The 72,089-nt window shown below is 34.1% G+C and overlaps 5 protein-coding genes and 1 long non-coding RNA gene across 7 annotated transcripts in view; 3 read left to right on the top strand and 3 right to left on the bottom strand.

Annotated features, from left to right (window-relative positions):
* The window catches only part of LOC128042495 (uncharacterized), a 441-nt gene extending 350 nt beyond the window's left edge, over nt 1-91 (top strand). Inside the window, exon 1 of the mRNA XM_052633845.1 lies at nt 1-91. This exon is cut by the window's left edge and continues 350 nt beyond it. Within this exon, the coding sequence (XP_052489805.1) occupies nt 1-91 (91 nt within the window).
* Nucleotides 92-471: 380 nt separating this feature from the next.
* LOC128042494 (uncharacterized) lies at nt 472-1,162 on the top strand. Its single transcript, XM_052633844.1, has 2 exons — nt 472-813; nt 905-1,162. The coding sequence occupies exons 1-2, from the start codon at nt 472-474 to the stop codon at nt 1,160-1,162; spliced, it is 600 nt and encodes a 199-aa protein (XP_052489804.1).
* Nucleotides 1,163-37,557: 36,395 nt separating this feature from the next.
* Nucleotides 37,558-39,874, bottom strand: LOC105763990 (uncharacterized). The gene is made up of 3 exons (XM_012582415.1): nt 39,122-39,874; nt 38,119-38,716; nt 37,558-37,679 (listed from the first exon to the last, which is right to left on the bottom strand). The coding sequence occupies exons 1-3, from the start codon at nt 39,872-39,874 to the stop codon at nt 37,558-37,560; spliced, it is 1,473 nt and encodes a 490-aa protein (XP_012437869.1).
* Nucleotides 39,875-46,750: 6,876 nt separating this feature from the next.
* LOC105801425 (low affinity inorganic phosphate transporter 1) lies at nt 46,751-48,626 on the bottom strand. The gene has a single exon (XM_012632729.2). It carries the CDS (start codon nt 48,542-48,544, stop codon nt 46,967-46,969), a length of 1,578 nt encoding a protein of 525 aa, XP_012488183.1. The 5' UTR covers nt 48,545-48,626; the 3' UTR covers nt 46,751-46,966.
* A 3,390-nt stretch (nt 48,627-52,016) lies between these two features.
* On the top strand, nt 52,017-53,411 carry LOC105801434 (uncharacterized). 2 transcript variants are annotated; one of them, XR_008198131.1, is made up of 3 exons: nt 52,017-52,185; nt 52,374-52,601; nt 52,747-53,411. It is a non-coding gene; the product is annotated as an uncharacterized LOC105801434 (long non-coding RNA). The 2 variants fall into 2 exon arrangements; XR_001135921.2 differs by having other exon boundaries at nt 52,729-53,411.
* Nucleotides 53,412-67,016: 13,605 nt separating this feature from the next.
* On the bottom strand, nt 67,017-67,670 carry LOC128042493 (uncharacterized). The gene is made up of 2 exons (XM_052633843.1): nt 67,376-67,670; nt 67,017-67,318 (listed from the first exon to the last, which is right to left on the bottom strand). The coding sequence occupies exons 1-2, from the start codon at nt 67,668-67,670 to the stop codon at nt 67,017-67,019; spliced, it is 597 nt and encodes a 198-aa protein (XP_052489803.1).
* Nucleotides 67,671-72,089: the final 4,419 nt, after the last annotated feature.

Here is a 72,089-nt window from a genome sequence, read left to right as displayed (position 1 = left end):
TGAGTTATACTGGTGGCCAGGTTTTAAGCAAGAGGTTACCGAATTTGTGGCTAAGTGTCTGACATGCCAGCAGGTTAAGGCTGAACATTAGTTACCTTCGAGATTGTTGCAGCTAGTCAAGATTCCGCTTTAGAAGTCGGAGAGAATGACTATAGACTTCATTAGTGGGTTACCCCTCACACCTACCAAGAAGAATTCAGTATAGGTCATCGTGGATCGATTGACCAAATCTACCCATTTCATATCGGTTCATACCGACTACTTTCTGTAGAAGCTGGCTAAACTGTATGTGTCTGAGATAGTGAGACTGCATGGGTACCAATTTCAATAATATCTTATAGGGATCTTCGCTTCACGTCTCGATTCTAGAAGAAGTTACATGAAGCTCTGGGTACAAGATTGGACTTCATTACTGCGTTCCATCCTCAGACTGATGGTCAGTCAGAAAGGGTGATTTAGATATTGGAGGATATGTTGAGAAGTTGTGTGATTGACTTCCGAGGCAGTTGGGAGGATTACCTGCCGCTAGCAGAATTTGCGTATAACAACAGCTATCAGTCTAGCATTCAGATGGCACCCTACAAGGCATTATATGGTCGTAGGTGTCACACACCTTTATGTTGGACTGAGTTGGGCGAGCAGCGTGTCCTTGGTCTTGAGCTAGTTTCTGATACCGAGGATAAAGTTAGGTGGATTCTAGACCAACTGAGAGCGGCATCTGATAGGCAGAAGCCCTACGCCGACCTGAAGCGTAGAGAGATTGAGTTTTCAGTGGGGGACTTCGTTTTTCTCAAGGTCTCACCGTGGAAGAAGGTACTGAGATTTGGTCGCAAGGTCTCACCGTGTGCTTAAGCGAGTAGGACCAGTTGCTTACCAGTTGGAATTACCTCCGGAATTGGATCAGATTCACAACGTGTTTCACGTGTCTATGTTGAGGCGCTACTGCTCTGATCACACACATATTATTCTAGTAGAGGACATTGAGGTTAGACCAGATCTAACTTTTGAGGAGGAGCCAGTTCAGATATTGGAGCGAGATGTAAAGGTTCTAAGAAGAAAATCTATCCCATTTGTTAAAGTTTTTCGGCGTAATCATAGCTCTGAGGAGGCCATGTGGGAGCCTAAGGATGCGATGCGACAACAGTATCCTCATCTGTTTTGATAGGTAAAATTTCGAGGTCGAAATTTTCTTTTAGCGGGTAGAGTTGTAACACCTTAAAAATCCTATATACATCTATTTTTGTGTGTTTGTGACACAAATATATGTCTACTTCAGTGGTTATGTGTAACACCCCAAACCCGACCTAAACATTAGAGCCGAATCTGGTAATGTCACATTGTAACACCCCTTACCCGTATTCTACGCTGGAATAAGGTACGATGCATTAGCAAAATAAATACACTTATAAACATACTAAACCGAGTTATAAAATTTCATCCAAATTTAAAACTTTCAAATTATTATCCTCGAGTCGCTAGTTAGGGTTTACGTGGCTCAATACATACCCATTCATATGCTTAATATATCCGTTAAATCAATCCAATATTGAAGAATCCACTTTAAGTCAGAATCAATATTAATCACAATCATAAATCTTTTCATGTTATTTTCATATATCACTAACTGAACCTCGAATGTCAATTTACGAATATGTAATTCACTAACACATTCTGGTATACACAATGTTTAATTGATGAAATCATTTAATTGAGCTAAATTTCATATTCACTCCAAATTTTCTTCTATATCCATAAATGCTTTCACTTACCATTTACCTAACCAATTTCTCGAACCAAGTTATCACACAACAATAATACATCACCTGTGCTTCATGAATTCAATGTTCGAATCTTATCACCATCAAATCCATGTCATTCGAATACTTAAAGTTTATTCAAGCATATATTATTACGTTTCATATACTAAGCATATTTCAAAATTACGAATACACAATCAATTCATTTGTCATTTATTTGACTATCAAATTAATCTCAAAATTCATAACATTCCATTACTTAAGATATACCATAAAACACTGCTTTAACATAACCTAGCATCATGGCCGAATTTTCAGTATGCTATTTGTTCCCCTTTTTCTGAATCACATAGCAAAATATTACAAATATGTATATATTTGAATACTATAATTATGCATCAACTTACCAACATGAGTTAATTCATGAGCCACTCATGACATCATTTCATGCCAAATATACCACACGCATATGCTATGAAACTTTATTTTCTCTAATGAGCTTACCATGACCAATAACACACCAATATAAGCATCACTCCTATTTCAACATTTATCGATTATAATCAGACATTTAACCAATTATACACAATTCATTCATATACTTTATTGTCCTCCTCCTCCTCTCCATCCCACATCCTTTATGTATATAACATGCTTAAATAGCATCATACATAATTTCACTATTCACTTATATTTAAATTCAAAGTTGTCTAGTCGAGTTATAGTCACTACATTATTTTTCTCCAGAGCTACAGAACTCCAAATTAAGTTCCGTTAATTTTCCCTGAAACTAAACTCACATATCTTCTTACCATAAATATTTCATAATTTTTGGCTTAGCCAATTAGTACAGTTTATTCTTTAATGTCACCCATGTTTCACTGTTCAACATCTCTGACCTCTCTTCACTAAAAATGAATTATCTCATTGTACAGAATTCAAATGATATTTTTGTTTGTTTCCTTTGAAAATAAACTCATAAAAGATTCTAAGAATATAAATTATAACTCATAATTATTTTTAAAATTTTAATTATTTTCTAAAGTCGAGCAGGGATTTCAAATAAATCCGACCCTACCTCACTAAAATTCAAATATCTCAAAATATATAACTATTTTTCTTGCTCTATTTTTTATGTAAAAATAGACTCATTAAGCTTTTATTTCATATCTTATTAACTCTCTAATTAAATTTCTACCATTTTGGTGATTTTCAAAATCACACTATTATTCTTGTCCAAAACTGTTTTGTTGCTAATTTTACTTTTCATAATTTCACTTTTTCACTTTCAATCATTACGCAATTCAATTCCACACATATATTCATCATTCAATCACACTTAATCGTTGCATGATCTCATGTATTTTCACTTAGTCAATTTCCCGATGAACACTTCGGAACAATAACAGATACACGGTGGATTTAGCACACAGCAACCACCCTTTGTAATCAATAATATCCGGTGGGATCAGCACATAGCAACCACCTTATAATTAATGATACCGGTTCACATAGTAGCCTGTACATAGTACTACACATGTGACCATCACTATCCGGTACACGTAGTAGCCTGCACATAGTACTACACACGTGATCGAAGCTATACGGTACACATAGTAGCCTGCACATAGTACTACACATGCAACCTATCATTCTGGTAGACATAGTACCCTGCACATAGTACTACACATGTGACCATCACTTTCACTTTCACATAGTGGCCTACACACAGTCCATGCCACACATGTGATCATTTCTGTCACTTTATTCGTATCACTTTTTATTCCTAATGTTCAATCGGGAAATTTCTCACTTTTTCTCATTTTTTCTTTTTCACTAATCAAAGTCAATTCCTTGTATTTCTTGACTTATAATAACACATTTAACTTATTTAACACTCACATTATTCAATCCAGTCCAAAAATCACATTTTGGAAAAATTACATTTTGCCCCTAAAGTTCCACAAAATTACGATTTTTCCCCTAAGCTCAGAAATTAAACTTTATTTCTTTTTATTATGTTTTATGACATGCTGAACATTTTTCCCTTCTATGGAAGCATCAAATTCTCACTCTAACACTTACTTATGAACATTAGGTATTTTTACCGATTATGTTAATTTAATCGTTTTCACTTAAAATTGGCTAACAAAAGTTATTTAACATAATTTTAAGCTTCATATTCTACCATAAAACATCAAAATAAACACATTTCACCTATGAGTATTTTTCCAAATATGAACCCTAGGTTAAATTATTGCTAGAAGAAGCTAAATCAAGTTACTAGGACTCTAAAAACGTAAAAAAAACATTAAAAACGGGGCTTGGAATCACTTACTTTGGAGATTGGAAGCTTGAAAACCCTAAATATGGCTTCCCCCTTGCAGATTTCGTTCACCATGGAGAAGATGGACAAATTTTTGGCTATTTTAGCCTTTTTAATTCTTTTAATTACTAAATGACCAAAATGCCCCCAACTTAAAAATTTCCTATTTCACCTATCTCTTATCCATTTTTATCCAAAATGTTAACCAATGGTCTAATTACCATTTAAGGACCTCCAATTTAAAGTTTCATAACAATTGGACACTTCTAACATGTAGAACTCAACTTTTTCACTTTTTACAATTTAGTCCTTTTAGCTAAATTGAGTGCCCAAACGTCGAAATTTTTGAACGAAATTTTCATGAAATCATTCCATGAAATTGTAGACCATAAAAATATAATAAAAATAAAATTTTCCTTGTCAAATTTTTGGTCCAGAAACCGCTGTTCCAACTAGGCCTAAAATCGGGCTATTACATTATGTGTTCTAGGAGTGTCTAGGAAGTATTGGGTTCAAGCCTTGACTTAGGAAAAAAAAATTTTTAATTGAACAAACCTCTATCTCTAAATAGTAGGCTTATAAATAAATATTGGTGAAATATGTCAAAATGGGCCAACTGGTCTAGTGGTTAAGTGGAGTGTTAATGTTGCAAGAGGTCTGGAGTTCGAGTCCCTGCATGGGCAAAGGGGATAATTTTTGCTCTCTGACTAGCTTTTACATCAAAGGAAAATATGGGATTGGAGTGTTGGAGTTATTTTAGGAGGAAAATATGAATTGTGGAGTTATCCGAATTTGGTGGACTGATAATTTCAGCTCTCACTTCTCTTTCTCACAATTTCGGTCATTTGGCATAGTTTTTTTTCCTCTTTTCTTTTTGCTCCACCATTTTCTTTTTCTTTTCTTCCCTATTTTCTGTCATTTTTCCTCCCTCAACTCCTCATTGTTGCTGCCGAAATTTTAATTGGTATTTTTTTCCTCTTTCACTTGCGTTTTTCTATTCTATTGTTCGAGATTGCATATCGTTATGTTGTGCATGGTTGGTAAGCTTGGAACTATTTTTAGACTATCGATTCTTTTGCTTATTAATTGATTAAGAGGGGTTTCGGTTGGTTTTAGGTGTTAATCAAGAGGCTAAATAGTGGTCTTCAACGATTTAAGTGTTTAGGATCTCTGTTGATTAACCGAAGGTAAGGTTTCTATTATGATTATAGTTTGGTATACCTCACCAAATTTTGATTAATTATCGATTAAAAGTAACTAATTAGAGGGTTACTTTCTTCTTTGACAGCAAGGAATTAGGTGGACTGGGGCTGTTATAGCATTGATTTGTAGTTGGATCGTTGAAGTGTTAAGGGTAAAAGAGTTTTTGTATAACCGTTGATTTTGTCTATTTGACTACCGCTTTTCGTTTGTGATTAAATCTGTTCTAAACTCTAGTTGACGTTTTAGGGTGCTAGAGTGATCGTGGTGGCGTTAGCATAAAAAACGTTTCAGGTGTGTAATCACGTCACTAAAAATGCTAGTCGGCAAAAAGCTGAATAATGGGACTAGCTACGCCGCACGTGCACGGGAGCGATATGTGGTAGGCCCTGTAACCGAACACGGACGTGTGATCGATGAGGCTAACCATGTGCGATTCATGGGCTGAGCCGAGTTGGGCCATGTGGGCCTCATGGGCATGTGGGCCCACATGGGTGAACTACACATATGTTTTGAATTTATTGGGCCAAGGACATTTTGGGCCGTGTGGGCCACATGAGCGTGTGGGCCTACATGGGAATGCAACATGGGCCTATGGGCCCATTTTCACTGTTTGACTGCTAAGGTGTACGGGTCGCCCAAGTCGACTATGAACCACTGTAGGGTCGGTAAGGTTACCATGACACGTAATTGACTGAAATGATTGAAAGATTGTTATATGCCTATATGAGATAGATATGTATGTTTGTATGTTGAGCATGATATATACATTATACTGATTATACATGATACCATGACATGACTGTATGATGAATTGCATTGGGTTGGGGATTGATATTAATTGGTGGAAGTGTACTGAAATGCTTAAAGCTTAACTTACTGGAAGCTCAGCTGCAACTACTAACTAGTGTCGTATTCGGTACTATTTAGAGTGTAAGGTTGGGTGGGTTAGTTATATCCCTACATGGAATGTTGGGCTGGACGAAGATAGACTGTAGATGCTGGTTGGGTAGGATTTTATAATTGCATAAAAGTCACTGTTACTGTACTGTCATGGGCTAAGGCCCTAATGCTTACTAATACTGAAATGGGCTTAGGCCTAAACTGATACTGATACTGATACTAAAAAGAGCTTAGGCCCAAACTGAGATTATCTGTTATTGGTTGTTTTTTTGCATGGGGATTACACTCCGAGTTTACGTAAACTCACCCCTTCTGTTTAATATGTACAAGTAATCTCCAAACATAGGTGGATCGATGCGACAGAGGACTCAGCGGTGGCCACACGACTCCTTTTTGCTATTTGATACTTATTTACAATTTTAAGTTTTATTTTGGGGTATTTTTCTGTAATAATGGCCTATATGGATTTTTACCTAAAATTTGGATTTTATACTATTTTTTGGTTATATCTGCTAGAAGTAGGTAAAACTCGAGTTTTCAAAAGAGATAAATGTTTTATCAAAATACCATGCACACACAAACTATTTTAAAAGCTTCCGCAAAGTATAGCGTTTTGGAAATGAATCATGATTTGAGAATTTATGAAAGATAATGATTAGTTCTAAACGAAAAATGATTTTAGCAATAATATGGTTTGAAACGCAATATCATGTGACATCGCCAGATTCAGCCATAACGTCCAAGCCAGGTTTGGGGTGTTACAAGTATCGATTTGTCACAATTTATATTGACATTATTAGTACAATTGAAATGCATGTTAAAGTAAACCAGAAGTTTAGTGATACAAATTTATTTACTACTTGGTGTGACCAGTTAGACCATCTTGGATCATATATGATGCCAAAATTAATTGAGAATTCATATGGACATTTATTAAAGAACCAGAAGATTCTTTAATTTAAAGAATTCTCATTTGTTGCTTGTTTTCAATGAAAATTGATTATTAGAAACTCACTAGCTAAAGTTGATATTTAATGTCTTGCATTTCTGAAACGAATATGGGTTCATTCATCCACCATGTGGATTGTTCTGATATTATATGATTTTGGTAGACGCATCTAAAAAATAATCACATATGTGTTATCAACTTGCAACCTGTTGTTTGCAAGATTGCTTATTTAAATAATTAATTTCAGATCATGCAATTAAAACAGTTCATCTTGCTAATGTTGGTGAGTTTATATCCCAAGCATTCAATAATTATTGTATGTCAATAGGGATAAAAGTTGAACATTATGTAGCTCATGTTCACACAAAATGATTTAGCTGAATCGTTTATCAAATGCCTCCAACTAATAGCTAAACCATTACTTATGAGAACAAAACTTCCTATTTCATCATGAGATTGTATTGATTACATGTTGTATGCGTCAAGCCAATAAATTATAAATACTTCCCATTACAATTGATTTTTGGTCAAGAGCCAAATATTTGCCATATTAGAATTTTTGGATGTGCAATATATGTTCCAATTGCTCCACCATAATGCACAAAGATGGGTCATCATAAAAGATTGAGAATGCATATTTATATGAGTCTCCTTATATTATTAAATATTTTTGAGCCATTAATTCAAGATTTAGTTATGACATGAGTTGTTAGTTTTCCAAATATTAGGGGGAGAGAATAAAAAGTTGGATTAATAAAGTACTTAAAATAAATTATCAATGTCTAAGATCCTCGTAAAAAGCAATGTGAACTAGAAGTTCAACAGATTATTCATTTTATAAATCCACTATCAAATTCATTAAATCTCACATATCAACTAAAAATGCTCCAATACAAATTGATGTCCCAATAGGGAAAACTATTAATGCAAAAGAAAGTAATCCACGCCTGAAGCGTGGAAGACTGGTCGGTTCCAAAGATAAAAATCCTCATAAAATAAAAGGAGTAAACATTCAAAATGGTCATATAATGGAGGCAGGGGTTCTAGATGAAACCCGAGACATAACTAATAAGTAAAACTCAAGAAGAGATTCAAGTACCCGAAACTGAAGATTAAAATAGTGAAAATAAGATATCTCAATAAGTTATGTCAATTTGAGAAAATGTCGAACCGATAATAAAAGTGCTCGACAATGTTTTTGCATGCAATATTATTGTGGAAATAATGAATTAAAAGGAGGATCTTAAATAAGTCTATTGAGAAATATAGGTATGGAATAGATTGTTCAAAATAGAAATATGCAACTAAAGTACAATTAAATTCGTGGAGTTTTTGATCCTGTAGCCCAAATATCTAAAGGTATAAAGCCAGTGAGGATACAAATAATGTAGTTTTGCAAAAGCAGAATAAAAATATGAAGCTTTTCGCTAAGCTTCGTGTGCCGTTGGAAGCACAAAAAATAATTTATCCCTATAAAATAACGAAAAGAATAGTATAAGGGAAGTAGGGTCAAATCTTTAGGGACTAGATTTGCACAACTTCTTGTTCCTCGAGATCCTGGGCACAGTTGTGCCCAAGAAAAACGGCGTACTGAAAAAAATAAAAAAAGACAGAATTAAAAATATGGACGAATTGAGATTGTATAAATTAAAATTGAAATTGTAAAACTAAACAAAATAGAGAGAAGGGGTTCTTCGATTTGAGGGGTTCCAGCCTCCAGTTATCTCGATCCTCCTTGGGTTCAATCCTAGGCTTTTAGGTGATCATTCTCATGACAAAATAAGCCAGTTATAGTGGAAGAGGACACCTATGACCACTAGCTCCACTTAGATTTTAGACTTACGATTTAGAAGAACCTGACTCTAGCCAACCGTCACTTTTGTGGGACTGTCTTACACTAGATCATCATTTCTCAATGGCGAATGCCACGCCATTTTGTCTTTTGGGCTCGACAACCACTAACGTAGTAAGCTAACGAACCGATTGTGCAACCTTCCCAAAACATACAAAACGGCCGCCTTTGCACAAGATGAAAAGATCACTTTTAGAAAGACATGGACGGAAGCGTCAGTCTCGTAATGCGGAGAAACGATAAAAACTCGTTGAGAAGGCTAGGTGCGGATTCTAAGCCTCATAAACCTTTTTTGTGGAATCTCGGCAACTTTTAGCTAGATGAGTTTAGTGGCTCATGTTTTTTTGGAAAAAAGAAATAAGTTTAATCAAATGAAATTTTATTGAATAATAAAAGGAACCAAAGCTAAGAGCTTTAGGGAGACCGAGTTTTTATAAAAAAGATGAGTGCAAATTGTTGTCACTCTATCCCCTATTTATAGTACAAAGAAAACCTAGTTTGTTCCTATTTAAACTCTAAAAGATAAATAAAAATAAAAGTTGAAATTAAATCTAAATAATAATCCTAATAAAATTTAAATTTAAATGGAGTCTTATGTTTATAAATCTCTTTTTTGAATTTTTGCCCCCAAGTCTTTCACACTTTGTATCTTTGGCACCACTTCTTTCCTATTTCGCATGCTGGCCCATTTTATTTTTAAATTAACGCTTTTTGTCCTCAAATTTCCTTTTTCTTTCAATTTAGTCCCTACAAGATAAAAAAACCATAAAAAGCACAATTTAGTAGAATCTTACTCAAAATATATATATGCAATTAACGCATAAAAGTATATCATTTGAAAGTATTATCATATTCCCCCTACTTAGCCCATGCTTGTCCTCAAGTATGGTTCTTATTCATTGTGTAATTTAGATTTTACCGTGAAAGAAGTATCACTCCAAAGTTTTATAAAAATTAGGCATAATGCATATAAAAATAAAGAGAACCTTTAGCTTGTTTTTAGTAAAACTAAAAAAACATTCCAGCTTAAACACACAAAAATTAAATCGACTTGGATTGTTTCATGAAAATTAAGTAATTTACTAAACTTACCAAGACACCCTATTTGTTTCCACCCTTAGTCCCCAAATGCAATTTATTATTCTTAAATATTTTTTTACTTTTTACTTTTTTTGTTTGTTCTTTTCTTCAGAATATATTGAACCTTTTGACGCGAAGAGGGATGACAACCAAACACCCCACCCCGATTACATAGCAAGAAGAAGGAAAAAGAAGAAGAAGAAGAAGAAGAAACAAATAGGTGAAAGTAAAAGGGTTTAGAAAACCACCCCATATAGTCACTGTCGTTCAAGCATAGCTGCAAGGAGGGGAAGGTTTGGTGTCGCGTAAAGGAGAGGAATGAGGGGAAGGTTGTGGTTTGGCTCCTATTTCTAGCCATGGTGATTTGAAAAGTGTCGGTGGGGGTGAGAGAGAGGACTAACAGTGACTTGAGGGAGTTTTGGGTGAATATGGGTGAAAAATTAGGGTTTGAAAGTGTAAGGGAAAGGATGTATGGCTATAAGGTGGGTGTTTGGGCATAGGTTTGGGTGAGTTTAAAGCAGGGATGCACGATTCCTACCTGTGTTAGGGTAGAATATAGGGTTTTCCTAAAACATACACATTCCTTCAAGATGTCGTTTCAATTTTAATTTTTCTTCTCACCGTTTTTCTTGGATATAAGAAAAAATAATAAAATTTATTAACATGCAAGAAAATAAAAATAAAAAAATAAAATAAAAAATATATATAAATAAAAATAAAATTGGGTTGCCTCCCAACAAACGCTTGTTTAACGTCGTTAGCTTGACACCCTAACTAGTCTTGGGGTTGTTCCAGCTGAATTCTTTTGATCGTATGGGCTTGGAAATTCTTCTTTTTTACCACATCTACCATATTTGGGTTCAATCGTCCTTGCGCCTCTTGCTTCGGTTTCGTATTTTCCTCCAAAAAAATATTATGTGTGCATGTCAATGGGTTAATCCCTTCTAAGTCGACAATGGTCTCATCATTCTCCAAAAATGCCCGTTTGAGATCCTCAAGAAGTGGTTTTAATTTCAGATCTAGTGCCTGCACAAATGAAGGTAAAATTTTAGTGTTTATAGGAGCCAATAATTCATTAATAGATTCATAAATAGATCTTGAATCGAAATTATCATCAAACAATGTTTCAAGTTTATCTTTATAAGGTGACTCAAAAGTTTCTTCTACTAATGAGTCAATTATGTCGGCACGGTTTACGTTCAAAATTTCACTCAGGTGACTAATAGCTTCATAAACATTAAACTTCACTATCTCGCTGTCAAACTCCATCGTGAGGGTTTCGCTACGCACGTCAATCTTAGTATTTGCAGTACTAAGGCAATATTTCCCCAACAAGATGTCTGAGACCGAGGAGCGTTATCCTCTTCCCATTTGATCACATAAAAGTTCACAGGAAAGATAAGTCTATTGGCTTTCACTAATACATCCTCAAGAACTCCTTTAGGATGCATAATAGGCCTGTCTACTAATTGAATGATAACACCTGTTTTCATCAAAAAATCCACGCTAAATGATTCATAAATAGAAAAAGGCATTACATTTATGGAGGCTCCTAAATCACACATAGCTTTTTTTAATTCCTAAGTGGCCTATTTTGCATGGTATTGCAAACATGCCCTTGTCTTTACATTTTGTCGACATCTTCCGCTGCAATACCGCAGATACATTTTCACCAACTCTTACTCTTTAATTTCCAGTTAATTTTTGCCTGTTGGTGCAAAGCTCCGTAAAAAACTATTGAAATATGTGAAACCCATATGTTTTCGGATATATTTTAAAGTTATTTAGGTAGATAAATCTTAGAATAAATCATTTGAGATATTTTAGGAATATTTTATTTTATCTTTTAATAATTTATTAGAATAAGGGAATTATTTTCCTAATTAGGTTATGACTCTTTTCTCTATTTAAATTCAGTTGTTTACTTAATAAAAGATAGAACAGTTTTATTAAATGCTCTCTTGAAAACTTTCATGGTATCAGAGCTAGGTTATCTCTAGTAGCATCATGGTTAAAACAGCCTTCATTGGAGATAATAGATCCAACAATCAAATAGAGGAAGAAAGTTTTACCATTGAAACAACTAATGAAAAATATGAGGGCCAAAGTTCTCTAGAAGGATCTTCATTCACTAAGGAAGAACTAGAGCATCTACACAAGCTTTTTCAATCACCACAATTTCGGATGAATTCTTATCTTCCTAACTCATTCAATAATCCTTCTTCCTCCTTTGCCCAATCAGGTATTGATTTTTCTATTTTTTCAGTGTCAAGCTTTGTAAAACAAACACGAGGATCGTTGGTTCTAGAGCTAGTGATCACATGACTAGTAGTCATTTTCTTTTTTCAACTTACACACTTTCTGTAGGAAACAAAAAATATCAAAGTAGCAGATGGGTTGTTCTCGGCAATAGCCGAGAAAGGCACTGTTAAAATTTCGCCTTCTTTGGTTTTACATGATGTTTTACATGTGCCAAATCTAGCTTGTAATCTCATATCGGTCAGTAAATTATCTTAGTCCTTGAATTGTCATGTTATATTTGACTCCTCTATGTGTAAATTTTAGGACATAGTCTCGAGGAGGATGATTAGCAATGCTAAAGAATTTGGTGGAATTTACTTTCTTGACGACGACCATCTAAGTCAACCAACTACTTTATGTTTAAATTCTGCTTCTAGTTTTGATAAGGTTATGATTTTGCATTATAGGCTTGGACATCCTAATTTTTACTATTTAAGATATTTGTTACCTAATCTATTTAAAAATAAAGTCCTTCTTCATATCACTGTGGATTTTGTGAATTGGCTAAACATCATCGGTCATTCTTCCCACCTCAAAAATATAAAGCTTCCAAACCTTTTTTGTTAATTCATAGTGATGTTTGGGGACCTTCGAGAGTCTCAACTTTTTCAGGAAAACGTTGGTTTGTCACATTTATTAATGATCATACTCGTATTTGTTGGGTATTTTTATTAAAAGATAAGTCTGAAGTTTAAAATGTGTTTCAATCTTTTTATGCTATGGTGAAACACAATTTGGTGTAAAAATAGAAGTACTTCGGAGTGACAATGGTGGGGAATTTTTTAGTGACCAATTAAGTGTTTTCTTAACCAAACATGGTATAGTCCACCAAAGCTCTTGTACAAATACATCGCAACAAAATGGGGTTGCAAAAAGAAAAAACCGACATCTTTTGGAAGTAACTAGAGCCTTGTTGTTCACTAGTCAGGTACCACATTATCTTTGGGGTGAAGCCTTGTTAACAGCTGCATATCTTATTAATAGAATGTCTAGTAAAACTCTAAACTATAAAACTCCTTTCAGTCTCTTTAAAGATAACTTTCCTTACTCTAAATTGATCACAGATTTATCCCTCCGAGTTTTTAAGTGTAGTGTTTTTGTTCATCTTCACAACCAAGGTAAACTAGATCCTTGAGCAAAAAAAAATGCGTCTTTGTTGGCTATGCTTCTAATAAAAAGGGTTACAAATGTTATGATCCAATTAATAGGAAGATTATTATTACCATGGATGTCACATTTGTTGAAACACAATCTTACTTTGATTCTAATCTTTAGGGAGGGAATTATAGTAAGGAAGATTCTATAATTGATCAAGAAAACACTAGGAATATACAACATAGGGATTCTAATAATAGGAAAGGTGAATTTATGATTAACACAGAAATTAATGATGTTAATGTTGTTAATGAAAAAGAGTATGACGGTGTAGAGTCTGATCATGAGAATAAAGAATAAACAAAGGAGTTAATTATTTACTCAATAAGAAATCAAAATCAAGAAAGTGGAATCCACCAGATTCATCACCAAGAATCCGACCCGCAAGATCTTGTCAAAAGTCCAGGTAAAGCTCATAATCCAACCAATGAATTTTCTGATTTAGATATTTTAATTGCTAAAAGAAAAGGAGTTAGAAATGTTGTCACGTATCCCATGTCTAACTTTGTGTCCTATAAAGCCTTGTCTTCGACATTCTCAACCTTTGTTACGTGTCTCGATACTGTGAACATACCTAAAAATGTGAAAGCTACTTTACAAGTTCCTGAGTGGGAGGAAGCTATTTTAGAGGAGATGCGCGCTCTTGAAAAAATAGGTACATAAGAAACAGTGGAATTACCTGTAGGGAAAAACTATAGGCTGTAAATGGGTGTTCACAACCAAATTCAGACCGGATAGATCTTTAGATAGATACAAAACCCGACTAGTGGCTAAAGGGTACACTCAAACATACAGGATAGATTATCTTGAAACATTTACTCCAGCAGCCAAATTAAATTCTGTTAGAGTTCTTTTATCAATTGCTATTAATCTTGATTGGTCCTTACAGTAGCTAGATATGAAAAATGCTTTCCTAAATGGGAAACTTGAAGAAAAATTTTACATGAATCCTCCTCCATGTTTTGAAGAAAAATTTAGAACTCGATTATGTAAGCTCAAGAAACCTTTGTATGGTCTAAAGCAGTCTCCTCAAGCTTGGTTTGAACAGTTCAATCAAGTTGTTAAAAAACAAGGTTACTCACAAGGGCAAGCTGATCACACAATGTTTTATCGATACTCACAAAGAGGTAGAATAGTAGTAATTATAGTTTATGTCGATGATATCGTTCTTACAGAAGATGATTTAGATGAAATAAGGTGTCTCAAAAAGCATTTAGCATTGGAGTTTGAGATCAAAGACTTGGGTCCTTTGAAATACTTTCTTGGAATGGAAGTTGCTCAATCAAAGAAGAGTCTTGTCATCTCTTAGAAAAAATATATAATTGATCTTTTAAAATAGGCTGGGATGAGTGGTTGCCACCCAGCTGACACACCAATCTATTCAAATGTAAAATTTAGAAATAAAGGTCGATTAGTTGATAAAGGGCAGCACCAAAGATTAGTCGGTAAGTTAATTTACTTATCACATATAAGGCCAGACATAGCTTTTGTAGTGAGCTTAGTAAGTCAATTTATGCACTCCCCAATAGAGGAACATGAAGAAGCAATGTTTTGGATTCTGATATACTTGAAGAGTTCACTTGGAAAGGACTTCTTCTTCAAGAAATCCGAACAAAGAGGAATTGAAGCTTATACAAATGTAGACTGGGCAGGCTTAATAACAGATAGAAGATCCACATTAGGATACTGTACATTTGTTTAGCGAAACCTTGTGAATTAGCGAAGCAAAAAACAAAATGTTATAGCAAGAAGTAGTGCAGAGGCTGAGTTTAGATCAATGGCTCAAGGAATTTGTGAAATGATGTGGTTAAAAGAAATTATGGAAGAGCTAAGGAAACCAATAACTTTACCAATGAAGTTGTACTGTGATAGCAAAGCTGCCATTAGTATTGCTCACAACCCAGTCCAGCATGATAGAACTAAACATGTTGAGATTGATAGACACTTTATCAATGAGAAATTAAAGAAGGCCAAGTGTGCATGTTGTTTGTTCCTTCAAAACAACAAATTGCTGACATGCTCACCAAAGGGCTCTCTAAGACAAGCTTTGATTTTCTTGTAACCAAGTTGGGCATGATTGATATATATGCACCAACTTGAGGGTGTTGAAATATGTGAAACCCATATATTTTGGGATATATTTTAAAGTTATTTAGGTAGATAAATCTTAGAATAAATCATTTGAGGTATTCTAGGAATATTTTATTTTATCTTTTAGTAGTTTATTAGAATAAGGGAAGTATTTCCCCAATTAGGTTATGACTCTTTTCTCTATTTAAATTTAGTAGTTTATTTAATAAAAGACAGAACAATTTTATTAAATGCTCTCTTGAAAACTTTCAAGAACTTGGCATATAGCAGAATTTGTTTGATGGTATCCAACAATGGTATGTTGATCTCGACCTTTCTGAATGTTTCGAGGATCTCATTTTCCTCCTTACCTCTTCGATATTGGTTCAATCGTCCTAGAAACGGAGGTTGAATTATGGGCAGTGGAGTTTTCGTTCGGACCTGTTCATCGTTCTTTTGCTTTTTCTGGGCAGAATCTTGATCAAGATTCCTACCAGGATTTGGTTCCAGTACTTTTCCACTTCACAACGTCACTGCATTTGCATGTTGTCTTGGGTTAGGTTCCATTTGTGACAGCAGCTTTCTTTGTGAGTTCATTTTCTTAATCGATGTGGTCAATTATCTTATAGACATCTCAGTTTTCTGTTGCAAATCAAGCATATTAGCTGCTAATTTATTAACCATGGTTTTTAAAGAGGTACCTGAATCTCGCGGCTGTTGTGGAAAACTATTTTGGTATGGCTGGTTATACTGCAGGTTTGCCCCATAACTCAAGTTAGGATAGTCTTTCCATTCTGGGTTATATGTATTTGCATATGGGTTATATCGCCTTTGGGGCAGTCTAAGAAAGTTCCCCACAACATCTAAATGGGCCATAGTATCATCACACAAACTAGGGCATGCATCAGTTGTATGTTTGGGTGTTGCACAAATTTTGCACAATCGGGTTAGTCCTATTTTTACTGCAAAAAGAGAATTCATGATATTAGTAAGTCGATCAAATTTATCTTCTAAAGCTGAAATACTTAGCTGGTGAACCCCTTTGGTGGGTTCAGGATTGGCTCGGGATTGCTGAGTATTTGCAGCCATCGTGGAAATCAAGTCCTTTGCCTGTTGGGGAGTCATGTTGACTAATGTTCCTCCACTGACAGCATCCACCATATTCATCTCTATGGGATTTAAGCCCTTATAGAAGTATTGGAGCAGAGATTGTTCTGTTATCTCATGTTGTGGGAAACTTGCACACAATTTCTTGAATTGCTCCCTATAGTCGTAAAGAGACTCCACATCTTTTTGCCTTATCCCAACAATCTCCCTTCTTAACTCAGCTGCACGTGATGCTGGAAAAAACCTTTTAAGAAACAAATGGGAAATATCAGTCCAAGTTATAATAGATCCAGGAGGTAGGTAAAACAATCATTCCCTAATAGAATCTGCTAGGGAGAAAGGGAAAGCACCCAATTTGATTTGATCCTCAGTTACGCCTTGAGGTTTCATACTAAGACAAACCATATGAAACTTTTTTAGATGTTTATGTGAATTTTCATTTTGTAATCCGTGAAAAGTCAGCAGTAACTGGATTAATCCTGACTTCAGTTCAAAATTAGTATCCATAGTAGGATACGCAATGCATAACGACAGTTGTTCTGCAAGAGCTTTGGTCAATTGCTGAATCGATTGAGCCATAGGTTGATGTGCTAGATTCGGGTTTTCGTTAACCCTAGCATTAAGCATTTCTTCTGGTGGATGACTCTTATTCTTTCATTTTCTAGTCTTTCAGTAGGGTTTTCATTAACCCTAGACTTAACTTCATCACCTGTTTCTATTTCTGACGATGGGTTCTCTGAGTCCCTACCACCTCCGACTGCTTTTTACGTAGCTTTGTTTCCTTACAATTAGCTCTCGCAATCTTTTCTATTTCTCAATCAAACACAAGAATTCTTAGAGCATATCTAGTCATAAGAAAGAAAGAAACAAGATTAGAACGTTATCAATCCCCAGCAACGGCGCCAAAATTTGGTGTGTCGTTGGAAGCACAAAAAATAATTTATCCCTATAAAATAACAAAAAGAATAGTATAACGGAAGTAGGGTCAAATCTTTAGAGACTAGATTTGTACAACTTCTTGTTCCTCGAGATCCCGGGCACAGTTGTGCCCAAGAAAAATGGTGTACCTGAAAAAAATAAAAAAGACAAAATTAAAAATATGGACGAATTGAGATTTTATAAAATGAAATTGTAATTGTAAAACTAAACAGAATAGAGAGAAGGGGTTCTTCGATTTGAGGGGTACCAGCCTCCAGTTATCTCGATCCTCCTTGAGTTCAATCCTAGGCTTTTAGGTGATCATTCTCATGACAAAATAAGCCAGTTATAGTGGAAGAGGACACCTACGACCACTAACTCCACTTAGATTTTAGATTTACGATTTAGAGGAACCTGACTCTAGCCAACTGTCACTTTTGTGGGGTTGTCTTACACTAAATCATCATTTCTCAATGGCGAATGCCACGCCATTTTATCTCTTAGGCTCGACAACCACTAACACAGTAAGCTAACAAACCGACTGTGCAACCTTCCCAAAACATACAAAGCGGCCGCATTTGCACAAGATGGAAAAATCACTTTTGGAAGGCTATGGGCGGAAGCGTCAGTCCCGTAATGCGGAGAAACAATAAATACTCATTGAGAAGGCAAGGTGTCGATTCTAAGCCTCATGAACCTTTTTTATGGAATCTCGAAAACCTTTGTCTAGATGAGTTTAGTAGCTCATGCTTTTCGAGAAAAAAGAAATAAGTTTAATCAAATAAAATTTTATTGAATAATAAAAGGAAAAAAGCTAAGAGCTTTAGGGAGACCGAATTTTTATAGAAAAGATGAATGCAAATTTGTGTCACTCCATCCCCTATTTATAGTACATAGAAAACTTAGTTTGTTCCTATTTAAACTCTAAAAGATAAATAAAGATAAAAGTTGAAATTAAATCTAAATAATCCTAACAATAATCCTAATAAAATTCAAATTTAAATGGAGTCTTATGTTTATAAATCTCTTTTTTGAATTTTTGCCCCCAAGTCTTTCACACTTTGTATTTTTGTCACCATTTCTTTCCTATTTCACATGCTGGTCTATTTTATTTTTAAATTGATTCTTTTTGCCCCCAAATTTCCTTTTGCCTTCAATTTAGTCCCTACAAGATAAAAACCATAAAAGCACAAATTAGTAGAATCATACTCAAAATATATATGCAATTAGCACATAAAAGTATGTCATTTTAGAGTATTATCAAAGCCCTAGCATTGATATGAAAAGATATAATATTCTTTTGTGGTGGATGCAATAACCTTTAGATATATTATTAAATTGATAGTTCATAAAAGATTTAATTTATGTCTAATGGTTGTTGTCACAACCTTTATGAATCACTATATCGTAAATTTTATATTAAAATCCTTGAAGGATTTAGAATGCTAGAAGCATATTGAAATTTTTGGGAAATTGTTCATTTATATGAATTGAAATAATTTGAAAATATGTGGTAAATTTGACATAGTGAATAGTAGTTGAAGGAGGATTATAAAATGATCCAAAATATTTATTTGTGTATTTATAGAAGAATCATGATTAAAGTTTGCTATGATAATTGTTGAAACTCCTGAAGAGATCAAAATTTATATCCCCCAAAATTTTCCCTCACTCATAACTTTCAAAAGAATGTTGATATAAATGCTTAGCAAATATGTTCAAATGGTCATTTTAAAAGCTAGTATTCAAGATTGAATACATAAAATATGATAAAGTATGTGATGTTTTCATGAGGGGGAATATATATGCGTTGTACTTTTTTTCCCTTAACCGAGGTTTTGTCCCATTGAGTTTTCCTTGTAAGGTTTTTAATGAGGCAACATATTATACATATTATAGATATGTGAACTCTTTTTCCTTCACTAATTTTTTTTTCCACAGGGTTTTTATCTTAGTAAGGTTTTAATGATACATATTATCTACAAATGGACATGCAAGGGGGTGTTATGAATATCTTATTAAGTGGATGTCCATTAAGATCAAGATAAGTTTCGATGTACTTTAAATTCTAATAGTAATTAGAAGTAGATCTCTACTTCATTTATACTTCTTATGCCTATAAATATTATGCCTATAAATAGAGACTTTGGAGAAGCTTTGTAAATATTACGATTGATCAATAAAATACGTTCTCCTTTGCTCTCCCATTCTCTTTGTTCTTTATTCTCTCTCTTTTATTTTATAACACTTTTAAATATATTTTTAGAGTTTTTTAATTTTTGTTTTTGAATTATTAAGTAAAATTAAATTGATAAAATATGTAACAACCGAGGAGTAAATTTGTTGATTTCTTAGAATTGTGACTAAATTAATAGAATCAGTAAATATTTGAGGATAACTTTGCTATTATGCCAATAAAAAAGACCGCCGCTAGAGATTTAACTGAATCACTTAAATATTAAATTTCAATAATGTTAGTGACTAAAATAAAAATTTTAACTTAAGTGACCAAAACAGAAACACACTATAATTAGATGACTATTTTTATAATTTACCTAAAAAAAATTTTCAAGTTGCAACCTCACCAGTGGTTAATTTACCTAAATAACTTAAAAAAATTAAATATTGAAATAGGTTGTTAGCTAGATTATATACGAAATAGTATTTTTTTTGGGTCGCGCCTATCTGACAGGTGCGACTACTTTTTTTATATTAAAATATTTTTTGTTTTTTTTAAATATTATTTTATTGATGGCGTCTTTTTCATAGGCGCCACTGCTTATATTTTTTCCTCAGATCAGTATATGACCCGTGTAGAGATACGAAAATGGTATGGGGTAGGTGGCACTTATCTGGTAGGCGCGACTGGTGGAGCCTATCTGACAGGCGCGACTGGTTGAACAAAATAACTATAAATACTAAAAACTCACAACCTATCTGACAGGCGCAACTGGTTGAACAAAATAACTATAAAATTATTTTTTTTTTAAATTACATTACTAAAAACTCACAAAACACAACAATTTATAATAAATTACTAACAAAATATTTAACTAAATAATTTTACATTACTAAAAACTCATCAAATACTAAACTAAACACAACAATTTATAATGAATCCTAAATTACTAATAAATTAATTTTAAAATAATTACAAACACAACAATTTATAACATAATCCTAAATTACTAACAAATTAATTTTAAAATAATTATAAAAACAAAAAAATATATTCATATAAAATATTAACCCAAAACCATAAACACTAAACATAAACAATTTATAAATAATAATTAATAACAAAAAATATTTTTGTACGGGGCAGAGAGGCGCAGGTGGGAGGCAGTGGCGCTAGACCTGTCCATGGGCCCGACGGCCCGCCCGAAATATGGGAGGGTTCGGGTAAAAATATAGGCCCGAAATATGGGCTTGGGCAAAAAAACAAGGCCCGTTTAAAAAATTGGCCGGGCTCGGGCTTAACTTTTTGGCCCGGGCCCAGCCCGGCCCGAATATAATAAATATATATTTTTTATTTTTATTTTTTAATTTTAAAATACTTTAAAAATATTTTTTTATTATTTTTTATTTTTAAAATATTTTTTTGTGTTTATTAAAAATCTGGCCGGGCCGGGCTCGGGCTTATTATTTTTTTCCCGGGCCGGGCCTGGGCAAAATTTCAGGCCCATATTTCGGGCCGGGTCGAGCTCGGGCCTAAGAGTCGGGCCGAATTTTTTTCCCGGGCCCGGCCCATGGACAGCTCTAAGTGGCGCCTACCTGTCAGGCGCCACCAGTGGCGCCTATCTGACAAGTGCAGCTGGTCTCAGGTATTTTTGACCCGTTGACTGTATTTTAACATGTATATATATTTAAATATTTCTAATAAAAATAAAATAATAATATTTTATTTAAAGTAAAAATAATATTTTAATATAAAAAAAAGTGATTGCGCCTGTCAGATAGGCACAACCCAAAAAAATATACTATTTTCATATATAATCCAACTAACAATCTATTTTAATATTTAATTTTTTTATATTATTTAGGTAAATTAAAGCAGCCGAATTTATGAACAGCTCAAACCTGCATCAAATGCCAACATTTTGTTATCAATTCCAAATTCATTAGTCAAAGTTAAAATGATCGTACAAATAATTCCTCAATTCCCACCTTTTCAATATATATTAGATTATAATTTATGTAAAAAAATATTTATTAAATATTTATGTGAGGCATGATAGACAAAAAAATATATATTTATATGAGGATTTAGTTAAATAATAAAGTTGAGTGTTTAAAAATTATAGTAATTTAAGTTTAAATTTTATTATGTATCAATTTGTTATTGATTTTATTTTATGAAAATATAAAAATTAATAATACTTTGAAAATTAATGTACTGAATGGGTCAAAATTAATGTGGATGGGTCGATGTCGATAAGTAAATTAAGGGCTGTTATTGGTGGAGTAATAAGAGGTCCAACTGGATGTTGGATGGTGGGTTTCGAAATGGTTATGAGATGGTAGACATTTTTCAAATCGAGTCATTGTCAATGTTGAAAGGATTGAAATTAGCTTGATCATGGGGTTTTCAAAAGGTAAAGATTGAAAGTGATAATGCTCTACTAATTGATACTCTGCGCAATGGACTAGTTGACGTTAGTAATATAGCCGAAGTTAGAATGATTCGCGAATGGTTCTATAAGAGGTGGGAGGTGAAATGCCGACATATTTTGAGAGATAGCAACAAGGTTGCTGATTGCATAACTAAGGAGGCAGGAGGTAAGATGAAGCAGTTAGTTGTTCTTGATGACCTGCCACAGAATATGAAACACATATTGAAAAAGGATATCCAACATACGCTACATTCAAAAATAGAATATGTTGAGGCTTTATAATTTTAGTTAATTGCTTATGCTTTATATTCTACCCAAAAAAAAATACCTTAAAAATAATATAATTTATTTTGTATGAAAAAATTAATTTTTTAAATTAAATTTGTCTACTAAATTAATGTTAGATAAACTCGAGACACCAACTCAAGTAAAGATTTTAAGTATAGTATAAATATATATAGATTTAGATATAGAAATAGAGATATTATTTTATCCGTCATCAGTGAAACCTTACTATGAATAAAATAATTATGCCTGATTAAATTAAAAAATTAGATGGAGTAAAAACAATAGAAATAAACTCATATATATATATAAATGACATCCTCCTACTAATTAGACATGGAAAATAGCAGAAATCATGATGAAAAGGCAAGGGCCATTGGGGTTGTAGAGGAAAGGAGTGGTGTCAATATGAGGGCACTAATGGACCCAATTGCATTAATTGATAATGACTTGTTTGTTCCTTTGCACGTTGCTGCTGTTGTTTTAGTTTTTATTCATTTATTTCGCTTATAAGTACAATTAACTAACATAATTCGTAAAAGCAAATGGAGAAAATGTAAGTATGACTTGTTTTGATTAATCATTTACACCAAATCTAAAAGGCAATAGATATTTTCTCACTAATTGATTTCATTTGAATAAACACCACACGAGCCCTCTAACTTATGCCTTTCACTTTCTTCCTTTTCATTATTGTTTCGTTTTTCTATTTTAATATATATGTACATATATATCCCTACACGTGTCAAAGTTATGATATAAACTTGTGCCATATTTGTAGATAGTGTTGTTAAATTGATATTTACTGCTATGGATTTATTATGTTTCAGGGTTAATTATTATTATTTTTTGTTAAATTATAGAGTAAATATTTGAATTTTAAAATGTACTTTAAGCAAGATTTTTAAAACTGAATTGGTGGTCAAATAGGTCATGTCACTGATTTGTACGATTTGATCAAATAAATCATAAAAAAGAATTAACTCAATCCATTTTTAGCCCGGTTCAATCAGTTCGTACCAGTTCTTGGCTCAACTGGTCTGATGCCTCTCTCCGGATCGATGCCCTAGCTAATCCGGTTCGATTCAAACAACCATGACTTTAAGTCTCTACACTTTGTAAATTTTAAATTTAGCCCTCCTACTTTTATTTTCAAGAATTTAATCCCTCTACTTTTCGAATTTAAAAATCTACTTTCAAAAATTGTATACAACCACATAACATTTTAATTGAAAAGTTAACTATATTAACTATTTAAACTAATAAATAACATTATAAAAATATAAAGACCAAATTATGTTAAAAATTAAATTATATAGATTAAATCTCAATTTTTTTTATGAAAATAAAAACAAATTACATCAAATTATATTTCTTAAAAGAAACATGCACTTTGTCTTATTCTAGCGCCTCTAAAACTGCATTGAAAGCATTATCAAAGACTTGTAAGCTTGATTGCCACGCTAAACTTAGCTTAGCCAATTGATCTGCAATTGTGTTATCTTCTCTGGGTATATACCTAATTCGCCACTGTCCTACTGACCTCATAATTCGTTGGACCCTTCTAAGTACAGTGATACTTGAATCCTCCAACCCATTATCAGTCAAGGCTTGAACCACATCCAATTTATCTGTCTAAATCATGGCCCGTTTATAACCCTTGCTGAGCATAATGAGTAGTCCATCTAGAATACTCCAAAGTTCAGCCTCAAAAGATGTGCATTTACCTAGATATCAATTGAACCCAAGATCTAATTTCTAGACTAGTAACATAATACCCTACCAGTTGATATATTTCCCGTGGATCTAGCCACTGTGCCCATCAATGAATAAATGAACCCACGTTTCATCAAAAGTCGCTCGACCGCCAGAATTCAGAGTGTTCTTCTGGTATCTATTGTGAATTAACTCATAATGCTTGAACCCAATTGAGAGAAGCTTTTACAATTTCACTTGCCGACTAAGTAACCTTTTGGAATATGAAAAATTAAATCTCAATTTTAAACATATTAGAAAGACCAAAATTGAAAATTAATTATTGTTATAAAATGAAAAATTAATTATTGTTATAAAATGAAAATAAAAAACAGAAGTCAAGTGGGTGTGCCACGTGTCAGCATGAGGTATATATATAAATTTTTAGTATATTTTAAGGATTAAAACTAAAATTATACCATTATTTTAAAAATATATTAAAAGAGAGAGCCTTTATCTGAAGACAGATGTAAAAAAAGGCATACTTTAGACACTATTTTAATATATAGTTATAGATTATTTAATATTTGATGTAATCATTATTTTTTTAATGACTAAAGCCATATAAGTAAAAAACATATTTTTCCTTAGTTGACAGGCTTGACGTTGTCTGCATTACAACAAACATTTGATCCGCTTACATTTCTTTTTCATTTTAGTTTTGTTTGATAAAACAATTAATTGTAAATATTTTACTTTGAATTATATTTACTAATAAAAATATGTTGGTTTATTTGGTTTCAATAATCAAATTCAACTGATGCATTAAATCTACTTGAATCCATTTTTTCAACCAAAATGAAAATAAACTAAAATACAATTAAATCAATTTAGTTGAATTGGATTTAATTGATTAGGTAATGTTTTGCATAAATTAGGGCAATTGTTGGATGTAAAAGGCTGGTTGGCTAGACGATGTAACATCATAACCTAATTATTTTTTGTATTGCCACATATTTTTTATTTTCGTTTTACGAATTATGAAGATTAATTTTTTTGGACTTTGTGGTTGCTTTTTATAATCATATTGTCTTCATGATTCAAACTTAAGTTCTCTCATTGAGAGTACAGTACTTCTTACCATTTGGTAGGTTGTCAAGACCTACAAAAATAAAACTTACTTGAAAAAGAGTACTTAGTATAAGCAGCAAGTAGGGTTGTATCTATATAGATTGGTAATAAATTTATTTCTTCAAGCAAAAACAATAAAAGTAAATTGAAAGGGGAGTTTTTATGTAACCAAAAACTAAATTTAAATTGAAAACTAGAATTAAAGAAAGAAATAATTAAAAGTTTTGGAAAAATCAATGGGGAAAAGCTCTAGTCAAATGTAGATCTCCTTTTGATTTATGAATTCGATCATCAACATAAAGGTGTCTTTGACATCTTTAGTAAATTAGTTCTAGTTGTTGACTCCGCACCGAGCAATCAATCTCTCCTTACCTATTCGGTAACCAAGAGGCAGCTTGTTTGAAATTACTTCACTAGCCGATAAATAACCATGTAACTTAGCACCCAATATTTAACTTTCTGGCAGCATTAAGAACAAGAGAGACCTAATTCTAACCAACAAACTCACCACAACAGGGTTCATATAAGCTAGATCACACATTCACATCACATAAACGTAAACTAAGACAAAAAAAAGTATGCAATTCGTCACTAGAAAAGAGGGTTTAGAAACCCATAAAATCGAAAGAATGCAAAATAAACAAAAGTAGTTATTCAGTCTCTAAATGGCCAAAAGTTTAACTCCCTCTAAAATAAAGTATTTATAGTATCTTTTATACCTCAATTAGGTTACAAAAAACTTGATTTAGGTCATAAAACCCATAAAAGACCAAAGTGCTCTTAATACATCATCAAAACACGGAATTTTGAGTCAAAACAAGTTGATTGGTGCGGGGCACCACAATATGGCGCTAGGGCGCATGGGGTTCTCGGCACAAGGGTGTCAACATAAGTCCATTTCTCGCACTAAGGCACCTCTACTCACGCGTGAGATGCCAAATTGTTGTGTCAGGGCTCAAAACTCCTCGTTTTCGGCTGTTTTTTGCATCGAATCTTCATTTAATCTTTCGATGGTCTCAAAAACCCAAGCCTCAAGATTCCATACACCTGTTTCATGTTCAAAAACACTAAATCAAAATTTGATTACTCAAAAGCGCATAAAATAAGGAAAAATCATTAGAAAGGTAAATAAATGTAAATGACATTCAAAACATGCAATCGGAACTAATATGAAATATTTTACCTAAGGATTGTGCAAAATGCTAAATGTTCAGGCCTAAAATGTGTATAATATATGCACTTATCACACCCCCACACTTGAAAATTTTCTTGTCCTCAAGAAAAACAACTAAAATGCAACCTAAAGAGCCTTAAATTGAATCAACAACCAAAATATCATTCACGCACCATAAAAACCAACAAATATGTATTCATGTACTTTAACGAAACCCCACATGTTGATTAGATATAATAACAACAAAAACTCATACAATTCAGTGTAACTGAGACTAATAGACCTTCGTGCTCATGTGAAATAACCTTTCCTTCGATATGCAATGTATAAACACTGTTGGAAAACTCAAGAGGATATATCCAAACTTCAACACATGTCAAAAGACATTAAGTCCCTAAACTTTACAATTTCAATTGAGTGTGTAGTACCAAACCAAAATTCTCAATTCATCATAAATTAATCAATAAGCATAAGATTGGAACATAATTCGCAAAATGAAAGATTAAGTTCCCTTTCTTTCTTTCTTTTTTTTTTCTTTTTTTCTAATTTAAGTCGATTACCTTTGAACAGGAATGTGGATGACAACCTAAGCACCCACCTCAAATTGCTCGATTAATCAGAACTAAATAGTCTTTGACTTTACTCATATCAGAACAGTGCATAAAGATCATATAAGGCATCCATCAATCCAATTACACTCAATCAACATAAATTAAATTTATTCATTCCATCATCTCGATAGGTGTAGGAATTAAATTGTTGTTTCATCAAATTAAGGTTCCTATGTAACTAAATAATTTTTTATGCAAATAACTAGGAAAATGAACATAAAAAATCCTAAGACATGCAAATGAAATAAACTAAACGACACCCCCACCTTAAACTAGACCTCAATGTTTGATATTAAAAGAAAAGATTCAGAAACGTCCCTGTTTAAAGCTTCGTGGGAAAATGATTGAAGTTGTCCAAGCCCGTTGTTTCATTATGAACATTTGCGAACAATCCAATTCGAGCAAGGTACCTACAACACAAAATGAAAAAGAAAACAAAAATGTATTAAAATTCTAAAAAAAAGAAAATAAAGGAAAATAAAATAAAATTTAAATTAAATTGAAAAGAAACAAAATCTCCTAGAAACGAGTTGGAGAGATCACTTGTCCCCTCATTTTCTTTATCATTTTCGTTCTCTACTTTATCTCCCACTTTCGTGGGCTTGGTTGATTAAGGCAGACTATTTGGTTTGGTACCTTAAAAGTAGTATATTCGTTTGTAAGCATGTAATTTTTTCGAACAAATTAGTTAATAAAATGATTAAAGAATTACATTAATATTCTTTGTATAATGTCCTCATAGGGTTTCTTCATGCAAAGCAAAATAGAAACAAATATTAGCTCATTGATTGTTTAATGTTTAAACTAATACTAAGTGGTATTACGAGGTTGGATCTTAATACAGAAATACAACTTATATTAGCAGACAAACCTAAACATGTCCTTAGTCTAATAAAAAATGAGCAAACCAAATGAAAGACTAATATAACGTCTATCAAATCCAATTGGGGAGATGCTTTATCTTAGGCATAGGAGCAGATGACTCCGAGAAGATAAAGATAGAGATGTGACTGACTGGGCTGACAGTACATCGGATTGGACCCAAGCAGAATAGATCTTTAATCTATTTATGGATTTATTCACTTGTGACATTCATAATGTGGAATACCTTAATCAGGAGTGGATGATGGGCTATGTATGCGTGACTCGTATACTTTGATGTAAGTAAAAGCCTAAGTTCAAATAGATAAAGAATCAAAAGCTGGTGCATTGGTATACCACTTCTGTATTATGTAGCATCATTCACAATAGTGGAATTCATAACCCAAGACATGCCAAACCAAACTCCCCATGAGCAACAAAACTGAGTGGTTGCTCCATATAGACTTTTTCAGTTAAATCACCATGGAGAAATGCATTCTTAATATCCAAGGATGAATATCCCAACAATGCACTGTAGCAAGAGAAATCAATAATTGAATTGAAGTAATTTTAGCATCATGAGAAAAAGTCTCTCCATAACCAATACCAGGAATTTGTGTATACCGTTGTACAACTAAACTAGTCTTCAGTCGTTCTATCTTGCCACTAGAACCTTTTTTTAACTGTATACACACATGAAAACCGACAACAGTTTTTTTAGATGGTAGAGGAACAAGATCCCATGTATGATTAGCATGACAAGCATTTATCTCATCTACCATAGTTTTCTGCATTCCTAGTTCTACCTTTGTTGCACTAATAGTATTAGGAATGGACACATTGGACAAAAATGAGGTGAAGGAAGAACATAAGTGTGATAAAAACTCAAAAAATTATAAAGAGGATAAGGGTTATGAGAGGAATGAATACCTTTTTGAAGGACAAAAAGTTCATCTGTTTGAGGCACAACTAAAGCTGGAGAAGATGGTACTTGAGGAGATGAGTCAATTGGTATATTCTTGCTTTGTACCATAAGTGGAATGTTACAAGGATGTAGTTGATCGTCTGGAGTAAACCTAAAGAGGTTTTGAAGGAGATTCTATATTAAGAACGAAAAATTAGGAAGTGGAAGAATTTTTTTCAACTTTCGTTTGATCAAGAATTTGATAGGAGAAATAAGGAGAGACTTCAAAAAATGTGACATCAATAGAAACAAAGTATTTATTAGTAGTAGCATGAAAACATTTGTATCCTTTTTGATGTCGTGAATACCCCCAAAAAGGTTCATGTAATGGCTTTGAGAAGGAGTTTATCTTTTATCGAAATGTGATTATGAACGAAGTAGGTACAACCAATGCCACATGTAGAAAGAGGATAAGAAGGTTGTTGAAGTTATAGATTATTTAATATATAGTTATAGATGTAAAAAAAAAGGCATACTTTAGACACTATTTTAATATATAGTTATAGATTATTTAATATTTGATGTAATCATTATTTTTTAATGACTAAAGCCATATAAGTAAAAAACATATTTTTCCTTAGTTGATGTGCTTGACGTTTATCGCATTACAACAAACATTTGATCCGCTTACATTTCTTTTTCATTTTAGTTTTGTTTGATAAAACAATTAATTGTAAATATTTTACTTTGAATTATATTTACTAATAAAAATATGTTGGTTTATTTGGTTTCAATAATCAAATTCAACTGATGCATTAAATCTACTTGAATCCATTTTTTTCAACCAAAATGAAAATAAACTAAAATACAATTAAATCAATTTAGTTGAATTGGATTTAATTGATTAGGTAATGTTTTGCATAAATTAGGGCAATTGTTGGATGTAAAAGGTGGTTGGCTAGACGATGTAACATCATAACCTAATTATTTTTGTATTGCCACATATTTTTTATTTTCGTTTACTGAATTATGAAGATTAATTTTTTGGACTTTGTGGTTGCTTTTTATAATCATATTGTCTTCATGATTCAAACTTAAGTTCTCTCATTGAGAGTACAGTACTTCTTACCATTTGGTAGGTTGTCAAGACCTACAAAAATAAAACTTACTTGAAAAAGAGTACTTAGTATAAGCAGCAAGTAGGGTTGTATCTATATAGATCGGTAATAAATTTATTTCTTCAAGCAAAAACAATAAAAGTAAATTGAAAGGGGAGTTTTTATGTAACCAAAACTAAATTTAAATTGAAAACTAGAATTAAAGAAAGAAATAATTAAAAGTTTTGGAAAAATCAATGGGGAAAAGCTCTAGTCAAATGTAGATCTCCTTTTGATTTATGAATTCGATCATCGACATAAAGGTGTCTTTGACATCTTTAGTAAATTAGTTCTAGTTGTTGACTCCGCACCGAGCAATCAATCTCTCCTTACCTATTCGGTAACCAAGAGGCAGCTTGTTTGAAATTACTTCACTAGCCGATAAATAACCATGTAACTTAGCACCCAATATTTAACTTTCTGGCAGCATTAAGAACAAGAGAGACCTAATTCTAACCAACAAACTCACCACAACAGGGTTCATATAAGCTAGATCACACATTCACATCACATAAACGTAAACTAAGACAAAAAAAAGTATGCAATTCGTCACTAGAAAAGAGGGTTTAGAAACCCATAAAATCGAAAGAATGCAAAATAAACAAAAGTAGTTATTCAGTCTCTAAATGGCCAAAAGTTTAACTCCCTCTAAAATAAAGTATTTATAGTATCTTTTATACCTCAGTTAGGTTACAAAAAACTTGATTTAGGTCATAAAACCCATAAAAGACCAAAGTGCTCTTAATACTTCATCAAAACACGGAATTTTGAGTCAAAACAAGTTGATTGGTGCGGGGCACCACAATATGGCGCTAGGGCGCATGGGGTTCTCGGCACAAGGGTGTCAACATAAGTCCATTTCTCACACTAAGGCACCTCTACTCACGCGTGAGATGCCAAATTGTTGTGTCAGGGCTCAAAACTCCTCGTTTCGGCTGTTTTTTGCATCGAATCTTCATTTAATCTTTCGATGGTCTCAAAAACCCAAGCCTCAAGATTCCATACACCTGTTTCATGTTCAAAAACACTAAATCAAAATTTGATTACTCAAAAGCGCATAAAATAAGGAAAAATCATTAGAAAGGTAAATAAATGTAAATGACATTCAAAACATGCAATCGGAACTAATATGCAATATTTTACCTAAGGATTGTGCAAAATGCTAAATGTTCAGGCCTAAAATGTGTATAATATATGCACTTATCACACCCCCACACTTGAAAATTTTCTTGTCCTCAAGAAAAACAACTAAAATGCAACCTAAAGAGCCTTAAATCGAATCAACAACCAAAATATCATTCACGCACCATAAAAACCAACAAATATGTATTCATGTACTTTAACGAAACCCCACATGTTGATTAGATATAATAACAACAAAAACTCATACAATTCAGTGTAACTGAGACTAATAGACCTTCGTGCTCATGTGAAATAACCTTTCCTTCGATATGCAATGTATAAACACTGTTGGAAAACTCAAGAGGATATATCCAAACTTCAACACATGTCAAAAGACATTAAGTCCCTAAACTTTACAATTTCAATTGAGTGTGTAGTACCAAACCAAAATTCTCAATTCATCATAAATTAATCAATAAGCATAAGATTGGAACATAATTAGCAAAATGAAAGATTAAGTTCCTTTCTTTCTTTCTTTTTTTTTCTTTTTTCTAATTTAAGTCGATTACCTTTGAACAGAATGTGGATGACAACCTAAGCACCCACCTCAAATTGCTCGATTAATCGAACTAAATAGTCTTTGACTTTACTCATATCGAGCAGTGCATAAAGATCATATAAGGCATCCATCAATCCAATTACACTCAATCAACATAAATTAAATTTATTCATTCCATCATCTCGATAGGTGTAGGAATTAAATTGTTGTTTCATCAAATTAAGGTTCCTATGTAACTAAATAATTTTTTATGCAAATAACTAGGAAAATGAACATAAAAAATCCTAAGACATGCAAATGAAATAAACTAAACGACACCCCCACCTTAAACTAGACCTCAATGTTTGATATTAAAAGAAAAGATTCAGAAACGTCCCTGTTTAAAGCTTCATGGGAAAATGATTGAAGTTGTCCAAGCCCGTTGTTTCATTATGAACATTTGCGAACAATCCAATTCGAGCAAGGTACCTACAACACAAAATGAAAAAGAAAACAAAAATGTATTAAAATTCTAAAAAAAAGAAAATAAAGGAAAATAAAATAAAATTTAAATTAAATTGAAAAGAAACAAAATCTCCTAGAAACGAGTTGGAGAGATCACTTGTCCCCTCATTCTCTTTATCATTTTCGTTCTCTACTTTATCTCCCACTTTCGTGGGCTTGGTTGATTAAGGGAGACTATTTGGTTTGGTACCTTAAAAGTAGTATATTCGTTTGTAAGCATGTAATTTTTTCGAACAAATTAGTTAATAAAATGATTAAAGAATTACATTAATATTCTTTGTATAATGTCCTCATAGGGTTTCTTCATGCAAAGCAAAATAGAAACAAATATTAGCTCATTGATTGTTTAATGTTTAAACTAATACTAAGTGGTATTACGAGGTTGGATCTTAATACAGAAATACAACTTATATTAGCAGACAAACCTAAACATGTCCTTAGTCTAATAAAAAATGAGCAAACCAAATGAAAGACTAATATAACGTCTATCAAATCCAATTGGGGAGATGCTTTATCTTAGGCATAGGAGCAGATGACTCAGAAGATAAAGATAGAGATGTGACCTGATCGGGTGACAAGACATCGGATTGGACCCAAGCGAATAGATCTTTAATCTATTTATGGATTTATTCACTTGTGACATTCATAATGTGGAATACCTTAATCAGGAGTGGATGATGGGCTATGTATGCGTGACTCGTATACTTTGATGTAAGTAAAAGCCTAAGTTCAAATAGATAAAGAATCAAAAGCTGGTGCATTGGTATACCACTTCTGTATTATGTAGCATCATTCACAATAGTGGAATTCATAACCCAAGACATGCCAAACCAAACTCCCCATGAGCAACAAAACTGAGTGGTTGCTCCATATAGACTTTTTCAGTTAAATCACCATGGAGAAATGCATTCTTAATATCCAAGGATGAATATCCCAACAATGCACTGTAGCAAGAGAAATCAATAATTGAATTGAAGTAATTTTAGCATCATGAGAAAAAGTCTCTCCATAACCAATACCAGGAATTTGTGTATACCGTTGTACAACTAAACTAGTCTTCAGTCGTTCTATCTTGCCACTAGAACCTTTTTTTAACTGTATACACACATGAAAACCGACAACAGTTTTTTTAGATGGTAGAGGAACAAGATCCCATGTATGATTAGCATGACAAGCATTTATCTCATCTACCATAGTTTTCTACATTCCTAGTTCTACCTTTGTTGCACTAATAGTATTAGGAATGGACACATTGGACAAAAATGAGGTGAAGGAAGAACATAAGTGTGATAAAAACTCAAAAAATTATAAAGAGGATAAGAGTTACGAGAGGAATGAATACCTTTTTGAAGGACAAAAAGTTCATCTGTTTGAGGCACAACTAAAGCTGGAGAAGATGGTACTTGAGGAGATGAGTCAATTGGTATATTCTTGCTTTGTACCATAAGTGGAATGTTACAAGGATGTAGTTGATCGTCTGGAGTAAACCTAAAGAGGTTTTGAAGGAGATTCTATATTAAGAACGAAAAATTAGGAAGTGGAAGAATTTTTTTCAACTTTCGTTTGATCAAGAATTTGATAGGAGAAATAAGGAGAGACTTCAAAAAATGTGACATCAATAGAAACAAAGTATTTATTAGTAGTAGCATGAAAACATTTGTATCCTTTTTGATGTCGTGAATACCCCCAAAAAGGTTCATGTAATGGCTTTGAGAAGGAGTTTATCTTTTATCAAAGTGTGATTATGAACGAAGTAGGTACAACCAATGCCACATGTAGAAAGAGGATAAGAAGGTTGTTGAAGTTATTTTCACTGTATAAGTATCTAACTTGTTGAAGTTACTTAGGTGTACAATGGATAATTGGGTTTGTTTTATCTTGAGAGACTTATGTAATAAAACCATTTTGCATTAGTTATTATCACCGGAAAGCATGTGTCATCTTAAGAGAGTGATATGATCATTGCCTCAATCTTTGTCACCTTATTTTAACTGTCAGAGTAATGATGCGATCTCGATTTAGTAGATTGATCCGAGTCGATTAAGTGCCCAATCGTTAAACGAAGAAGTATGGTTTGATTTAGAAGTTTAGTCAAGATGAGACTAAGTTTGGTTTATGATAATCAAGGTGGGCTCGAAATAGGAAAGAAAGATGTATTTAGGTTAGGATGGAAAGAAGGAATTCGGTTTTGGTCAATGGCAAATAAGGGTATGAAATGGTTTAGGTTAGGTCGAAAATGAAGTGGATCCGGAATTTGGTTTGTCAAAGAAATGGTTCAAAATGGGGATTAAGGATCAAGTAAGAACCAACATTGTAACGAGTGTCGACCCAAAACTTATAGGACCTTAAGGTGTTTGTAATTGGTAATTTCTGGACCTTGACCCGATACTTAGATAAGTATGAACCAAAGGTATAAATGATGAATGCCACACTCGGTTTAAAAAAATGATAAGTTCAAAAAGAGACTCGGATAGATGCCACTAGAAGCTAGATAAGTCTTTTGGGTCTCGAACGAAATTTGAGAGAAAGTTACCTCACAAATTCGGCAGCAATTCATTAACAAAATTATCAAAAGTCCTTTTTACAATGAAAGAGAAAATTATTTATAGCTTATCTACTAGCTAGCTAAATTTTCAGCAAACAAGCTTAAAGACTAAGTAAATGTAGCTAGAATAAGCTAGAAAATTCCAGAATTAAAACTATTAAAATGCTGTAGCTAAATTCAGCTGAATGTGAGTCCAAGAGGTAGCTTCTAGATTAAGTAATGAACTTGGAAAACTTGAATGGTGCATGGCAGCAGCTAGTTTCGACCAATGAGCTTAAATAAGCTCATTCAATGTGCAACTATTGCTGAAAAGTTACCAGCAATTAAAGAGGTCTTGAGCAGTCTTTTGAGGTGAGAAAACTCTGAAACGAACAGCCATATCATGTACCAAGGATTCCAGCAATGTGAACGCCTTTAAAATTTCTTGGAGAGCTTATTGGCTAACTTTGGAAAATGGAATGGGTGGTCAAATAATTATGAGCAGACAGGGCCTTTTAATTCCACGAAAAGGCACCTATAGACACTGAAAATAGTAGCTGGTTTTCTTTAATTCGGCTCTTTGATAAATGAAGCATTAATTGGTGCTAAACTTCATCTATATGATACTTATGCATTCCCTCAAATGGGCGGAACATGGCATTGTGGTGACCGAAAAAGGCATTTGGGAAAGAGGAATCAGCACTATTAAATTACCGTCCAAGCATTTTTTAGGCACATTTAACCAGCAGCATTAAATTCGGGTGGACACACTTTAGAAAAGCAACATTAAATTCGACTGGACACAATTTAGATATCATTAAATTTGTCTAAAATTTGGACATAATTAAAACGTTTGAATCTAGGACATATTAAAAAGTTGTACTAATTAGAACATATTTAATAGACTTAAGACATATTGATAACATGCATAAAACATATTTAACATACATAATTAAATTTTTCCAGATTTAAACAAATTAAACACTAATAATTAATTGAGCTGATTTAACTAATTTAACTAATTCAAATAATTTATTCCAGCAGCTATATTAAAGCATAAATTAAATGGAGCTGGATTTAAGCTGGTTCGAGCTCATTGAGCTGAAATGGAATTAGGATCAGCTTGCAAAAAGCTACACGGGTAGTTCGTAGAGCTAGCCCAATTGTGCTCAACGTTTCCAGCTAACATCTCGTCCCATAATTGTTAAACTAAAGCCGATATCGCTTCTTTGAATTGCTTAGCATGGGCTCGAGTAATTGGTCCTTGAGGAAGCACTATGGGTTCCTTGCCCGAGCTGTGCTAATTACAGGGCGTGATCGCATCATCCCCCCTCTTCAAGACGACTTGTCCTCAAGTCAGAATCTGCGTCAAATGGCTTTAAGTCAGAAACGTTGAAGCTCACACTAATGTTACACTCACCTGGCAAATCAAGTTTGTAGGAATTTTCGTTAATGCGTTCTAAGACTTGAAATGGTCCACCGCCTCGGGTTAGTAATTTAGACCTCTGTTGGGCTGGGAATCGCTCCTTGCATGTGAACCTAGACCCAATCACCAGGTTCGAACACAACTCGCTTTCGACCCTTGTTGGCCTTTTGCGCATAAATCTTCGTTCTCTCCTCAATGTTATCTTGCACCTTCTTATGTAGTTCCTTCACATACTGGCTTTCTTCTTAGCATTTGCATGAATAAGCTGATCGTTAGACAGAGGCAACAAATCCAATGGTGTCAGGGGATTAAAACCATAAACTATTTCAAAAAGAGAATATTTGGTTGCCGAATGAACTGGTCGGTTATAGTTGAACTCAATATGCGGCAAACATTCCACCCATGACTTTAATCTTTTCCGGATGATCGCTTTAAGTAATGTTGATAATACACGATGGACCACCTCAGTTTGGCCGTCAGTTTAGGGATGACAAGTGGTTGAGAATAGAAGTTTGGTTCCGAGCTTTCCCCACAAGGATCTCTAAAAGTGACTTAGAAACTTGGTATCACGATCAGACACGATCCTTTTTGAAATTCCATGCAGCCGTATGACTTCCTTAAAGAAAAGATTAGAAATATGAATAGCATTGTCAGTAGTTGTACAGGCAATAAAATGCAACATTTTAGAAAACCTATCTACTACAACGAAAATAGAATCCTTCCCCGTTTTTGTTCACAACAATCCGAGGATAAAGTCCATTGAGACGTCGATCCAAGGGCCTTCGGGTATTGGCAGCTGGGTGTACAGTCGATGGGGTTGAATCTTGGACTTGGCTCTCTTACATGTTATGCAATGTGCACAAATTCGTTCAACATCTCTCTTCATTTTAGGCCAGTAGAAGTGCTCTTATAGTGTCTACATAGTTTTGCTAATTCCAAAATGGCCCATAAGTCCGCCGCTGTGCACCTCGAGTACAAGGAGATCTCGAACGGAACTTTGTGGCATACACAGTTTTCCTTCCTTGAAAAGAAAGCCTTCGTACCTATAGAATTTCTCAACAGAGGCATTCTCACAGGCAGCAAATATCTCACCAAAGTCATCATCATTGGCATACAAATCTTTCAACAAGGAAAATCCAAGCAATTTAGAATCAAGGGTTGATAGTAAAGTGTACCTCCTTGATAGTGCATCAGCCACAATATTATCTTTACCTTTTTGTACTTGATGACGTAAGGAAATGATTCAAGGTATTCGACCCACTTGGCATGGCGTTTATTCAATTTTTGCTGGCCCTTAATGTGCTTCAAAGCCTCGTGATCAGAGGAATCACGAACTCTTTCGGCCATAAATAGTGTTGCCACATCTCTAGAGTTCAGATTAGTGCATACATCTCTTTGTCGTAAACGGGGTAATTGAGGGCAGCTCCATTTAGTTTCGCATTAAAGTACGCAATAGGTCTTCCGTCTTGAGTCAACATGGCCCCTAGACCAACACCTGAATCATCACATTTAATTTCAAATGTTTTAGTGAAATCAGGTAAGGCAAGTAAAGGTGCATTAGTAAGATGTTCTGTAAGTAAAACAACTATTTTTTTCTTGCTATTCGGTCCAATGAAAGGTCGAATTCTTTTTTATCACATTTGTCAAAGGTGCGGCTACGGTGCTGAAGTTGGGCACGAATCGCCTATAAAAACTCTCCAATCCATGGAAACTTCAGACTTGGCTTATACTAGTCGGTCTCGGCCACTCTTGGATTGCTTTAATCTTTAAACCTAAGAAAACAACATTTTCAAAACAAAAAGTGCATTTCCTAATATTAGCATATAAAGTCTCCTTTCTAAGAACTTCCAAAACAGACCTGAGATGCGTGATATGATCTTCCAAAGTTTTGCTATAAATGAGGATATCGTCAAAATACACAACAACAATCTTACCAATGAAGGATCTTAACACGTAATTCATTAACCTCATAAATGTACTAAGAGCGTTGGTTAGGCCAAATGGCATGACCAACCACTCGTACAAGCCATGCTTGGTTTTGAAGGTCGTCTTCCATTCGTCGTCTTCTCGCATACGAATTTGGTGGTAACCACTCTTTAAATCAATTTTTGTAAATAACTTGGCACCATTTAGTTCATCAAGCATATCTTCTAGGTGAGGCATCGGATACCGGTCCTTAACGATTATTTTGTTCACGGCTCGACAGTCGACACACATTTGCCATGTACCATCTTTCTTTGGAACCAGCAAGACCGGTATGGCACACGGGCTAAGGCTTTCGCGGATGTAGCCCTTTTCCATCAACTCTTGAACTTGACGTTGTAACTCTTTAGTTTCTTCAAGGTTTGTTCTATAAGCTGGGCTATTTGGAATGGCAGTGCAGGGAACGAAATCAATCTGATGTTCGATCCCATGAAGAGGTTGTAGCCCACTCGGAGTTTCGTCAGGAAAAACATCTTGATATTCCTGCAAAAGAGTCTCAATCGAAGAAGGCAGGTTTCCAGGTAAGTCGTTGGTAATAAACACATTCTCCTTGTACATAAGCACAAGAAGAGATTGTTTCCTCATCAAAGCTTTTCGAACATCACTAACTCTCACAAATGCACTCAATTTTTCACTTTTGTTTTCTTTTTCACCTTTGTCTTTTTTCACTTTCTTTTCATTTTCTTTCGTAGTTTTTCCTCTATCTTTTTCATTTTTCTTTTCTTTTGTGTTTTCACTCTTTTCTTTTTCTCTCGCTTGTTCTACAGAATGTTTCAACTTGATTTGGTCTTCATAGACTTGTTTTGGCGTCAACGGTGCTAAAGTCACGTTCCTTCCTATATGCTTAAAGGTATATCTATTTGAATATCCGTCATGCAAAACTCGGCGATCAAATTGCCACGGGCGTCCAAGTAACAAATGGTCCGCGTGCATTAGGACAACATCACAAAGTACTTCGTCAAAGTATTTTCCAATGGAGAAGGAGACGAGTACTTGCTTCGTAACTTTAAGCTCACCACCATCATTGAGCCATTGGAGTTTGTATAGGCTCAGGTGCTTGTTGGTTGGTAGGCCTAATTTCTCCACCATGAGAGTGCTTGCCACGTTCAAGCAACTGCCACCGTCAATGATGACACTACAAATTTTTCCTTGAACTTGGCAACGATAATGGAAAATGTTTTCTCGTTGTTGCTCGTCTTCCACACTTTGAATGCTAAGGCTTCTCTTGACAACAAGAAGCTCTCCTTCGGGGACTTGTTCTATTTCTTCTTCCTCGTCGAAAGTCGCTTCGGGTTCATCTTCAAGTTTTTCTTCGAATTCAATATCTCCGTTCGCGCACACCACTATGGTACTTCGGTTCGGCCATTTGCTTGCAATATGCCCTCTTCCAAGGCATTTAAAACATTTTATGTCCCTCAAATGGTTAGAGAATCCTTCAACAGCCTTGCCTTTGCTCGGTTCAGCCACGAGCTTGTTCAACTTTGCGGGCATGGTCGTTTCTTTGGATCGGCTCGGTAGAACGTTTTTTCCAACACCTTGGCTCCATTTAGAAGGAGTCGCGGTAGAATAGCTACGAACAGCGCCTTTACGTTTCAATTGTTTCTCCACCTTGATAGCCATTCGCACCATGTCCACCACTTCGACATAATGCTGTAATTCTACTACGTTGGCTATGTCGCGGTTGAGTCCCACCAAGAAACGCGCCATCGTTACTTCTCAGTCTTCTTGGACATTGGCACGAATCATCGCGATTTCCATCTCCTTGTAATAATCTTCTACACTCCTCGATCCTTGAGAAAGGTTTTGGAGTTTCTGGTAACGCTCCCGATGGTAGTAAGATAGAATAAACCGTCTCTGCATTAGTGCCTTCATCTCGGTCCAAGTGGCTATTGGTCGCTCGCCATTTCTTCGTCGACTTGTGGTGAGTTGGTTCCATCAAATCATGGCGTAATCGGAGAACTCGATCGCTGCTAACTTCACCTTTTTGGCCTCGGAGTAGTTGTGGCAGTCAAAAACTAGTTCTATCTTCTTCTCCCACTCCAAGTACGCTTCCGGATCAGACTTGCCTTGGAACGGAGGAATGGCGAGTTTGATATTCTTGAGATTGTCGTCGACTCGTCCTCGTTCCCTTTGGCCTCAATTTCGTTGACCTCTTCGCCGATCGGTTAGATTAGATCCTTGGTCACTTTCGGCATCACTAGGAACATCAAAGTCTTCCTCGGGTCTAGTTCCCTTTCGCGGTTCCTTCGTGGACTTTGAGGCGTTCTCTCTCGTCGACCTCATTCTTCAACTAGGTCAAGCCTTTCTTGAATAAGCTCGAGCTTGCGATCGAATAAGAGCTCCACTTCTTGCAATAGAACTTGAATGTTAAGATCCGGTACATTGCGAACAGGTTGCCTTTCATTCCTTTCGGCCATATTCCTCTCTGAACTTCTAGACATGAATGATGTTTGAAAAGAAATATCCTCACCACAAAACCTAACGTTCACTCGGAAAGAAAAAGTAAATGTCACTCACACTCGTGTTTGCGCTCTTTCCGGCTTTTACCTCTGCTCTAATGCGCTCACACGCTTGTGCCTTTTTCTATTCAAATTTCTCTCATGATTTCGTAATAGGCTCGATATGACGTTATCGTAGATTAGGGGGTCGGTTTCAAAGGGGTTTGCAAGGGATTAGTTGTTTGTTTGGGTAGGCTAAAGAAACAAATGTCGATTTTAGAAATGTGGCGTAAGAAAGAATGAAGAAATAATGGAGAATTGATCGGACTTACAAAGATGAAAAAATTTCCTTTTTTTTTAATCACAATTTTTTTTCGAATTCTATTTTTTCTTCAAATATTATATATATTTTTTAATTTTGATTTTTTTCAACTTTTTTTTAATTTCTAATTCCTTTTTTACGTACCTAATCCAGGATGTACTCGAGCATCCGTAATTCTTATTTTAACCAGCTCTGATACCAAATGATACGATCTTGGTTTAGTAGATTGATCCGAGTTGATTAAGTTCCTGATCGTTAAACGAAGAAGTATGGTTTGATTGAGAAGTTTAGTCGAGATGAGACTAAGTTTGGTTTATAATAATCAAGGTGGGCTCGAAATAGGAAAGAAAGATGTATTTAGGTTAGGATTGAAAGAAGGAATTCGGTTTTGGTCAATGGCAAATAAGGGTATGAAATGGTTTAGGTTAGGTCAAAAATGAAATGGATCCGGAATTTGGTTTGTGAAAGAAATGGTTCAAAATGGGGCTTAAGGATCAAGTAAGAACCAACACTATAACGAGTGTCGACCCAAAACTTATAGGACCTTAAGGTGTTTGTAATTGGTAATTTCTGGACCTTAACCCGATACTTAGATAAGTATGAGCCAAAGGTATAAAGGATGAAAGCCACACTCGGTTTAAAAGAGTGATAAGTTCAAAAAGAGACTCGGGTAAACGCCACTAGAAGCTAGATAAGTCTTTCGGGTCTCGAACGAAATTTTAGAGAAAGTTACCTCACAAATTCGACAGTAATTCATTAACAAAATGATCAAAAGTCCTTTTTACAATGAAAGAGCAAAGTATTTATAGCCTATCTACTAGCTAGCTAAATGGTCAGCAAACAAGCTTAAAGACTAAGTAAATGTAGCTAGAATAAGCTAGAAAAGTCCTGAATTAAAACCATTAAAATGCTGTAGCTAAATTCAGCTGAATGTGAGTCCAAGAGGCAGCTTCTAGATTAAGCAATGAACTTGGAAAACTTGAATGGTGCATGGCAACAGCTAGGTTCCGCTAATGAGCAGTCCTATGAGGTGAGAAAACTCTGAAACGAACAACCATATCATGTGAAAAGGATTCCAGCAATGTGAACGTCTTTAAAATTGCTTGGAGAGCTAATTGGTTGACTTGGGAAAATGGAATGGGTGGCCGAATAATTGTGAGTAGACAGGGCCTTTTAATTCCACGAAAAGGCACCTATAGACACTCAAAATAGTAGCTGGTTTTCTTTAATTCGACTCTTTGATAAATTAAGCATTAATTGGTGCTAAACTTCATCTATATGATGCTCATGCATTCCCTCAAATGGGCGGAACATTGATGGCATTGTGGTGACCGAAAAAGGCATTTGGGAAAGAAGAATCAACACCATTAAATTGCCATCCAAGCATGCACCTGCGCATTAAATTCGTCAATTTAAATCAGCTTTGAGGCACATTTGATCAGCAGCATTAAATTCAGCTGGACACACTTTAGAAAAGGAAGCAGCATCAAATTCGGCTGGACACAATTTAGACATCATTAAATTTGTCTAAACTTTGGACATAATTAAAACATCTAAATCTAGGACACATTAAAAAGCTGTACTAATTAGAACATATTTAATAGACTTAAGACATATTAATAACATGCATAAAACATATTTAACACACATAATTAAATTTGTCCAGATTTAAACAAATTAGACACTAACAATTAATTGAGTTGATTTAACTAATTTAACTAATTCAAATAATTTATTCCAGCAGCTATATTAAAGCATAAATTAAATGGAGCTGGATTTGAGCTGGTTCGAGCTCATTGAGCTGAAATGGAGTTAGGATCAGGTTGCAAAAAGTTGCACGGGGAGTTCGTGGAGCTGGCCCAATTGTGCTCAACGTTTCCAGCTAACATCTCGTCCCATAGTTGTTGAACTAAAGTCGATATTGCTTCCTTGAATTGCTTAGCACCGGCTCACGTAATTGGTCCTTGAGGAAGCACTATGGGGTCCTTGCCCAAGCTGGGCTCATTGCAGGGCGTGATCGCATCACATCTCAAGAGAGTGATATGATCATTGCCTCAATCTTTGTCACCTTATTTTAACTACCAGAGTAGTGATAGTTCGATAGCAACAAATTGATCCTATATTGAATTTTGGTACACCTAAATTAGATTGATAGTGTTCGCAAAAGCTAAGGTCCTGGGACTATGAGTGTTTAGATTTTAGCCCTATTGTGCATAAATACCATGTGTGGATTCTTCCCCAAATTATTTTGGGTTTAAGTCCCACCAGGCGTTGGCCCTATATATATATTTTAGGCTTAATTTACGATTTGACCCTTGAAGTATATTCGTTTCTCACTTTGGTGCCTACACTTTTTTTAGCCTATTTTGATACCTAATGCATTCCATGTTATAGTTTTTGGTCCAATTATTTTAATATTGTTAAGAAAGACAAGTGGATGTTTTAGTAAATAAAAATGTGATGCATGGCATTCTTTTATAAAATATATAATCTTTTTATCAAGTATATATAAACTTTAAAAATTATAAATATATAAACTCTAAAATATATATATGAAATAATTAAACATTTTTATCACAAAAAATAAAAAGAAATTATGAGTAATTTCTTCATCATTGTCGCCATCATCCTGGTTTCCTCATCATAGTTTTTTACCATGAAAGTTTCATCTTATTCACTCAAATATTCATTATCATTAAAAATAAAAAACTCAAATTAAAAAAAAAACTAAATTTCTGAATTTTATCCAATAAATTAAAATCTAAATCTAAGGACAACAATGCCCTTAATTATCTCCCCCCCCTCCAAACTTAACATCCTCTAAGAACTGAGCATTAATCGTCTCAAAAATAGCCTTAGTAGTGGGATCATAGACTTTGTAACCCATAGCCCTGTCATAGTATCCTATGAAATAGCAATCGATAGTCCTTGAGTCCAATTTCCTTTCATTTAGCCTATAAGGCCCAGCCTTAGTTGGACATCCCCAAATGTGCAAATGCTTTAAGCTAAGCTTTTTACCTATCCAAAGCTCATAAAAGGTCTTTTTAGTTCATTTAGTTGGAACTTTGTTAATTATATAAGCTGCGATCTTTAGTACTTCTCGCTAGAGCAATTCAAGCAAGGTAGAATGACTAACCGTACCCCTTACCATGTCTTTAAGTGTTTTATTTCATCTTTCAACAGACATTCATAGTGGGTGAACCCGACATAGTGTATTGTAGGGCAATACCACTTTCCTCTAAGAATTTCACAAATGGTCTTAGACATTGTTCACCTGAATCATCGTATTTCTCATAATATTCATCACCGCGGTTAGATCTAATTCTTTTACCGAGTTGACGTTCTTAACTACCTCATTTTTGGAGTGATGTTGTTCTTACTATTTATTATCTTATTAATTGTATGCATTTTTCTATTTTACAGAACAAAAGTTCCCATTCTTTGGTTGTACCTGCTTCGTTCATAATCACACTCCGAGAAAAGACAAACTCTTTCTCAAAGCCATTAAATGCATTTGGGGGGATATTCACGTGATACGAATGTTTTATGCCTAAATTGTATCGTATTTTGTGGGACTAAAACCCAAAATAATTTGGGGAAGAACCCACACGTGGTATTTGTACATGATAGGACTCAAATCTAAAAACTCAAGGTCCCAGGACCTTAGTTTTAGCCAAAACTGTCAAATTAATTTAGGTGCACCAAAATTCAATATTTTGACACTCAATCTTTTATCCAACAATATGTCGAAGGATTCAAATATTGAAGAATGTTATACTAATTCTTTTGAATAAGAGTATAGGATCAATTTCTTGGTATCGAACTATCACAACTCTGACAGTTAAAATAAGGTGACGGAGATTGAAGCAATGATCATATCACTCTCTTGAGACAACACACGCTCTTTTAGTGATAATAATCAATACAAAAATATTTTATTACATACGTCTCTCAAGATACAACAAATCCAATTATCCATTGTAAATCTTATTAACTTTAAGAAGTTAGATATTTATGCAGTAAAGATAACTCTACAAGAAATATAACATCTTTAAAGTTGAATTTTGATAATAGTAGTGCATTTTGCAATTTTGACAGTATCATTTATTTATAAAAGGTACTTAAATGGAAACTATATGCTTCATTGCCATGATTATACCCTCAAACATGTAACTAAAAAAGGAAAAGAACAAATTAACATTACAAACCGACACTAATCATGCTAGAATATAAAATTAACATTGCAAGCTACCAAATATATTAAAACTTCGCTATCTTGTTAGAATATAAATTAAAATTTCAATAAATTCAAAATACTAAATTAAATATGCAACTATGAGATAAGAAGGAGAAAAAGTTAGATTGAGTTTTAGGGTTTGATATTTTCATTTTTGGATATTTTCATAATTGTATCAAACTCATAATTTAGTTATAATTCATTCTAAATTGATTAAATTCAGTCCTAAATTAAATCTAATAGCATTCATTTTAATTTATGACTGTTAAAGTTATATTTTCTTTTATATGAATTTTGAATTATTATTGCTATATTTATGATGATTGGTTTGATTTTATGATTTTTATGTATTAGCTTGGTTCTTTTTATTCAGCGCTCGACAAAATACTTGATATTTATATATTTGATTTTTATATGCCAAATAAAAACAATACACGCGTTAATTTCATTTCTATATCTCTCGGTATTTTTAATTCAATTCGATTTAGTCCTTATTTGCATAATTAAACATAATTAAACAATAATTAATCATAAATAAATGTTAAAACCCTAAACTTTTAAACTCAAGATCCTAAATCCGGAGTTATTAATATTTATTTATAATAGTTATGATTAATGTTTAATTATGTTTAAATAAAATTATTGGTATTTATTTACAACTCCTCCATATTTTCATTTAATTTAATGATGATATGTCATGTTATTATTCACTTATGATACATAAGACTTATACACCAACAATGTATCAAATATTAAATTGTTAAGTTTTAACAACTTTAGAACAGATTTTATGTTAAAACCTTTTAAAGAATGTCTTTTTTTTTTTTTTTACTTAGACATTAGCACGTATCTCCGCTTTATACTTTAGTAATGATAAAGTAATTTGATTTTAAAATCAAATTTAGATATGATAACTATTTATATTAATTTATTGTTAATTAAGATAATTTCTTAGGATGTATTTATTTAAGGGTAAATTATAATAATAAAAAAGTCATTTTTATTTGCCTCAGATTATATAGTAGTCACTTATGTTTGAAATGTTATGTTTTAGTCACTTACGTTATTGTTTTGTTACGAAGTGGTCACTCTACTATTAAACTTCATTACCTCCTTAACGACAGTCCTACGTGGCAGCCCAAACGGGTTTTAAATGCCAACTTGGATGTCCAGTTGCTGGGATGAAAATAGGTTTTTAATTAAATAAATTTAATTTGGACTGCCACGTAGAACATTCAAGTTAGCATTTAAAACCCATTTGGACTGTCCTGTAGAACCGCTGTTAGGGAGGTAACGAAGTTTAATGGTAAAGTGACCAGTTCGTTACAAAACGATAACGTAAGTGACTAAAACGTAACATTTCAAACACAAGTAACTAAAATACAATATGAGGCAAACAAAAGTGACTATTTTTATAGTTTACCCTTTATACTCACGATTTAAACTAAAAAATTTATTTTAATTTTATACACATTATTTTAAGAGAAATATTTAGTATAGAAAAGCAGAAATAGGGGTTAATAAAATATTTAAAAATATATAGTTAAAGAAAAATATATAGTAATTTTTTAAAGTGACTTAAAAATTTCTAGTGATCCAAATACTAAAATTAGGAAGTATATGGAAAACTCAAAAAAGAGACATTCCATTAACTAAAAAGGAAGCCAAAATAAGAAAACTAGAAACAAAGTGCAAGCAATATCCAAAGATGCAATGCTAATTAAAGACATAATTAACTAAGATCCCCTAATGTCACTTCAAACTTTCCTACTAATTAATTACAGTGCCTTGCTTAATTAAGCTTATGCAATTCGAATCTCAGTATTACTCTGTCGTCCACCTTGTGTTTGATTTCCATTTTCTTGCTCAACTTCGCCCGACATTTCTTCCAGTGATTTCCCTTTCGATTCCGGCACCAAAAACGTGAACAACATCCCCAAGAAGCTGATCACTCCCAATATTATAAGCGATTTTTGCACTCCAATGGCATCTGCCGCATATAAAAACCCAAACGCACCCACCATTGCTCCTGCTTTACCCGATGCTGCTGATATTCCATGGCATGTTGATCTCAACCTTGCCGGGAAAATCTCGGCAGGGACGACGAACGTGGTCGCGTTCGGGCCGAAATTCGAGAAGAAAAAGGTGAGGGAGTACATTATAACGAACCCAATTCTGTTGTTTGGTAAAGTCCAATGGTGGTACGGGATTGCCAAGGCAAACATAAACAATGTCATGAAGAAGAACCCCATCAATTGAATCCTGAATCTCCCCATCTTGTCTATCAATGCCACGGTGAACCAATATCCAGGGACTGTGCTGAATAGTGCAATGAGGGTTTGAGCTCTTGCGATGCTGTAAACTTCTTCAAGAGCGTTCATGGTTTTCGCCTTTGGAATCCAACCAATGGCACTGAAGATGTCCTTTTGAAACAGGTTCTGACTGTAGAAGGCAATGTCCAACAAGAACCAAGTACTTGCTGTGCCAAGCAAGTGAAGCCCATGTTTACTCAGAAACTTTGTGGTGAACAAACCAAAATCATTCCCTCTTTTCTCTCCTGGTTTCTCTAGTTGTCGTTCTTCTTCTAAATCGACCTGAAGAACTTTAGACATATCCGCGGCGGCCTGTTTCGCATCCTTGGCGACTAAAGCCGTGTAACGAGCAGTTTCAGGCATCTTCATGCGCCAGTAATAAGTGAGCAAAGCTGGGACTGCACCAAACATCAAAATGATCCTCCATACATAATCAGCTTCCGGTACGGTGGATCCATTTGGATTCTTAAAATAAGGTGGTGAAGGGTATTGGGCCTTGAAAGCTCCTGAAACTAGAATCGCAACCATCCCACCAGCCAAAATCCCAAAACCTTGCATTGCAAAAACAGCAGCAATGAAAGCCCCACGAGTCTTTTTGTTAGCATATTCCGACATGATTGTAGCCGAAAGAGGATAATCACCACCGATGCCAAAACCGAGCCAGAATCGAAAGAAACAGAGGGTAGCCATAACATCATTAGGGTGACGACCAAAGGAAAGGCCGGAGGCAAGAGAACAGATAACCATGAGCAAAAGGGTGATGCCATAGACACGTTTCCGGCCCAACTTGTCACCGAGCCAACCGAAAAAGAGTTGGCCCGTAAGGGTACCACAAAAGGCGACACCATTGACAGCAGCTGCTACATTGGAAGGAAGACTACCAGGGGTAGAAGAGCCTGCTTTGTGGTAATAAATGCGACCAAGCAATTTGGTGACCAACGATATGCAAAACAAGTCGTAAGCATCAGTGAAAAATCCCATGCCAGCAATGATGATTGCCGTGAAATGGTACCATTGTGTTTTGGCACCATCAAGCGCATTAAGCACTTGCAGATTATCCTTTGGCATCACTAGCTAATAGCTGCTACCCTTTCCCACAACTCACAAGTCTTTGCTGTATTAGCTAATTGTTGGTTTCGTTCCGTATTTAAGCGCAATGGAAGCTCTTGTTTGGTTTTCAATTTCCAGTTGTGGAGATTTTAAAGAGTAATAAAAGGGAGAAAAATTAACGAAGAGAATCTTTTGACATATTCTCTATAGTCACACCATATTTTTCTATAATTGGTTAGCTTTTAGGGACTAGATTTTAGCAAGATTTGAAGTATAGTTTTCAGGTTTGAATTTCTAATTTGATTTGGGTTTTTCAAAACGGATTTGATTATTGATATTCTTTTTTTTTTTTTAAAGAATTTTGACTAAGTGTGAAGTTGAGTGAATAATGCGTAACCAAAATGAATGTTGGGGAGAATACCCCTTTTATGTGCAGTCTTATCATCACAGCATTGAGTTCGGGGTTGTTTCCAACTCTTGTATCTTTTTTGGGTTTATTCTTCACGTAAATCACAGTCCTAAATTGACCAGCAAAGTACAAAAGAATTATGCTTTGCCCAATTTAAAACGCCAAATAGTCCTCTAATCTCTCTCGGCCTCCACTTTGTTGGGTTTAGGACTCAACATTTGGCTGCTTCAACATTTCTTGCTCTAAGTTTCGGTTTCTAGATTAATTCTCTAATCTTCTTTCTCTCAAAGTCATGCCATGTTGGCACTTCATCACTAAATAGAGGATTAATATACTATTTGGTATCTTTAGTTAGTTTCAATGTTCAATTTGATACTTTAGATTTTTTTTATCTCAATTTGGTACTTGAATTTGGTTTCAATATTCAGTTTGGTACTTAAACTTTTTTCAAACTGATACTTGAGTTTTCCTTTGTCCCATACATGTATCTAAGTTTGACTTAAATATTCAATTTGGTATATGAGTTTTTTCTTTTGTCACACGAATACTTATATTTTTTATTAGAGCACACATGTCAAATATTTATTGGGTCACATGATGTTGTTTGGTTTGGGTACCAAATTGAAGCCAAACTTAGGTACCAAATTGAGAAAAAAAAAATCAGGTGCAACTTGAACATATATTAACCCTTAAATAAAACAAAAAAAAATATTGTTCCTAATAATTTTATTCAAGCATAATTAAATATTAATCAATTATAAAATGATTAATAAATATTAATAAGTCACGAGTTTAAGGTTTAATATTTAGGATCTTGAGTTCAAAGTTTAAGGTCTTGGATATATGATCTCGAGTTTAGTGTTAAAGTTTTTATATTTATTTATAATTAATTATTAGCTAATTATATTTAAATAAAATTACTAATATTTTTATAAGTCCTCCGTTATTTTTATTTTATTCAATAATGATATATTATGTTATTATTTATTAGTGGTGGATAGAGAATCAAATATTCTGTAATTCTATATTACTTGAATTGTATATTTTTAAAGCAATTGAGTCTAACATATATTGATACTAATCCACACTATATCAAACATTTATCTTCAAATTCATTTCTTTAAATATATACAATTGAATCAAAATCGAATTTCATGTATGCATATGAATGACAATACAAGCTTCATGTGTACAATTGCTCCAAATAAAAGTCCATGTATGAAATTGCACATTGAAGCAAAGTTCATATATAAGTTTTATATATATCCATATTAAAATATACTTCAAGTTCTTGTACTTTTTTACATTTGGAACTTAGTCTCTCTACTTATATTTTTAGGAATTCAATTCTTTTACTTTTCAAATTTCAAAATTCAAGTCCAACCATTACTATAGTTAAAATTATTCTATTAAATTTGTCAGTGTAACATTTTGAAATAATAATAATAAAACATTCACTTAATAGCCATGTAATAAAAACATTTATAATGAATTTAAATTTCACATAAAAATTTAATTGCGTAAACAATTGAACTTACATTTTAAATCTAAAAATAGATAAATTAAATTTCTAAAAATAAATTTTTTGGAGCATATTTCAATTTCAATCTTTAAATGAAAAAAACCAAAATGCGTGGAATCTAATGGTTGGGTTGGATTAGATCTGTCTATGGGTCGGGCTGAGTTGGGTTCGGATTAGGCCTTGAAAAACGTTTTAGGCTCGTGTCGAAAAATGGGTCTAAAATTTTTTTAAAATAAATATAATACATCAAAAAACTAAAAACATTAAAATAAATATTTTCCAACAAATTGAAAATAAATTTTTTAAAAAAATCTTTATACTTAAATAACACTAATATAGGTGCAATTTAACAAGCAAATGCCTCTAAAATAATAGCAAATTTAACAATAAAATAAGAGTTATACAATATCCAAATAATAACAACAAAATAATAGTGAAATGACAACAAAACAGTGAGAAAACAACAGGAAAACAACATTTTTTTTCTTTTTGCAAATTCGGGTCGGACTAGGTCGAACTCAAGGAAAAAAAGCCTTACCCAAGGCCTAGCCCGTTTTCTAAAGGGGCTTTATTTTTTTTGTCCAAGTTCATTTTTCATATCTTATTTTTACGTAAATTCTCCCACTTTCCGGATAGGCTTTCGAGTCGGGCCGAGTGGCTAGGCCATGAACAGTTTGTAGGTTGGATGAAGTAAATTTATGTGTAGCAGTGAGAATTTTATTTTATTTATCAAAACTTGAAAGGTAGATATGCAGTGAGATTTGTAGACATGCAGCAACCTTGTGAAGTTATTGTTTGAGGAAGCAAATAAGGCATGATTTGTGGGTATGACCTACATCGTCTTGGATATATGAGGCCATGATTTGTGGGTATGGCCTACGTCGTCTTGGAGATACGAGGATATCATAATTTAGAATTTGACACCAATCCTATTTTATACTAGTGGTTGTACTAAAACTATGTGTATATATATTTGTTTTATGACACCTGATTTATTTAATTAATATAATCATCCACATTTAAATTTGATTTCAAGATATCAATAAATATAATAAAAAAATTATAGCCTGATATCAATAATATTTCTATATTTTAAATTTTTATTTGTAATAATTAAAGCGTGATATCAATAAATAATTTTAATAATTAAATAAATTTATTTGTATGTTAACTCTTTTTTTTTTAATCTAAATTGGGGGTTTTTATTAAACAAAATAAACCAAACAATGTATAATCCTACAATAGCCAATGGAAATAGTCCTAAAATCTACTTGGAATCAAATCATCAAAAACAACACAAAATACTCTAGAACTAAGGGCCAGTTCTTCATTGCTTTTGAAAAGTATTATGGAAAAGTGCTTTTGAGAAGTGCTTTTGAAAAGTTTGGTTTAAAATTTGAGTGTTTAGCATTGCTGTCAAAAAGTACTTTTGAGAAATAAAATGTCTATTTTAGACATGTTATTATCAAGTAACAATTATGCATTTAAATAATATTTAAATTAGTTAATATTATTATATTTTAGTAAGAATATAAAAAAATATTATAACTTGTTGTGTATCTTTTAGATTTTTGTTGGATTTGAAGATCTGAGAAATTTTGACCAGATTGGATGAAGGGCATCTCAGCTCCCTTTTCCTCTTCTTCCCACCTATCTGCTTTAGTCTGGTTCTCTTAGCCATTCCATTTTCGATTGCCTTTTAGCGTAGCAAGGGACCTTTCCAATCAGGTAAACCATTTCCTTCTGTTTAAGACTTGTTGTGGCGATGATGTGGGCTAACTGATTAGCCGATCTCAAAACAAAGTGAAAAATAATTGACTGAAATCTTACTTTTTCCTTTTGGATGTTTGTGATATGTGCACTGATTTGTGATTTATCAACCGATTTTGTCATGCATTTGTTGATGATGGATTTAGAGTCTCCTTTCACAATAACATATGTGAGACCCATATCTATTCCTGTAAGGATGGCTTCATAACATGCAATGGCTTCTGCGTCAAAGGCCATGCCCACCGCTGTATGGAGGCAAGATTTAGAAATCTTGATTTCTCTATTACCATTTCGTGCCACAATCGCTGATGCCGATTTGTAACTCATACTTTCGAAAGAGGCATCAAAGTTGATTTTGATGGTTGGGTTTTCAGGTGCTTTCCATTTCTCTTTTTCCCCAATAGTGTTAATCTTTCTCTCGGTCAAACCGTCAAGTTCACAAATGAAATATTTGACATAATTTGCTGCTTCTATCCCTGAATATGATTTCCTTTCATATAGATTTTTGTTTCTGTCCAGCCAAAGTACCCATATTTCATAGATGAACAAGCGACGATGGGGTTCCAAACATCTGCTAAAAACCCATATAAGCCATTCAAAGCAGTCTGTTGGTTCACTTTGACCTATCCATCCGAAGTTTACATTTTTCCATAATTCTACTGCTACAGGACATTCAACGAAGGCGTGCCAAAGTCTCACCACCCACTTTGCACCTGGGGAACTGATTGCTATGGGCCACTCTCCTAACGTTTAAATTGGCCATTGTCGGAATATAGATCTAAGACACTCTCCAAAGCATGATCTTGATTTTGTTGGGGATTTGGAGTTCACATAGTTGTTTGTAAAATTGTTTGGTTGTGTTCTGTGTAGCATTAGAGCTAGTTGTATTATTCTGGGTCTGTAATAGTTTATAGGCACTTCGGACTGTGAATGTACCTGAGGGCTCACCTCGCCAGATGACCATATCAGTATGCCCGTCTCTTGCTATTGGGATCTGCAAGATTCTATCCAAATCGTTCGCCTCAAAGGTATTACGAATAAGCTCTTCCCTCCACACTTTATTGTTACTATCAATTAAAGATGCAACAGTAGTAATATCTATGTTAGTAATTTGATGATAGACTTTTTAATTGTCTACCCCGGGCAGCCACGCATCCTTATTAATTAAAATACTTTCTCCTGTACCAACTTTCCAACCCAATCCTTCTCTAAGGAGGCCTTTTGCTACCCAAATACTTTTCCATGTGTATGATGTTGTGCGACCTAACTCAACTTGTAGGAAATTAGATGACGGATAATACTTTACTTTTAAAACCTGTGCTAATAGAGAGTCTGGTTGATCAATTAGACGCCATCCTTGCTTCACAAGGAGGGCCACATTAAATTTGACCAGATTCTTAAAACCTAACCCTCCTTGTTTTAATTCACAAATTTTCTCCCAACTGCACCAAAGTATTCCTTTCCGTCCATGCCTTTTTCTGCCACTAATACTTAGCTATAATTGATTCCATTTCTCCACACAAATTTCTTGGTAGTAGAAAGCACATCATGGAATAGGTAAGAATCGCTTGCAAGACTGATTTGATAAAGATTTCCTTTCCTCCTTGATACATGAATCTTAAGTTCTATCCATCAATTCACTTTTTGATTCGATCCTTTAAGTTTTGAAAGGAGGTTTTCTTTCTCTTCCTTACCAAGTTAAGAATACCAAGATACTTTTCAATATCATTCGATCTTCTCACTCTTAGCAAACTTGTAACCATTGGTCTATCAGCTTCTGTGGTATTAGTGCTAAAAAATATTGTAAACTTTTCAAAATTCACACACTGACCAGAACATAATTCGTACTCTTTTAATATTCCTCTAATCTGTTGAGCTCCTAAAGATGTTGCCTCACCAAATATAATGCAATCATCTATGAAGAGGTGTGAAATCTGTGGGCCTCGCATACTTGTTCTTAATCATTTAATCTCCCCCTTTTTAAAGCTAAACGTATGAGGGACGATAGACCTTCACTGCAAATCAGAAACAAATAGGGGATAAGAGGGTCCCCTTGATGGAGTCCAATCATTGGCCTAAAACGATCTCCTTTATCTCCATTTAGAATAACTGAGTAAAAGACCATCGAAATACATTTCATTATAAAAGCTACCCAAGATTACACAAAACCCATTCGCTCCATCATAACCCTTAGAAAGTCTCATTCAACCTTATCATAAGCTTTACTCATATCAAGCTTGAGTGCCATATGCCCTTTTTTCCCCACCCTCTTATTCTTTAGAGTATGCATTATTTCGTAGGCTACTAGCACATTATTAGTAATTAATCGTCCTAGAACTAAGGCACTTTGTGCTTTATCAATACATGCTTCCCAAACATGTTGAAATCTATTAGCTCCTACCTTAGCTATTAATTTGTATAGGATATTGCATAGACTAATAGGTTTAAAATTTGTCATATTTGTGGGTTGGGAAGTTTTGGGAAACAATACAATGTTCGTGACATTAAGACTTTCTAAATCTCTTCCTTGATTTAAAATTTCCAAACAAAAAGAGGTTACCTCAGTACCAATTATGTGCCAGCACTTTTGGAAGAAAATTGCTGGAAAGTCGTCGTCTCCGGGAGCCTTTGTAGGACCCATTCCCTTCAAAGTTGTCAAAATTCTTCAGCAGTGTATTCTGATGTAAGCTGTAGATTTATATCTTCAGTTATGCATCTATTAACTCATTGTAAAACCTGATCAGTGTTTCTTATACCTCTCGACATGAACAGCTCTTGAAAAAAAAATTTTGTTATCATTTCTATCTCGACCTCATCATTGACTTCTTCCCCATTTTTATTTCATAAGCTATTGATAACATTAGTTCTATTCCGCTGAGTGGCCCACTTACGAAAGAACGACGTATTTCTATCCCCTGATTTTAGCCAATTGACACGTGCTCTTTGCTCCCAGTAAGCTTCATCTTTATCAATTTCTAGATTAAGATGTATCTTTGTGTTTATAATTTCAGCCAAGTTCTCATCATTCTTGTCCTCCTCTAACAAGCTCTCCAATTTTTGGCTTAACTTTTGCTTGATCCCCACCCTTCATTTTTAAATTTGAATTGCCCATTGAAGTATTCCCTATTTTAGATTTTCAAGTTTTTTCGGTAGTGGTCCTACAAGTTTTTCTCAAAAAACAGCCATCATCTTCTTGAAAGAACTTTCTAATAGCCACCAGGCTTCAAACCGAAAGAAAACATTTTGAATCTTAGTACTTTCCTTCTCTATAAGAATGAGGAGAGGACAATAACCTGAATGTGAGTAGGGAAAATGTTGAATACATGCATGTGAAAAAGTCAAAAACCACTTTGCATATGCCACCCCTCTATCTAACATTTCCCGTATGTTTCTGGTAAGTTTCCCTATGCCTATGTGAACCATAAACTAGAAAACCTTACATCCATGAGTTGACACTCATCTAAAACAGTACAGAAAGCCTTTATTCTCTTTTCATCTCTTGGCACCCCTTCTCTCTTCTCGAATGAGTATAGAATTTCGTTAAAATCTCCGCAAACAAGCCAAGGATGAGTCCAAATCCTTCCCAATTATCTTAAGAAATTCCAAGTTCTACACCTTTCATTTGTGAAAGGAGTTCCAAAAAATCCCGTGAAACGCCAATCTCTGTTACCTTGATTTTCTTTAATAAGAGCGTCTATATGATTTTTGGAGTAGTTGATGATCGTAACTTGAATATCTTGTTTCCAAGCCAATGAAAGCTTACCTCAAGAACCAATTTACCTCAACATCAAAGCCATTTTTGAATCCACTTCTCCTAATCCTTTCTATATGAATGCCATTCACTTTCTTCTCTATGAAGAAGACCAATTGGGGATTGTGTTGCTTCATTGCGAACCGAAACCTTCTAATTGCTCGAAGACTCCCCAATCCTCGAACATTCCAGCTTATTATTTTCATTGGCTCCGGTCGGCTTGCCTATTGGCAGCCGCTGATCCTAATTGTGAAGACACATCCAAACTAATCTTCTAATTTCTCCAAAACGTGAGAATTTACTGCATTAATTTCCAATCGCGTCTTTTTGTAGTTATTATCACTATCTAAGCAGGTTTCGGGAACTTCTTCTTCAATTGAAAAACCTTTTCTCTTACATATTACATTTTATATCTGGACATCATTAATTTTCCCTATTCTTCCCTTTCGTTTCCAACTCAACTTTTTATGGTTTTCTGAAATACCCATCTCAGTTGCAATAGTATTCGTCCTAGCTTTTGTTGTTTCCCAACGCTGTTCAATTTTTACAAATAAAGCTTTAAGATCTGTACTACCAGATTCAATTAATTCAAGACTTCCCTGATTATTTGCCTTGCTATTTTCGGACTTGCTAGATATCCTCGCATGTCCCAGATCTGTTGGTGTTATTACGTTTTGTAGTTTGTTCTGCCATTGTTGTGTCGCCATCTGCTCTTTACATGTGATGATATCTTCTACCAAATTAATTTTTGATGTGTCTCATTCTTCCTTTTCCCCAGTATATAAGCACTGTTCCGTAAATTTTTTTCCCGAAAAACCCATTGCAAACTCCCTTTACCAATTAGATTAGATTCGGCTTTTAGTGCTAGTGAGTAAAGAATGGCGTCCTCCCCTATTTCTTTCCCCAGTTTTGAGATCTCTGTGCACTCTTTCGCGACATGTCCCTTCCTTCCAAAGCCAATGCAAAAATTCTGTAAGGATTTGTATTTAAAAGGGAGCCAGACTCTTCTTTGATCGCCCATTGCAATAAAGATTCCACTCCGAAGAGGTTTTTGAGCATCCAATTGGACTTTCAAATGACAAGCATCATTTTTTATCTCCGACCTTAATATTCCTCCAAAAGTAGAGCCTACTACATATATCAGATTTTTCTTCTCACATTCTGGTGGGCAAGGGCCAATTCTTAGCCAAAACGGAGAGAAAATCAATTTTATTTTGCTCCTCTTTGTCGCCTCTTTCAATCTATCAAAAATTATCAATTGTCTTCTAAATAGCCACGGAAGGTCATTTTCATCCTAGAATGAGATCTGAAACAGATTCTGCCCAACCATTTGGATTCCAAATTTTCTTTTCGTTTTCCATATACTTCTAAGCTGTGCACGAAAACTATTTGGATTGTATGATTTCCTCGTCCACACAGAACATTATAGTGATAATCTAATTTTCGATACAACCGAGGAACTTTTGACCGTCAACTGTATTAATTCGTCTACTAAGAGAGAGATCTCGTCTCCTGCCATATTAGATAGAGGTCAGTGCCCTACTCCACCCCAACAACAGCCATACCTGTTTCTTTGGGATACTAAGAGAGAGTACTCTTGACCTACATGTTAATTTTCAACTCTTAAAAAAATTTACTAATCTTTTGTAAGTCAACCTTTTAATTATTATGTTTAATATAAATATATATTATCAATTAGTTATGTATAAGAAAAAATATTTTCTATTAAGTATCATAAAATTATGATAATTATATAAATTTATAATTTTTACTTTGTTAATAAGTTATATGAAATTTTACAATTGTAATTATAAAATTATTTCATTAACAATTTGACCTCTGAATTGTATCATTTTTCTCCTTTAATATTTAAATTTTTTATTCATTTTGATACTTAAAATTTAATTTTGTCCACTGATTAAGACCTTAGAGTTAATGGGGTTAAAAAAATTTTGGGAGGCCATGTGGAGCATATCAAAATGCAACTTGTGGTATTTTTGCTTATGTCAATGATTTTGTGGCATCTATAAGGATTAAAATATAAATTATAAATTTTGATTGAGTCTTTATTGAATTAGCATGAATATTGTTGTTAATATAGGAGGACACGAGTTTGAGTGTATTAAAGCGCATTATTCTCTTATTTATGGGTTGGAGAGGAGTTATAGATCCTCTTATTTTGAACTATGATAGTAATTTAAATAATTATTATTATTATTATATTAATATTAAATGAATATTTTAAATATATAAATTCAATAAAATTTGAATTACACTTTATATTCATTTTTAATTACACTTTAATTATAGTTTAAACTATTTAAATTTATGTCAATTAAGTTTTAACTCGGTTGGCATTGACATTATAACTAGTGAAGAAGGATGCAGGTTTGGGTGCAGTCAAACATATTTTATCTTTCTATTTAATGAATGGGGAGAGGTTATGCCTAATTTTAGACATTTTATCAAAAATATTTTCAAATTTATAGATAAATTATATCTTATTAAAATATTATAATTATTTCATACTATATGAAATAAAATATATTATTAAATAAATTAAAATAATTAATTAAATAAAATAACTAAACACATAATACATATACAACGCAGATGACATAAAATATATAAATAAGTCTTAAAAATGGTAAAAGGAATGAATTTTTGTAAGAAAGAATTTTTTTCCTTCTTCAAAAATATTTTCTATTTCTTTATTTCTTTTTAAAATTAGTACACCTATCACGCGCACTTACATTATACGACATATACATATGGTTTAACGATAAAACATATGATTGAAAATAATAGTAATACGGCATATACATATATATACGTAATTACAATAAAACGTAATGAAGTTTTAGATTAAAAGGAATAATTAATAACGATAAATGCATCAAATAATGAAAATATTAAATGCCCTCCAATTATTTTCATTCTCGATTCTACCATGTTTGTATTAAAATTAAAATAGTATCATGCCAGGAAGCTGTAAAATGCATATATTGCATTAAAATAAATTTGAACAATTATGTTAAATACAATAAAGAGATGGTATGTACCTGTAATAATTTTGCACAAACCATTGCCTTGTATGCATATCTCTCCCACATTTTTTACCTAATTGTAGCACATCAAATTTACTATGGATATATTTGGTGGGGTAACTAATTAATAATACGTAAATATCGTAATTAAATATTGATACGTTGTCATTCTTATTGAAAGGATATACTTGATCAGCTTCTCTAATTGTGACTAATAAGACTAAGAGTTGCACCAAATATTGATATTTTTAATTATGAGGTATAGCGTAGTGGTTACTCACTTTATCCTTTAATCTTGTGGTTGGAAGTTTGATCCTCACACATGGGAATAGAACATATTTCATGGCTAACCATTTACTTCTCTAGAGAACACTCATGACAAAAACATTAATCACTGTTACTGATGTTAATACCCTAATTTTAAAAAAACTAAAATAACACAAAAATAAACATAAATATAAATAAATATACGAACTACGTGTATATAGATATTTTTGTTGAAATGGAAATGCCTCGTGCGCTGATGAGCTTCCATTTTCGTCCTTCAGTATTTGGCTACCCTTATCCACAAGGGCTACCCCTTTAATCAATTTCCAAAAATCTCACTTTCATCTAAATTTACTACTTTTATCAATCCTAAAAAAAAGCAGTATGGATGCCCATTTCACTCCCTCTTCATCTAATCCTATCCAATTCCCACACATCTATTTTTATCTATAAACTTGATATTAATATCATCCTAAAAGTATATTTTTAGGCACTAATAAAATAGTGTCACGTCATCAAATTTTAAAAATAACAAAATATTATTATATACTCATCTATATCTAATATCTTCCTCAACTTAATTTAATTTTAATTAAATTACTTAAAATAATTAATTTTAAATTATAAATAAACATCTTTTCTTCTTTTACAAATTTTAATCATTTTATTTTTTTCCCATAATTTAATGTTTTTTTTTATTGTTGTGCAACCATTTTTTTAAAAAAAGGTAATTTTGTATAATTTTTCCATATTATTGACACATAATTTTGATAATTATTTTACCTTAAACCTCAAACTCGAACCTTAAACCCTAAATCTTGAGGTTCATAATTTTGGGTTTGAGATTAAGGTTCAGTGTTTGGGTTTGGGTTTTGGACTTGAGGTTCAAGGTTTAAGGGGTTTGGGATTACAAATTTAGGGTTTTAGGTTTTGGATCCAAGGTCTAATATTCTAGATTTAAGGTTCAGGATTCAGGATTTTGGGGTTGGGGTTTAAGGTAAAAAAAATTACCAAAATTCTATATCAATGATATGGAAAAAGTGTTGGAATATTATGAACTAATTAGAAAGGGACCATGAATAAAGTGGCGGGAAGGGTCCATGAAATAATTTCTCTATAGATGAGTATATAATAATTATTTCATGCTTTTAAAATTTGATGATGTGGCAAAATTTTATTGGTGCCTAAAACCTTAATTTTAGGATGATCCTAATGTAAGTTATCCCATAAACTTTTATACAATCAATATTTTAATAATACAACATTTCAATATATTACTATAATTGCACTTGCATTTAATATAAAATTTCAAATCAATCGATATTTTTATCATTTTGATATAAAATATTGTTTATATTAATATATATTTAATTGTTGAATTTTTACATAAAATAAATAAAATTTTCAATTTATTTCAAATATAACATTTATAAACTACATGAATAAAATATAGAATATGATTGATAAATTATTAAGATATTAATCATAAAAACAATTAAAGTAGGAAAAATTATTTTAAACTTTTGCAAATGAATCTCCCTCTCGTGTGTGTATATGTATAAACCAAAACCCTATTCACATACTTGTGCAATGCAAATATCCTCCGACTCATATTTTAGACACGATATAAAATACAAAATATAAAATGAATATGACAACAAATTTAATTAATATGAAAATTTTGTAGTAAAAATGTCATGAATTATAGGTATAAACATTACATAACGTGCTTAATATATATTGGAAATTTTATCACACATGTATGTGTGTGGAAATCATATATTTAGAATATAAAGGTGCTGTCGAAACCGTTTTTTGAAAACAAAAATTTTAGTTATCGACTTTAAAAATAAAAATTGGAGTCGCCATCGATCCTTTGTTAAGGTGTGATCAGCTCACCTTAAAATGATTTTGGGTCTACGAATTTTGAGAAAACGAGTTCGGGAGTCAGTTACGCACAAGGAAGGGTTAGCACCCTTGTAACGCCCAAAATTGGTACCAAATTGATTATTTAATGTCTTAGTGTAGAAGGTTTAAAAAGATTTTAAAATCAACTCAAATGATGGAATTTGAAAAAGGATAATCAATTGCTCGAGTCATGTACAGAAATCGAGTCCCAATACGTTAGGGTACAATTCCTCATAATGCCCAAACTTTGAATATCACTTTTATTTTATACGAAAATCTTCATTTCAAGAAAGTAACATGCCACACCCAATACGTTAGGGCACAAAAAGTTAAGTTCCCAAAAATGATTTTTATGCATTTTGAATAAAAAATATTCTCGGTCATTTAGGATTGACAAAGAAAATCAGAACCCAATACGTTAGGGCTCAATTTCCCTCGAAAATCTCAAACTTCCAATAATGCTTTATTAAAAAAACCTTTAGACCAAGAAAATAACTTTGATGAATGGTTAAAACCAAAATATATTTTCAAAAGGTATGCTAAAAGTTAATAAACAATATGATCTGAGATCCTTTAATTTACAGACATATACGAATAAATATTTGCAAATATATATATAAATATAATATATATCAAACACACGTACCAACATACATGTAATAAAAAGAATGGAATATACCAAATATATCAAATACAAATACATATGTTGAAAACAAAATAAAAGTATAGAAATACGCATATGTATATATTTACAAAATAAAAGAAATATATGAGTATACATAAATATATGAAATATAAAATATATAAAATTGAAAAAAAATAATAACAAAAGAAGCATATATAAAACGTATGTATATAAGCATATATATATGAATGCTAAAATTATGGAAATAAGATAATATATATAAAACAAAAGCCTAAAATATATGTATATTAAATATGCTTAGATATGGTGTATAAAATATGCGTATGTATGGATGAAATACTGGTAATAATAATAATAAATGAAATCATGATATAGCATAATTTTTAAATAAAAAAATACAAATTAAATAAATAAAGTAGCTAAAAAAAACTAAATTGAACTTAAAAAGAAAAAAAAATGGGTAAATTTGAAGCAAATTAAAAGACAGGACCACGTTGAATGCGCGCACAACAGTGGAGGACCAAAAGGGAAATTATTCCCACCTTCCAAAACGCTGTGCAGCGGGGGACCAAATTGAAACAAAAATAAAATATGTGGCCCAAATTTAAAAAAAAAACAAAACAGGTTTTAATTGAAACGCATTGCAAAAGGGAGGGACCAATTGCGTAAATGGCCCAATTTAACGAAACGCGCGGATCCCCTTCCCCCAAAACGATGCCGTTTTGAAAATGCTATTTAAACCAATTTTCCTTTTAAATTCATTTCTCCCTTTTCAAGTCTCAATAGCAGAGAAACCCTCTGCTAGGGTTTCACTATTTCATGCCGTCGCCGCCGCCAGTCTTGCGCCAAGGCTCCGATTGCGACGGAGGTGGCGCCGATTCGATGAATCCGGCGACTAGGTAAGTTCCCCTCCCCTTATTTTTATATTTTAAGCGAAAAAATAAATTAAAAACAAATAAAAATAAAAGATGAATCACTAAAAAAAAACCTTTTTATTCAAAAAAATTTCCGGATCTGCACTTTCGATCCTTTTTTCTCTCTATTTTCCTCCTTCTCCCTTTTATTCATACAAATCTAGGCTTTTATAGCCTACGAAAATGCATTAGTTTACAATCCCTTTCTTTTGTGGACTTTTAGTCCGTTTTTATTTGCAGGTGGTTGTGCGAATGGCGCACGTGGAGGGGCTGATCTCCGAGTCCTACGGCGCTTGGAGAGGTTTGCTAGAGGTGTTGGAAGTTCTTTGGTGGCTTCTTTGCGGCTAGGGTTTCTCTTTGATTTTAGTTTTCTTTGTGTTGAATGCTAATTCTTGGTCATAGGTGCAGGTCTTGTTTGTTGGTTTGGGCGGGCATATTTGTTTGCTTGGGCCGGGCATTATTGGGCTTGTCTGTTGCCCTCTTTGCTCATTGTCGTAATCAGGAATAGAGCAAAGACTAAAAGCCCAATTGTGCCCGGTCCTACTGAGCCTCACCTTCTTCAGTGCTTTTCTTCTTCAAGTTGCACCATTCCAACCTACTGCATCTTCAGAGGTATAGGAACTGGTGCTCCAATCTACTCCACTGGAATGTCTGGGAGATAAGATTCGCATGCTGTAGCTTCAAAATTTGCTATCTTTAATCTGCTCCACTGCAACTTCAGGGAGATAAGACTTGTAGCTTCAATTTGTTCTGCTACAACTTAAAGGTAAATCTGATGCGATCTGCTCTACTGCCACTTCAGACAGATGAGATCAGCGGTTTTAATCCTCTCCACTGCAACCTCAAGGAGATAGGATTAATTTCTTCAATTTGTTCAACTGCAATGTCGGGGAAACCAGATCCGCCATCGTAGCTTCAATCTGTTCCACCGCACCGTCAGGGAAGTAAGATCTGCCGTTGTGGCTTCAATCTTTTAAATTGCAATGTCAGGAAAACTAGATCCGCCGTCGTAGCTTCAATCTATTCCATTGCACTGCTAAGGAAGTAAGATCCGCCGTTGTGGCTTCAATCTTTTTAATTGCAATATCAGGGAAACCAGATCCGCCGTCGTAGCTTCAATCTGTTCCACTGCACTGCTAAGGAAGTAAGATCCGCCGTTGTGGCTTCAATCTTTTTTATTGCAATATCAGGGAAACCAGATCCGCCGTCGTAGCTTCAATCTGTTCCACTGCACTGCTAAGGAAGTAGATCCGCCGTTGTGGCTTCAATCTTTTTGATTGCAATATCAGGGAAACCAGATCCGCCGTCGTAGCTTCAATCTGTTCCACTGCACTACTAAGGAAGTTAAGATTACTGGCTTCAATGTACTCCACTGTAACCTCAGGGAGGTAAAATCTGCCATCTTCGATCTACTTCAAGCCAATACATGAAGACAAGATCTGCTTTTTCCTTCGATCTACTTCGCCACCAGTATGGGAAGGCAAGATCTATTATCTCTGATCTACTTCGCGCCAGTACATGAAGACAAGATCTGCTTTCTTCGATCTGTTTCGCCACCAGTATGGGAAGACAAGATCTGTTATCTTCGATCCACTTCGCTACCAGCATAGAAAGACAGGATCTGTTATCTTTCAACCTGCTCCACTGTTACTCAGGGAGATAAGGCTTATGATTTCACCGATCTGCTCTCTGTGGAACATGACCTGTATGATTCATCTTATGAACCTAATTATGCCTAGTGATTAGGATGTCATGATCAGAATGAATCAAATGCCCCTAACTAGACATGTATGAATGACATTTGAATGAATGCAAAATGTCATGAAAATGATATTTTAACGCTCGAGTTATCATTACTCCAAGTTTATTAAGGTCTTATCGCTTAATGTACTATAGCGCCTTTATCCTAGGCTGAAGAACCCAATAAGCACTTGACCAAATTGCCCCCCACTGTAAACCTCCAAGTTTGATCCACTGAGATGCAAAAAATTGTACCATCTTTTCCGCTGTAACCCAAGAGTAAAAGATTTGGCCTTTTCTCAATCCTCTGTTATCACAATACAGGATGTGAAACTTTTTGGTCTCTTACACCATTCCCAGGGTGTTGTACCAAATGCTCATGCACAAATAAAGAATTCTTCTCCAAGAACAACTTCTTCTTATTATTCGGTGATCATTGCTTGCTTGTTCATTGAAGCTTTGTCAACAACACGACATCTTGCCATTTGTTGGACAAGAAAATTCAAAGGGATAGTCTTAATTTAGACTCTTCTTTATCAGATTTCCAACCTAGTGCGTTCTAAACAATAGTCCTGTTTGAGGTTCCTATATTATTCAGAAACTTCTAGAGTAATATGCAAAACTTCCCTTGTGAAAATTTTATTAGTCCAATAATCATTATTCTAATGCAACATGCTTGCAAAAAAAATTATGGATAAGAATAGAGTTGGTTCTGAGCATAGCTTGAAATGAATAAGTGATCAAAGATAATAAAGATAAATGACAAAGAAATGTGTATCTTAGAAATGAATGAAGTGTTCCAAGAATAACAAAAATGGTATAAGTATTAGGTGCCCCAGATATCGTAGCTTGAACTCCTCTGTACAAACTTGCTGAAGACCCTTCTGGGTTTGACATGTGTTTAGGAGATCTACCATACTCTATCGATGCCTCAAGATGTCGCATACCCTTTCCTGCTGATTCTGGTATAGCAAGACCATCAGATATCCCATTCGATCGAGATTTGAGCTGCTCTGATTACTTCATGCCTCATTCTGATCAATATTTGAGCCGCCCTTTTTGGGTTTTCAACTCAAATCCCCTTTGGTCTAAGGCGCCCTTTGCGAGTTTTCACCTTAGCCTCTCCATTTTTTTTGCTCAAGGCTCCCTTTGTAGGGTTTCACCCTGGTTTTTTTTTTTTTGACTCAAGGCGCCCTTTGTAGGCTTTCACCTTGGTCCCACCTTTTTTAAGCAGAGTATTTCCTGACTGAATCTGAGTTTACAGGACTTTGTAAATTGTTACCATCCATCTCATTCAAGATCAAAGCTTCTCCAGAAAAGGCTTTCTTTAAAACATATGGACCCTTCTAATTTGGCCTCTATCTTTCTCTAAAATCCTTTTGTATAGGAAGGATCTTTTTCAACACTAGTTCCCTCTTGTGAAATTCTCTGGGTCGGACTTTCTTGTTGTAGGCTCGCATCATTCTTTTAAAATACGTCGCCGTCTTTGAATAGCCTTTAGCCTCTTTCCCTCTATCAAGTTCAACTGATCGTATCGAGATTGAACCCATTCCGCTTCATCCAATTGTAGCTCAGACAAAACCCGGAGTGAAGGGATTTCAACTTCGATGGGCAAGACTGCCTCCATGCCATAAACTAAGGAGAAAGGCGTTGCCCCGGTGGAGGTTCGAGTTGACGTTCGATAAGCAATGAGGGCAAGCGGTAATTTCGTGCCGATCCTTGTAAGTCTCGATCATCTTCCTACAATCTTCTTCATATTTTTATTGGCGCTTCTCTTGCACCATTCATTTTGAGCGTCTGGCGACAATTGTGATGTCTGATCTTGAATTGACTGCAGACCTCTGCTATTGAGCTGTTGTTCAAATTCAACGCATTGTCGGATATGATTCTTTCATGCATTCCATACCGACATATGATCTCTCTCTTCAAGAACTTACTGACTGATGACTTTGTAACATTAGCATACGAAGCAGCTTCTACCCATTTGGTGAAGTAGTCAATAACCACGAATATAAAACGATGCCCATTTGAAGCCTTCGGCGATATTGGCCCGATACCATCCATACCCCACATGGAGAAAGGCCATGGAGAAGCCATGACATGAAGAGGTGAAGGAGGTGCATGCATTTTATCACCATAGATTTGACATTTATGGCACTTCTTGGAATAATTGATGCAATCCCCTTCCATGGTAGACCAAGAGTACCGAATCTCATAACTCCGCCTAGCCATTGTGAACCCATGGCATGCGTTCGCAGATGCCCTCATGGACTTCTTCTAGAATTTTCTTTGCTTCTACGGCGTCCACACATCTTAGCGATTACTGATCTTTTCCCCTCTTGTACAAGATCTCCCCATCTAAGACGTAATCAATGGCTAGTCTTCTCAGAGTTCTCTTTTCATTCTCCGTTGCCTGGCCAGGATACTCACGATTTTTTACATACCGTAATATATCTTGATACCAAGGACTATCATCAATTTCCCCTTCTTCAATATTGTAACAATGAGCCGGGTCTTCATAGATACTCATTTGGATTGGTTTCATATCCCCAATGTCTATTCAGTTTGATCATGGAAGCTAAGGTAGCTAGTGCATCAGCCATCCGGTTCTCATCTCGTGGGAGATAGCAAAAAGTGATGTCCTCAAACTCCTTAATCAATTCTAGGACCAACTTTCGATAACTGATTAATTTGGGATCTCTCGTTTCCCATTCACCCCTGAGCTGATATATCACCAATGCTGAATCTCCATAGACCTCTAGCACTTTGATTCCTCGCTCTATAGCTGCACGAATACCCATGACGCATGCTTCATATTCTGCCATGTTATTTGTTTAATCAAAATCCAATTTGCAAGTGAAAGGATAATGATCACCATTTGGGGACACCAGGACTGCCCCAATTCCATTGCCTACAGCGTTCGAGGCTCCATCAAAGTTTAGCTTCCAACTGTGACCTTCTTGGGGACTTTCTTCAGTAGCGGCTACACACATCAGGTCCTCATTTGGGAAATCAAAACTCAACGGCTCGTAGTCCTCCAGAGCTCTACTAGCTAGAAAGTCAACAATTGCACTCCCTTTCACAGCCTTTTGGCTCACATAGACAATATCAAATTCAGACAGTAAGATCTGCCATCTGGCCATTCTCCCATTCAAAGCAGTTGACTCCATCATATACTTTAACGGGTCTAACTTTGAGATTAGCCAAGTCGTATGGTATAACATGTACTGCCTTAATCTTCGGGTTGTCCAAATCAAAGCACATCATAATTTCTCAATAGGTGAATATCTCATTTCACAGTCAGTGAATTTCTTGCTGAGATAATATATCGCCCTTTCTTTCCTCCCTGTTTCATCATGTTGACCTAACACACACCCCATGGAATTGTCGAATATCGTTAGATACAATATCAGAGGCCTATCTGGGTTAGGTGGTGACAGCACTGGAGTATTAGACAAATACTGTTTCACCTTGTTAAAAGCTTCTTCGCATTCCTCATCCCAAGTACCAGGATTATGTTTCTTCAGAAGACGAAATATAGGGTCACATTTCTCAGTCAGTTGTGAAATGAACCTAGCGATGTAATTCAGTCTTCCGAGGAAACCTTGAACTTCTTTCTGAGTGCGAGGTGGAGGTAAATCTCGTATTGCCTTGACTTTGTCTGGGTCAATCTCGATTCCCTTTTCACTGACTATGAAGCCTAGCAACTTTCCTGACCTGGCCCCAAAAGTGCACTTCGCTGGATTAAGCTTGAGCTGGAACTTTCTCAATCTTAAGAATAACTTTCTCAAGACTCGCACATGTTCGCCCTCCGTTCTAGATTTCGCGATCATATCATCAACGTAAACCTCGATTTCCCTGTGCATCATGTCATGGAACAAAGCTACCATGGCTCTTTGGTATGTCGCTCCTGCATTCTTTAATCCAAACGGCATCACTTTATAGCAGAACGTCCCCCATAACGTGATGAATGTAGTCTTTCTCATGTCCTCAGGATGTATCTTTATCTGATTGTACCCCGAAAAACCATCCATGAAGGAAAATAATGAATAGCCTGCCGTATTGTCTACCAATGTGTCGATGTGGGGTAATGGGAAGTTGTCTTTCGGGCTAGCCTTATTCAAATCCCGATAATCCACACACATTCGTACCTTTCCATCTTTCTTTGGAACTGGTACGATGTTGGCCACCCACTCAGAATACCTGACTTCTTGCAAAAATCCGGCATCAAACTGCTTTTGGATCTCCTCCTTTATCTTCAACACGATATCAGGCCTCATCCTTCTGAGTTTTTGCTGCACTGGCTTGCAATCTTCTCTTATAGGGAGACGATGGACTACCATGTCGGTACTCAACCCTGGCATATCCTTGTAAGTAAACACGGCCGTATTGTCCCCAGTGGAGTCGCCAAGCTGTCGAAACCGTTTTTTTGAAAACAAAAATTTTGGTTGTCGACTTTAAAAACGAAAATGGGAGTCACCACCGATCCTTTATTAAGGTGTGATCGGCCCACCTTAAAAATAATTTTGGTCTGCAAAATTTGAGAAAAGCAGTTCGAGTCGATTCACATACGAGGAAGGATTAGCACCCTCGTAACGCCCAAAATTGATACCAAATTGATTTTTTTTAAATGCCTTGGTGTCGAAAATTTGAAAAGATTTTAAAAGGAAACTTTTTATTTCATGAATGGATTAAAACGATAAGACATTCTTATTTCAAAGAAATAAAACACCACACCCAGTGAGTTAGGGCACAATATTTTTAAATCTTCAAAATACAGAATATTGCATTTGCTTTTGAAAATTCTTATCTCGAGAAGAAAATGTCATGACCAGTAAGTTAGGACCCAACATTTTGAATTCCCGAGAATAAGCTTTTATTTAAAATTTGTGAATTTATTTCAAAATGAATACCTGGTTTTCTAAATTCACCAAGAAATAATCGCAATCCAGTAAGTTAGGATACGGTTTTTCTCGAGAATTATGAATGCCAAATATTTGAAAATTTATGAAAGACGATGATTTAATCACTTTGTCAAGACCAAAATATATTTTCTTTAGAAATGTGTGGAAAAATGCTAATGTATCACATAAAATCAATATTTTAATTTTAAATTATATGCATATATGTATTTTCAAAATATAAGTATGATACATAAATAAATTTTGAAAACATGTATATGCACATATTAAAACAAGTATATAAGTATACATATAAAATAAAAGACATATAATAACTTCTAAAAGAAATAAAAAAATACATGTATATGAGTATATGAAGATCATAAAAATAAGATAGAAATATAAAGATATGCATATGTGTATAAAAAACAAAAAAATGTATAAGTATATATGTGTATAATATAAAGTATATAAACGTTAAAACAAAAAAAATGTATGTATATGTATATATTTACAAATACAGTATATATATATGTGAAATGTAAAATTTATAGATGTATACAAAATTGTAAAAATAAAATATAACTTTGTACATGTATAAAATAAAAAAATAAAGTATATATATTTATAGATTGTGAGTATATATGTGTATATAAAATATGAAAAACATAATATATATATATAAGAATGCGTATGCATTTATAAAAATTATACGTATATATTATATATATATATAAAAAGAAATGCGTGTGTTAATGTATAAAAATAGAAAAATAATGATGATAGAAATAATGAACAATATAATAATAAAGATATGATAATAATATCAACAACATTAAAAATTAAAAACTAAGATGAAGGATTAAATCAAAAAAAAAAAAAAATTAAGGGCGAATTTAAAGTTAAAAAAAGCGCATAGGGACCACATCAAACGCAGCACAACCAAAGGAGGACCCATCGAGAAATTAATCCACTTTCTCCAATTGTTGCAGCAAATAAGGGCCATATTGAAACAGAAATAAAGTATGCGGGTAAAATTAAAAGAAATCAAATTCAATTTAAGCATACAAACAAGAATAGGGGACCAAATGCACAAATAGACCATCTAAGGTCGAATCATGATTCCCTCCCCCAAACAGCGCCATTTTGCTTATGTCTTAAATTAACCAAAGGAAAAAAATTGAAATCAAATCTATTCCATTTTAAAAAAACAAAAAGAAATCAATTGCTGCTAGGGCTTTTCTCCTAACCCTCTTGCGAAATTCTTTGGGACGAACCTTGGGGTTTTCCTCTTAGGATAAAATGTAGAGAAATGACAATTCGACTTCAATGAGTAAAGCTATGATAAGCCAAAGAGGAGGATATTGCCCCAGCAAAGAAAGTTTACTGCATCGTTCATAGCATCGATGTTGAACCTACTGCCCATTTCTGACATCATGCTGTTATTCAGATTACAAGCTAGTGCTTAACCCGAGCATATCTGGGTATGACCATGTGAAGACATCATTGAATTCTTGGGGTAGCTCTATAAGGTCCCCTCGTCTTTGTGGTCATGTCAATTCCAATCTTCACCAAGCTCACAATTTCGATAATTCATTGTGATGTAGGATCATCTATCCTCTTATTCTATCACCCTCCTCAAGTCGGAGATAAGCTACAATCTATGTCATCTTCAAAGTCATGAGATCCTCTAAACACATGTCTCACTCAAAAGGAAATTTTGAGCACAGAAAGGCGTCACTCATGACATTGATATCTGGGGACCCATAGTAGGTATCCGAGAATATACAAAAGAATGTATGAATAATATGAATGAATGAATGAATGGTTTGGTAGAAAAAATCCAAAAGAATGAAAAAAGATGATTGCGATAATGTATTTCATTAAAATAATAATGTTCAGACATGAGCCCATTTCACAAAGAAGTTTTTATTGCTTCTAGGCTAAAAGCAACAAGTGTGTTCGAACATTACTCTAATGGACTCTAAATAATATAGGGTTTCCTCTGCAGTCCCATTATTTTTAACACCTCCCAGGCGAATATCTGACCAGAAAGCATTGCATTCCCTCCATTATCAATAATGATAGGGTAATGGATTTTCTACACTTGATGAGTCACCGAACTTGACAACACCCATGTCGATGAGTCTTTCAACTTGCTTCTTGAAGGCAGTGCAATTCTCAATCGAATGTCCCGTAATTTCCGCGTGGTATTCACATTGTGCGTTCGCATCATACCATTTGGGATACGGAGGTTGTAGAGGCTTCACATGAAAAGGGGAAACAACATGTGCATCAAACAAATTTGATACAGTTCCCTATACGGTACTGGGATTGGTGTAAACTGGAACTTCTCAGTTTTCATACCAGAACCCTGCCTTGATGAATTTTGTTGGTTACCAACCACCTTCCTTGGCTGACTCACTGTAACTTATTTAGAGTAACCCATACTGTTCACATCATTTTCTCTTCTGCTTGAGACTGACCTCTTGTTACTCTCTTCTGCATCGATTTTCCCGCTCCTTATAGCATTTTCGACCATTTCACCGTTCATAACTATGTCAGAAAAGCTTTTTGTAGCGCTCCCTAACATATGCATAATGAACGGTGCCTTCAGTGTGTTAATAAATAGCATGGTCATTTCTCTCTCCAAGAGCGGTGGCTGAACTTGGACTGCGACTTCCCTCC

Source organism: Gossypium raimondii, chromosome 7 (genome assembly GCF_025698545.1).
Source record: "Gossypium raimondii isolate GPD5lz chromosome 7, ASM2569854v1, whole genome shotgun sequence".
Classification (NCBI taxonomy): domain Eukaryota; kingdom Viridiplantae; phylum Streptophyta; class Magnoliopsida; order Malvales; family Malvaceae; genus Gossypium; species Gossypium raimondii.
This window is presented reverse-complemented; position numbering and strand designations above follow the sequence as displayed.

Excerpts from the sequence above, each read along its gene's own strand:
- LOC128042494 (XM_052633844.1), top strand. The coding sequence starts at position 472 with ATGTTGAGAAGTTGTGTGATTGACTTCCGAGGCAGTTGGGAGGATTAC. Across the intron at positions 814-904 it reads AGGTCTCACCGTGGAAGAAG|ATTCACAACGTGTTTCACGT; the intron begins GTACTGAGATTT and ends GAATTGGATCAG.
- LOC105763990 (XM_012582415.1), bottom strand. The coding sequence starts at position 39,874 with ATGGCGCGTTTCTTGGTGGGACTCAACCGCGACATAGCCAACGTAGTA. Across the intron at positions 38,717-39,121 it reads TTGGAAAATACTTTGACGAA|GAGAATGTGTTTATTACCAA; the intron begins GTACTTTGTGAT and ends CTTATGTACAAG. Across the intron at positions 37,680-38,118 it reads CGTGTTAAGATCCTTCATTG|GTGTTGGTCTAGGGGCCATG; the intron begins GTAAGATTGTTG and ends GTGATGATTCAG.
- LOC105801425 (XM_012632729.2), bottom strand. The coding sequence starts at position 48,544 with ATGCCAAAGGATAATCTGCAAGTGCTTAATGCGCTTGATGGTGCCAAA.
- LOC128042493 (XM_052633843.1), bottom strand. The coding sequence starts at position 67,670 with ATGGAGTCAACTGCTTTGAATGGGAGAATGGCCAGATGGCAGATCTTA. Across the intron at positions 67,319-67,375 it reads AGTCCTGGTGTCCCCAAATG|AATATGAAGCATGCGTCATG; the intron begins GTGATCATTATC and ends ATAACATGGCAG.